This window comes from Aulonocara stuartgranti (genome assembly GCF_965226115.1).
Source record: "Aulonocara stuartgranti genome assembly, chromosome: 19".
In the NCBI taxonomy this organism is placed as follows: domain Eukaryota; kingdom Metazoa; phylum Chordata; class Actinopteri; order Cichliformes; family Cichlidae; genus Aulonocara; species Aulonocara stuartgranti.
The window spans coordinates 32,530,344-32,602,432 of NC_138955.1; the positions used below are offsets into that span (position 1 = coordinate 32,530,344).

The following is a 72,089-nucleotide window of genomic DNA, read 5'->3' on the forward strand; positions in this document are numbered from 1 at the left end:
CTTGCTAATGTTATTGAATCTGTGGAAGCTCCGCGATAGCCACGACATGAAGTAACGAATAACGAGCCTATCTAAATCCCAGTAACGAGTAACGCGTTCCTGATTTTTTGCATAATAACTAGTTACCGTGCTCGTTACCACAATAATAACGTAGTTACTGTAACACGTTACTTAATAACTGTCACGGCGGGGTGCGCCGATGTGTGTGGAAACAGGACCCAAAAGCAGATGATGACGAGGAATTGTAATGATTAACAGAAAGGTGAACCTTTAATGCGATGACGGCAGGGAAATGAACCAAGAGACCAAAAACAAACAGGCAAAACACTAAGAAACAAAATACTAAATGGTACTGAGACCAAAACCTAAACTATGACTGTGGTGGAAAAATAATAAACAAAGACCATGACTAAGACTAATAATACATAACAGATGAAAACTAGAACTATGACTGAGGTGAGGTAAACAGGCTAAGACCATGACTAAAACTGTGACCCTGGTGAGATAAACAGACGAACCGACAATGGCATGAAGAAAACAAAAGGCTTAAATACAGACATGAGGTGATCAGGGGAAGTGGGGACACATGGGGGAACAGCTGACAGACATAAACCTAATGACAGGACCAGGAGAGAAAGCTAAATACAATGAACAAAGAACACATGACATTGTCAAAATAAAACAGGAAATACTAACAACTAAACATGACAACACAACTCAACAGACCCAACACGTGATGAATAAATACCAAACCCCAAAACATAGAAAACCCAGGAACAATAACCAATAACTGCCTAAACTAAAGGCAAAATAGGAAATAACACAAACTAATAACATATCAAAAAATACAAAGAAAACTCAGAGTGCTGGGTCGGAGACCCAGCCTGTGACAATAACGCGTTAGTCCCAACACTGGTTAAGAGTCAACTTTACCATCAACCTTACTTGGGAACCACCAGCATATACAACCATCATGCTGTGTAACAACTTCAACAGCACATAGTCGTGGAGATTACATCTGGCTTATTTTCCAGTTGAATGCAGGTGGAACTTTGGAAAGGTTTAGACTGCCTGATTCAAACCATTCAAACCATAGCTGCTTACACCATTCAATAGTTGAATACAGAGATGCCCCCAGAAACACAAACTGGGACGTTCATCTCTGAGATGGTAAATGGACTGGTTGTCATGTAGTGCTTTTCTACTCTACATATGTACACAAGCACTGTATGCAAAGGGACTTGATTGTCTCAGGTTGAGCAATTTGGGATACCTGGATCCAGGCTGTATGAGAGGCTGTGTGAGAGACAGAATGATGGCAGAAAGGGCAGGGAAGGAGGATGTGAAGAAAGAACATTGGGTTAAGGATTGTCCCAAAAAGTCAGAAACTGACACTGACTGTCTCGGTGTTGGTAAGAGTAAAGACGCTCAAGCATCACAACAAAAGGTTCCAAGATGGACACACACACACACCATCATCATCATCATCATCTCACATCACTGCTAAAACTGCTAAACTTCCCTGCTGCTGTTTCCCAGTGACGCTGTGTCTTCTATGATAAGATAAGATAAGATAAGATAAGATAAGATAAGATAAGATAAGATAAGATAAAACTTTATTAATCCCTCGGGTGGGTTCCTCTGGGAAACTCGGTTTCCAAAAGCACAGCACCGACAGAAGTTACAGTTACAGAATATTATATATATATATATATATATACACACACACATATATAAATACAGAGACATATATAAATAAAATATACAAAGGGGATAAATAGAATAAATAGGAATAAAAAATAAAAATACAAGTGAATTGCACATTTCAAGTATTGAGTCTATTGCACTGTTGACTATTTACAAAAAGTATTGCACAAGGTATTGTACAGTGAGGTGAAGAGGCACTACAGCTTAGTTGTTCCCCCCTCCTTTGTCCTCCTGTTTCCCCTCCCTCTCCCCTCCAGAGAGGAGTTAAACAGTCTGATGGCGTGTGGGACAAAGGAGTTTTTAAGTCTGTTAGTTCTTGTCTTGGGGAGAAGCAACCTGTCACTGAACAGACTCTTCTGGTTGTTTATGGCCGTGTGCAGAGGATGCCTGGCATTGTTCATAATGTCCATCAGTTTCTTTAATGTCCTTTTCTCTGCCACTGTCACCAGAGTGTCCAGCTTCATGTCGACCACAGAGCTAGCCCTCCTGATCAGTTTCTCCAGCCTGGATGAGTCCTTCTTTGCTGTGCTGCTCCCCCAGCACACCACAGCATAGAAAAGTACTCCAGCAACCACTGACTGGTAAAACATCCTCAGGAGCTTCCTGCAGATGTTAAAAGACCTCAGCCTCCTGAGGAAGTACAGTCGGCTTTGGGCTTTTTTATACAGGTGCTCTGTGTTGCATGACCAGTCCAGTGGTTCTAGTGCTTCCTTGTGTTTTTTGATTTCTTTACTCAGTTCTTTGTTGGAATTTTGGACTTTCAGGACTACTGAAATAGTCACTTTGAGTTCACTCTCTCTGCATTTGGGTCAACAAATAAACAATACACAAGGCAACATACTCAACAGGTTTACAATGTGAATAAGGATTTGTTTAAGCATGCATTTCTCTTGTCACCTTGCTGTCCTGTCAGCTTGAGAGAAGATTATAGCTGTCAGGTTGAGTTTTGACATGTAAACTTGTTGATTATCACTGTGTCAGGGAAAGAGGGTTTGAATACACAACTGAATATAATGTTGGAGATGGTTAAATACGACTTGGATGTGCCACTGTATGCATGAGTGGAGACTCCAACTGACTGCTGTGCTTGTTGTTTGTGATTAATGTGTGTAGCTTGCACAGCACGCACACTTGCACGTGCACACACATGCCTGATTACATATAAGCAGGCTCACTACAAGTGACAGCACATGTGTTTGAGGGAGCTGACGAACAATTTCAGAAACAATTTTATCGAGAGAGAGACAGAAAACTGGAAAGGTGTGAATATGTGCACTCAAGGTGATTCTTGCCGATAAATCTAGAGATTTTTACAGTACCCATGACAGTGTTCCACATCTCTTTGTTTCCCAAACCGCAAAAAGACAAGCAAGATGAGGGCTAATAGTACACTGAAAGAAAACCTGTCCATTTTCATCCATTCAGAGTTAACATTGTTGTAAAATGTCAAAAGTTTAATAATCTGTTCTCCTTCTAAGCAGGCCTGCAGGCATGAAAGCAATGTTGAGCTATGTTACTGAGAAGGAGAGCCTCTCCAAATTACAATTGGCATCAGAAAGACACCCGTATGGGGCATGTAGTTTTGTTAGACAGTATGTCCCTTTCTCCAAAGGACTGCAGTGATTCAATCTATTTCAAAGTCACAATCAAAGAAACAAATGATTTTCTTAGCATGATGTAATATAGCTACAAGTGGATACCCAACTATGACACTTTACCCTACTTGCCTACTGGTGTTGGCCAGAGGGGCCGATGGCGCGATATGGCAGCCTCGCTTCTGTCAGTCTGCCCCAGGGCAGCTGTGGCTACAACCGTAGCTTGCCTCCACCAGTGTGTGAATGTGAGAGTGAATGAATAGTGGCATTGTAAAGCGCTTTGGGTGCCTTGAAAAGCGCTATATAAATCCAATCCATTATTATTATTATTATTATGCTGCATGAGAGGTCCGCTTTTGGTGCTGCATTGATTACAAGGCTTTGAACAAAGAACAAAGATCATATTCCCCAAACTGGGTCTCTAGAATTCCATGTTGAAACTATTTCCTTCCTTGGGTTCATGATTGAAAATGGACTTGTGAAAGCAGATTGTCCCAAGGTCCAAGCGGTGGCAGACTGGCCAGAAACCACAGCTTGCAAACAGCTACAATTTGTTTGTTTTTCCATTAGAAACTTTAGTAAAATTGCTTTACCGCTCACAAGTCTCACCTCTCCTGAGGTCCCTTTTTGCTTGAGTACGGAACAGGGCTGGACTGGGACAAAAAATCGGCCCGGGCATTTTGACTGGAGACCGGCCCACCAAAAATGTGACGTCATTAATGGATAAAACCGCAAAGGATTCTGGGAACTTGTGGCAAGAGGTACTAGCGCATGCAGGCTTTCAATTGAACTCAGTTACACAGCGATAAAAAGAAACACAAAAAATGGCAAGAAGCTGTTGTATTATTAACTGCAATAGCTGGTGTTGTGCCAAAAAGTGATTGTCTGCCAAAAAGTGATTCCCGGTATTTGCAAAGAAACTGATTGCTCGTATTTAAATTGCTATAAGTAACTTGTTGGGCTATAAGTGAAACATATGTCAAATGCATCCCTCATGGATGACATAAAGTCATACTGAGCTACAAACAACATTAGTGTAACAAGGTAGAAGCCGCAATCAGTCTTTGGCAGTGACTTTTATATAACCTTTATTTATGCCGTAAAAAAAATCTAATTAACACTAAAAATGTCTTTTGTAAGAAGTAGTTGGACAGCAGAAATGGCTCAAATATTACAATAGTTCTGTAAAAATATTTAAAGTGGGGATAAAGGACCGGATTGGTTATAATGTAAGTACAATAACACAGAGTCGTAAAGATACTTGAAAAAACAGATAATATTTTTAATTCCATATATAGCCCCTTTGTAAACGCTGTTCACCGAAGTCTATTTACCAACATACGTAAAGATATTACACTTAAAAAATACACGCAAACATTGGAAATCAGTTTTTGGCACAACACCTGTTGCATGACTGCCACGGGAAGCCGACGGGTAAAGAGATCGGTTGTTATTGGATTACGTCATGGAAGAGAAATTGTTTAAGCCATGTTTCCGAAGTAACGAAGGGGCGACGGATGGCCTGGATATACCAAATATAACGTCCCAGAACACTCCAGCTCACATGTTAGTCTGCTCCAAGCATTCCCACAAAGGTCAGTGTTTTGTATTAATCCGTCATTTTTCTTAACATAATTGGTGATATAGGTTAAAAGTAAGTCTGGCGCTGAACAGAAATTGTCGCGCTATGCTCCTTTGTTTATTGTGCATAAATAGTGAATTGTCCTGACACAATATTGTGTTTCGCTTCTGTTATTACCATGGTACATTGACAAAAACATACTTTTATTCACAGGATAAAACAGTTGTTTTGTATCACTAATTGCCCAGTACGATTACAGCATACAGTATTATTGTCACTGCTACATTTCTGTAACGAACCAGAAATTATTTCCACTACTAATTAATTACCGTTGAGCTCAAAGGTTATATTAATACACGGTTAACGAATGTGTATTTATGAAGACGATTTGTGAGACGAACAAAGGTAAACTTACCTTTGTTCGTACGATGGTCTTTCGGTGCATTTCAAGGTCCTGCACCCATCCGTCGGTAAACTGTAACTGGGCTTGTTGCAGTGACCTGAAGTTACTAAACTTCATGAGTGTATGCACTCACTCCAAGAATCGTATAATTATAAATCTGAGCATGGTGAAAGTTGGGCAGCACGCTGACGTCTTTTGTCCCTCTGTGTGCTCGTAAGGGTCTGACCCTTTCACTCCTTTGATTTTTCCTCGTATCTTTTCGTTGTCTTTTCGTCGAGTCTGTCTTTGTACGGACCGGCATTGTTCTCCGTCGTTTTGTACATTCCTTTTTTGGGGGGCAAAGAAAAACCAAGAAGGTGTTGGAACCGGAGAATGAACGTTTTGCGGTGCTGCAATTGTAAATGCTTGTATTTGATGCGGTACTTGGATTGTTTTGCCACAAGTTCCCGGCATGCAATGCGCAAAGTCACGTGGTCTGTCAACCTCTATAGGAAAAACCATAAAGCCTTTGCATGAAAACAACTGCTTTGATGTACACTGCCTTGTTGGTATATATGTATCAATCTAATAAAGTTAAACCTACACCATTCTCCCTATTCTGGATTTTAAACAGTACATAGCGGAAACAAAAAGACTGCTTGGTAGAGTTAACCTCCTGAACTATCTACAACACATGGTAGAAACCTGAAATTAAGACCAAGAACACTAGAGGTGAGACATGATCATTAATTAATATTAAAATTAACAAATGACAGATTTAGGGATATTTTCATAAAGTATTTATTTACCAAAACAATAGAAAACAGCATGGTAGCACAATATATTTTGCTAACACAGCAACCTTTAAATATGAAAGGAGACAGAGAAAGAAAGGTGAGAAAGAAGAATAAGAATAACACTTAATTGAGTTTTTGATGGCATTTTACACACAGTACTAATACAGTATCTAGAAAATATGGGAAAATACTGGCATCATATACAGTACTTACTTCTGAAGAAATTATATGGGACCCTGAAAAACAGGACACAAGTGAAAGGACAAAGAACTGTGAATGGCAATTGATGGACTTGCTCAGATGATCACAGTACTGGCATTTTTATTCCACAAAGGAATTAGAGGAATCATATACACTAGTACTTACGTTGATGAACTTAAAAAGTTGAATGGTCTCGAACCTCTTAAACAAACAATGTATGATCAGACCCTGACAAACAGGACAGAAAGGAATAAAGATTAGATGAATATTAAAATCTATAAAGGACCGATTATAATTGAATTGTATCACCAAATACTATTCACTCACCAATAAAAGGTCACCTACAACACTTCCACAGCAGCAACACTGAACATATCTTAAGACATGGAAACCTTTAAGAAGTGAAAGGACAGACAGTGAAGGTTGAGAAAGAATTGTACTTAATAGATTTTTTGTGCTGGTGTCAGTCCGCCTTGCAAATGCCAGACACACAAAGCAGAACAATAAATGGCGTTCTTTGCAATAAGTAAGCCACTTCCTGTTGGTGCCATCTTTACAGCTGAACACCCTCATCACAACTGCACTGCTACTGTTCTGCTGTGGGTGGTAATCTAAGAAGGCCTGTAATATGGCAGGTTCAGGGCGAGCAAAGTAATCGATGCCCTGGCTCTCACTCTCCTGCTCTTCCATCTCTCTCTCTTGCTCCATCTCTCTCTCTTGCTCTTCCATCTCTCTCTCCTGCTCTTCCATCTCTCTCTCTTGCTCCATCTCTCTCTCTTGCTCCATCTCTCTCTCTTGCTCTTCCATCTCTCTCTCTTGCTCCATCTCTCTCTCTTGCTCTTCCATCTCTCTCTCTTGCTCTTCCATCCCTCTCTCCTGCTCTTCCATCTCTCTCTCTTGCTCCATCTCTCTCTCTTGCTCCATCTCTCTCTCTTGCTCTTCCATCTCTCTCTCTTGCTCTTCCATCTCTCTCTCCTGCTCTTCCATCTCTCTCTCTTGCTCCATCTCTCTCTCTTGCTCCATCTCTCTCTCTTGCTCTTCCATCTCTCTCTCTTGCTCTTCCATCTCTCTCTCTTGCTCCATCTCTCTCTCCTGCTCTTCCATCTCTCTCTCCTGCTCTTCCATCTCTCTCTCCTGCTCTTCCATCTCTCTCTCTTGCTCCATCTCTCTCTTGCTCTTCGATCTCTCTCTCCTGCTCTTCCATCTCTCTCTCTTGCTCCATCTCTCTCTCTTGCTCTTCGATCTCTCTCTCCTGCTCTTCCATCTCTCTCTCTTGCTCTTCCATCTCTCTCTCTTGCTCTTTCATCTCTCTCTCTTGCTCCATCTCTCTCTCTTGCTCCATCTCTCTCTCTTGCTCTTCCATCTCTCTCTCCTGCTCTTCCATCTCTCTCTCTTGCTCTTCCATCTCTCTCTCTTGCTCTTCCATCTCTCTCTCTTGCCCCATCTCTCTCTCTTGCTCTTCCATCTCTCTCTCCTGCTCTTCCATCTCTCTCTCCTGCTCTTCCATCTCTCTCTCCTGCTCTTCCATCTCTCTCTCTTGCTCCATCTCTCTCTCCTGCTCTTCCATCTCTCTCTCCTGCTCTTCCATCTCTCTCTCTCTTGCTCTTCCTTCTCTCTCTCCTGCTCTTCCATCTCTCTCTCTTGCGCCTTCTCTCTCTCCTGCTCTTCCATCTCTCTCTCTTGCTCCATCTCTCTCTCTTGCTCTTCCATCTCTCTCTCCTGCTCTTCCATCTCTCTCTCTTGCTCCATCTCTCTCTCTTGCTCCATCTCTCTCTCTTGCTCTTCCATCTCTCTCTCTTGCTCCATCTCTCTCTCTTGCTCTTCCATCTCTCTCTCTTGCTCTTCCATCCCTCTCTCTTGCTCTTCCATCCCTCTCTCCTGCTCTTCCATCTCTCTCTCTTGCTCCATCTCTCTCTCTTGCTCTTCCATCTCTCTCTCCTGCTCTTCCATCTCTCTCTCTTGCTCTTCCATCTCTCTCTCCTGCTCTTCCATCTCTCTCTCTTGCTCCATCTCTCTCTCTTGCTCTTCCATCTCTCTCTCCTGCTCCTCCATCTCTCTCTCTTGCTCTTCCATCTCTCTCTCTTGCTCTTCCATCTCTCTCTCCTGCTCCTCCATCTCTCTCTCTTGCTCTTCCATCTCTCTCTCCTGCTCTTCCATCTCTCTCTCTTGCTCTTCCATCTCTCTCTCTTGCTCTTCCATCTCTCTCTCTTGCTCTTCCATCTCTCTCTCCTGCTCTTCCATCTCTCTCTCCTGCTCTTCCATCTCTCTCTCCTGCTCTTCCATCTCTCTCTCTTGCTCTTCCATCTCTCTCTCCTGCTCTTCCATCTCTCTCTCTTGCTCCATCTCTCTCTTGCTCTTCCATCTCTCTCTCCTGCTCTTCCATCTCTCTCTCTTGCTCCATCTCTCTCTCTTGCTCTTCCATCTCTCTCTCCTGCTCTTCCATCTCTCTCTCTTGCTCTTCCATCTCTCTCTCTTGCTCCATCTCTCTCTCTTGCTCCATCTCTCTCTCTCTTGCTCTTCCATCTCTCTCTCCTGCTCTTCCATCTCTCTCTCTTGCTCTTCCATCTCTCTCTCTTGCTCTTCCATCTCTCTCTCTTGCCCCATCTCTCTCTCTTGCTCTTCCATCTCTCTCTCTCTTGCTCTTCCATCTCTTGCTCTTCCATCTCTCTCTCTTGCGCCTTCTCTCTCTCCTGCTCTTCCATCTCTCTCTCTTGCTCCATCTCTCTCTCTTGCTCTTCCATCTCTCTCTCCTGCTCTTCCATCTCTCTCTCTCTTGCTCTTCCTTCTCTCTCTCCTGCTCTTCCATCTCTCTCTCTTGCGCCTTCTCTCTCTCCTGCTCTTCCATCTCTCTCTCTTGCTCCATCTCTCTCTCTTGCTCTTCCATCTCTCTCTCCTGCTCTTCCATCTCTCTCTCTTGCTCCATCTCTCTCTCTTGCTCCATCTCTCTCTCTTGCTCCATCTCTCTCTCTTGCTCTTCCATCTCTCTCTCTTGCTCCATCTCTCTCTCTTGCTCTTCCATCTCTCTCTCTTGCTCTTCCATCCCTCTCTCTTGCCCTTCCATCCCTCTCTCCTGCTCTTCCATCTCTCTCTCTTGCTCCATCTCTCTCTCTTGCTCTTCCATCTCTCTCTCTTGCTCTTCCATCTCTCTCTCCTGCTCTTCCATCTCTCTCTCCTGCTCTTCCATCTCTCTCTCTTGCTCCATCTCTCTCTCCTGCTCTTCCATCTCTCTCTCCTGCTCTTCCATCTCTCTCTCTTGCTCCATCTCTCTCTCTTGCTCTTCCATCTCTGTCTCCTGCTCTTCCATCTCTCTCTCTTGCTCCATCTCTCTCTCTTGCTCTTCCATCTCTCTCTCCTGCTCTTCCATCTCTCTCTCCTGCTCTTCCATCTCTCTCTCTTGCTCCATCTCTCTCTTGCTCTTCCATCTCTCTCTCTTGCTCTTTCATCTCTCTCTCTTGCTCTTTCATCTCTCTCTCTTGCTCCATCTCTCTCTCTTGCTCCATCTCTCTCTCTTGCTCCATCTCTCTCGCTTGCTCTTCCATCTCTCTCTCTTGCTCTTCCATCTCTCTCTCTTGCCCCATCTCTCTCTCTTGCTCTTCCATCTCTCTCTCTTGCTCTTCCATCTCTCTCTCTTGCTCTTCCATCTCTTGCTCTTCCATCTCTCTCTCTTGCGCCTTCTCTCTCTCCTGCTCTTCCATCTCTCTCTCTTGCTCCATCTCTCTCTCTTGCTCTTCCATCTCTCTCTCCTGCTCTTCCATCTCTCTCTCTCTTGCTCTTCCTTCTCTCTCTCCTGCTCTTCCATCTCTCTCTCTTGCGCCTTCTCTCTCTCCTGCTCTTCCATCTCTCTCTCTTGCTCCATCTCTCTCTGCTGCTCTTCTGTCTCCTCTGTCACAGACTTCTCCACTTTTGATGAAATAATCAGCCTGGTGCAACATGTAAGGATTGGCACAATTTGTTAAGATTTTGAGGAGTTTGAGAAACTAACCTTAAGCATAAAATAAAATTTACTATCAGTAACTTCATAGCACCCGCCCAGCAGTATATAAACTCTGTCATGCTAGCTAGTACGCAGTACCAGTTATTCTAAGCGACTGTAAAAAGTCACCACAACGAAAACAAACTACAACTAAAATTGGTTTATATCTGACACAGATAGACAGCATGTCATAACTTCTTACCTGAAGTTCAGTTCTTCTGCCACTATGACCGGCAACCGTCTCGAGTCTTTTCTCCTCTTGATTCCCCTTTCCCTTATCCACCTGCTGGCCTCCACCACTTGCTGATCTTGCTAAATCTATGGAAGCTGTGCCATAGCTACCACCAAACAATTCAGTAATTTTCACACATTTGGCAGCGTCTGCCTGAAGGGCTTGTTTCTTTTTGGCCCTAATTTTTTCAGCACCTCCTTTCCTTTTTTTGTTCTCCATTTTCTTTAGTTCGTCTATAAGATTGCTAAACAAGGGGGAGGGTGCATCCGACCTCCTCGGCTGTAATTGGTCCAGCCCAGAGTCAATCATGACCAATTGGCCAATCCAACACCTTTCATTGTTTATACCCTTCCCAAAAAAAAAAAAGAAAAAATCGGTCAGCCCATAAAAACAAAAAATCGCCAGCGGCCCACCGGGCAAATGCCGGTTTGCCCGATGGCCAGTCCAGCTATGGTACGGAAGCATGACGAGCCTTTGACTCCCTCAAGTAGCTGCTTGCATTGGGTCTCATCCCCATCCAACCCGACAGAACCAAACTATTCGTTGTGGAGGTTGACGCCTTGGACAGCAAGGTAGGAGCAGCATGTTAATATAATAAAATAATAAAGATGGCATTGTAGGAATAGAAGTACTGACTTGAGGGCTCTAAACTGCTGATATAGATATAAGAACCTGGCCTACCTTCAGTGTGCCAAAGCCTGAACACCAGACAAGTCAGGCAGGCTCATTTCTTTGCTAGGTTCATTTTTAGCATTGCCTATCACCCAGGATCCTGGAACGTGAAGCTGGATATCCTCTCCTGTCATCTCCGAGGGACCCAAGAAACTAGAGCCTATCCTACCACCTGGCTATCTCCTAACTGTAGGAGCAGTTTCCTGGCAAATCAAGTCTTTGGTTAGAACAGCCCAAAAGACTGAGCCTGTCTCTGGAGGGAGACAAAACCATCAAACAGATTCTATGTTCCCTCAACCATTCTCCATCCATCCATCCATCCATCATCCGCTTATCCGGGCCGGGTGGTGGGGGCAGCAGCCTAAGCAGAGAAGCATAGACCTCCCTCTTCCCAGCCACCTCCTCCAACTTGTCCGGGGAAACAGCAAGGCATTCCCAGGCCAGCCGAGAGATATAATCGGTCCACTGTGTCCTGGGTCTGCCTCGGGGCCTCCTTCCAGTGGGACATGCCTGGAAAACCTCACCCAGGAGGCACCCAGGGGGCATCCTTGTCAGATGCCCGAACCACCTCAACTGGCTCCTTTCAATGTGGAGGAGCAGCGGCTCTACTCTGAGCCCCTCCTGAATGACTGAACTATATCTAAGGGAGAGGCCAGCCACCTAGAGGAAGCTCATTTCCGCCGCTCGTATCCACAATCTCGTTCTTTCGGTCACTACCCACAGCTCGTGACCATAGCTGAGGGTAGGGACGTAGATTGACCGGTAAATTGAGAGCTTCACTCATACACTCAGGTCTCTCTTCACCACGGCGGACTGGTACAGCGTCCACATCACTGCAGCCGCAGCACCAATCCGTCTGTCGATCTCCCGCTCCCTTCTCCCGTCACTCGTGAACAAGACCCCGAGATACTTAAACTCCTCCACTCATTTCCGGATGAGGACCATGGCCTCAGATTAGGAGGTGAATCATGATTCGCTACCTTATCGTGGTGGAGGGGTTTGTGTGTTCCAGGGATCCCAGGGGCTATGTTGTTGGGGGCTTTTGTCCTCTGGTAGGGTCTCCCATGGCAAATTGGTCCTGGGTAAGGGACCAGACAAAGAGCAATTCAAAAGACCCCTATGAGTATACAATCAAGGGAACAGTTTGCCCCGCCTGGGATAGGGCCCCGACCTGGAGCCTGGCCCTGGCAGACCAATCCCCGCCTACCAAGACTACTAGCAATTGTGACATGGAATGACACCCTTAACCATTCTGTCCCAGGTAATGCATTGGGAACACACTGTTAAGCTCAACTGTTACACAGGTCAAAACCATACCATCACCTTCTTCCAAAGAATGTTTTGGTGGCTTTCTCTGGGCCATGATATCTGGGAGTACATCTCACTCTGCTCAGTTTGTGCTCAGAATAAGTCATCTAACTCAGCGGGCCCCAGCGCCCCGGCCACGGACCGGTACCAGTCTGTGAGTCATTTGGTACTGGGCCGTGAAGGTTGAGGCTCGGGTGTGAAATTTATCTTTATTTTTATCATTTTTTATCATTTTTATCATTAACTCGGTTTCCCTGGGTCTTTCCCCATGTGTTATGAATAAATCTTCTTTTTTTATTACCGGTACTGGTTTTATTTTGTTGTATTTATCTGTGACACCTTAAAGGCTGGTTTGTGAAAATATTGTCGAACATAAACCGGTCCGTGGCGCAAAAAAGGTTGGGGACCGGCTGATATAACTCACCTCTACCTGTCCTGGGGCATTCATGGTCCCGCATCATACTGGATTTCCTCACCAGCCTCTCTCTGGAGTTAGTACTATAATGGATTGCAGAAAAAAAACTTTTCATAGACTTTATGTGTTCCCACTGTAAGGAATACCTGCTGACATTGTTTCATCCCAAAACACCTGTTGTGTTTGGAAGAGGTTGTGCAATGCCATAGGAGCTAAGGTTAATCTCTCCTCTAGTTTTCACCCACAAACTAATGGTCAGACACAGAGCTTAACAGGAGCTTGAAGCTGCTCCTACATTGCATGGTACGATCCAATAGTGGAGCTTACACTTGGCCTGGGCTAAACTACCACAATCAACTACCACTGCTTCTGGTTTCAAAAATATTCCATTAGAAACAGAATCTAAGACACTATACTAAACTATATATATTTTTTTGTTTTTTAAAAATATACAGTCCTTCATTCACCCTATAATTTTCTACCGTAAGCTTTCCAAGAACATGAAAGTTGCAATGCTTTCTATATTTGCCAGCAGAAACTGTGAGTTTTGAATGTAAACCTGATTACTTGTGTAGCCTTATAGCTTGTAACATATTTTAACATAGTGAGGTGCCGCTTCTATTTCATTGTTACACATATGGTATCTGTGTAGTGGCAATATTGACCTCTGGCAGATCTGACACATAAGAGCGACCCTGAAAATTACTTCTGTCAGACACATTGTCTGTACATGTGACAAGCCATTAGCTTTGACAAAACAGCTAGAAAACTACACACTGTAGCCAAATGTTCTCTGTGGTCACTGGACTTTCAACAGATTTTTGAAGAGGAAAATTTTGTTGTATGTTGGTATGAATTTCAAGTTTTATTGATTAACCTAAGAAAACTGAAACTAAAGACAACAAGTCAGCTAAATAAATACTCCTAACTGTTGACAGTGAAACTTACGTGATTTATCTACCAATACTTTTATACATCGAGCAACATAATGGTGTGCTAAAAAAGAGACAACTGGTCCTTAAGTGCAGACCAGTTAGGGTCCTATTCTGAACCCTTTCCATTGCTGAGAGTGCCAACAGCATCAGAACTGGACCACAGTACAATGGGAGTAGGTGGCCTTGTCTAATGAATCGTCTTTTCTTTTACATCCTATGAATGACCAGTTCTAAACATCGTTGCAGACCATGCACACCCTTACATGGAAACGATATTCCCAGACGGCTGCGGCCTCTTTCAGCAGCATAATGTGCATTAGCACATAGCAAAAATGGTTTAGGAATGGTTTTAGGAGCACAACAATGAGTTTAAGGTGTTGACTCTGATGGCACATGTGTGAGATGTGCTGGCCAAACAATTCAACAAGTCCAATCGATGCAGGCCCGCCTTTCGACTTACAGAACCTAAAGGATATGTTGCTAACACCTTGGTGCCAGATACCACAGCACACACCACAGCAAAAGGGGGGCTACCAAATATATTAGGCAGGTGGTCATCATGTTATGGCTGATACGGTCCAGTCGTACAGTCTATGAATATGTAGACGGAATGCAGAAGCTTGAATTTTCCAAAAGGATGGAATTCGAAGCACTGACAGAGGAAATACACAGAGATATGATGATAAAAGTGTCACACTTTATCACTTTACAGCTTTGTCACTAGTTCATACACCTCAGGGAAACAGCATGAACAGATGAAGCGGCACTGAGCAGGCAGAGGGATTAGAGATGCCCTCAACCCAACATTCTCCTCCTGTTTTTCCTTCAGTCGTCGTCCATCCACTGCCATCCTACCTATCCACCTCCCTTCTGCTTATTAGAGACACCAGGGGCATAATTCCTGACAGATAATTTGTTAAGTAAATGAAACAGATGTCTCGGTTTGAGTTATTTTTTCGTTCTGGCTTTTCCGATAGGGAGAATGTGCCCCTGGACACTCCCCCAACAGGGAGGAGCTGTCCAAAGGGTCATAGTGAATTCACTCCAGGGGCAGCTGGAAGGAAAAGGAATAACAAGGCCCTGGTGGAGTGCTTGGGGACCCACAAACATCATTCACATCTTCCCATAATCATCAAGGCCATGCCAGGACGCCTCCTTAATTTACATAATACCGTCCCGACACTTTTACTCCCACTATCCATCACAGCCAGGATGAGAGGATGAGGCCCTCTTCTCTGCTCTCTTTCTCCCTCCCCTCTGTCTTTCTTTCTCCCTCTGATTGTGTCTTGTGTTTATCTGCCCAAGCACAAAAGATTGATTCCCCACTGTTTCTACCCCTCATGTTCAGCAGATATGAATTTTCACAGGATGATGAAGCACCGAGTCAGCTAATAATAAACAGAAAACACATATTCAAAAAAAGAGAGAAGAACGTGTGCGAGAGGGGAGGCATCTGTCTGTGTTTGGCTGATGAGGAGAGATGGATGTTGGTGGGGTAAGAGATTCAGGAAGGCCCTGTGAAGTAAGCTGAATTAAAAATGTAGTCTTGTTTTCTCTCCCTGTCGCTCTTTTAAAATGTCATTGTTTCACAAGGAGAGACAGGGCGGAGGAAGGATGACAGCGAGAGGACATGGTGTCATTGTTTTCATTGTCGTTAACACTACATAGTCACAGAGCAGTCTGAGATGTGTGCTGGTCAGCCATGTGACTGAAGGCCAAAATCTGGCTCCACAGGATGCCAACATGAACCTGAAGGGAGGTGCAGTATCCTACTTACAGGCTGGATTAGACGCAGAGTCATTTGAGAGGCGATGTCATTGACAGAGCAAACAATGACTAGACTTAAGCTGCTGTGCAAACTACTTAAACACAGTTATTACTGGAAGTGGAATTTGTGATTTGGCTTAGGTTACCTGACCTGTCAGCGTCGGGATTCTGGGCCTCAGCTCAGCTTTAAATTGAAGCCTTAAACTGGAAATCTGTGTTTGTGGAGTTAGTGCTTTTTGGTCCTTGGTCTTTGTGTTCTTGGACTTTTAATTTCTGTTTATATTGTTTGCTTAATGTTTAGGTTTTCACCTTGTATATTCCTCAGTGTTTAGATGTCGGGTGCCAGTTTACCTCAGCGCGTTGGCCAGGCGCCCACGTGCCATATGGCTGGGAGCGGCCGGCCCGGGTTCGAGTCTGACCTGCACGTCTGCCTCCGCTTTCCTGTCGTTTCTTCACTGATCTATCTAAGAAAGCTGTAGAAGGAGTTGTCTCTCACTTCCTGTTTTATTTTAGTGCTGTGTTTGGTTTCACTTCCTCTCCAACCGGATTGTGCTGATTGTCTACACCAGTGTAATTTTGCCTTAACAGGCTTCACTTCTGTTGTGTATCATTAGGCTCACTTTGCCTTGTTGTGTCATATTGTTTCGATTAAGGCTCATCTTTTGTTTGAAGTTCACATCGCCGTCTTACATTTGAGAATAAATCTCCTAAATTTGACATGTGGAGTATTTTTATTGGACTTTAAAATGACTGTATATAAAAGATGGACAGAACCACAGTAATTCAATCCACGCTCTTGGATTTTGAAGCCTAAATGAAAAGGTCATGGTTTAAAATAACTATTGATTAATAACAAATTATTACAAAACATCCCTTATCAGCTGTGCATACAATAAATGGTTAGCATAATCAATATGATTATTGATGCTTGCATGCAACACTGTTTCCCAACCATCTGTAAAGTTGTTCAGTCATAGGTATAATAAATTTAGTGGACATAATATAATATAATGTAGAATGAACGTGTTTAGGCAACGTTAGCACTGGACAAGATAACATAAACCCGGAGAATTGTACAATCTCAGCCCGGTGACGATGTTTACTTAGAGCTTCCTGGATTTACTGCAGTGTCCTCTGGAGATTCTTTCTGTAAAGTCTCAACAAGGTGTCATTGACAGCACTGCTGAATTTGAAATTTAAAATCTCAATATGCAGCAGTGCAGGCCCGTCTGTGGTGTTTAACTTGTGCGGTGTTAAATCAGAGCAGTGTCGGTGAGCTGTGTGCTGTGTCTGCACACTCACAGGGCCATGTCTGGTTCACAGAGGACATTATCATAAGTACCATTACTGTCAGAAAGCATGAGATCAGTATCGGTGAAATATACCACTGCTGCTGCCGTGGCAGCTGCCTTGACTTACAGCAGCCCTTCCCTAATACTGACATTTACCACAGACACTCACATTGCAGTTTATCGTCACAAGTAATGTGGCAATATGCTGAATATTGCTGCATATTCTCAGTTTAGTCACAACAACAACAAAAATCTAAAGGGATCAACTCAGAGATTCGGCTTCAAATGAACCACTTTTAATCAATTTTTCCCCGTTTTTATTAAATATTTTCTAATGTACCTCTTCAGCTATATTCATGTTTAACTAACCAGCATTCAAAGACATTCTCATTCTACACCATCTCACTGCCAGCATCAGTAAAGCAAGTTGGACATAGCTGTGCCATGAAGAAGTCTTTGCTCCTCCCTGATTTCAGTTTAGTTTTTGCTTTTTGCACATTTGTAACAAGATAACAAAGATAACGTGATTCAACACAAAATGCAGTTTTTAAATAATAGTTTCATTTATTAAAAGGAAAAAAACTAGCCAAACATACTAGACTGTGTGAGAACATGAATGAACTCTTAACAAACACATTTTTGAAAGCTGGAGAAATACAGCATCTTTGGGAGTTCCAGGGTGGAAACCACTGCTGTGCCATAGCTAAAATGTAGGTTAAAGACTCGACTGGATAACATATCAGCACTTGTCTTTACAGCGAATCAACACTTTATGGTGACACCAGAATGATTTCCATTTAGTGATCCTGAAGCTCCAGTTCTGACAGACCCACAGCTGTTTCTCTCTGTCCTTCCCATGAACTCACTCTCAGTGGGCCAATGAAAGCTGAGGCTACAAACATCCAGATTTAAAGGTGCCAACGTCACTAACTGCTTCCAGTCTCCCACCATCTTAAGTAAAGCGTAACTGATCACATGATTACCAATAGGTAACTTAACCAACCCAGGTGTGCGGAGTTGAAGGGTGGGAGACAGAATGAGGGCCCTGAATCACTCATTCATTCACAAACACAGGAAATAAAAGCAAACTGTCTTTACTCTGTCTTCTTGGACTTTGTGCAAGTCTCCAGGATGAGGTGCTGTACGTTTGGTGTGCACATGTGTGTCTCTGCATATTTAAGTCTGCTAGTGAATGAGTGCATTTTTGTGTCTGCCAGCCTTTAAAAGGAGCATGTGGTGTTTGCAAAGAACAATTGTATGAGCCTGTTCTTTGTGCCCTTGTCCTTTTTGCTGCTAAAAACAAGACTTTACGATGTTGTAGATGCTAACAATAATTCAGAGCATTTTGATGGTGATTCTAGGGAGGAGTGGTGCTGTTTTGGAAGCTAGAAACAAACTTCTTTTTCACTCTTGCTGAGCTCAGACCCTCTAACGGCTCTGCATCTTTGCCCCTCGCAGTGTGTAAATAGAGTCCACATTAAACTATGACAGCATCATCTCCACGGGTGGAAAACTGGGGGCTGCAGGGGCTAATGCTGAAAATGTTTATTTGTGCACTTATCCTAAATAAGATTCTATTACAGGTCTTTTTTTAATGTGCACATGTAGGTGAAACACTCACATTTACAGAGCCGTGCATTAAACAAAGTATCAAAGCAAAAAGAAAAAAAAAAGGTTTGAGGAATTTTTAGAGTTTTTAGAGTTTTTTGAATAACTCAGTGAATCACTGAAGTCTAGTGTAATGTGAACAAACTCAAATCCCACCGAGCTACTTTGGCATGAACTTAAACATAAAAGGCTGTTCATGCTCAGAAAGCATCCTGTGTGGGTGAATTCAAACATTTCTGCATAGACGATGGACAACGTTCTTCCAGAATCATTACCAGTTCTCGTAAATGTTCTTTCTGCCAATGGTGCCACAGCCAGGGCACCACTTCTTCTACATAAACACCCCTCCAGTCCTATTAATGAGTGGATGTATCTAAACTCGAGTGGCTCGATGTTACACTCTGATTAAAAACTATTTTTTTAGCATTTAGTTTAACACGAGAAGTTTTTTATCAGATTTTTCTCTTTTTGAATGAAATTTGACAAAGAAATATTTAAGATGAATTTTTAAGGGTGTTATTAGTTTTATTCATTTTATCTAAACAAAAATATAAGAAACTTGAATAATTATTGTAAAAGTTGAACAATCAATAGTCTTCTCCGCTCTGCCTTCGGTCACCTAACCTACTGCCTCTCATCCAGCATCCACAGTCTGGCCTCTCTGCTGCACTCTGCAGCTTTGACTCCTCAGTTCTTCTACTTCTGTTGGGCTATTCCACTCTCTGGTCACTCGATTTAGTTCTCCACACTCTGGACTCTGTTCAGATGGTTCCTCCACGGCTCTGCACAACCACCACCCTGCCTGGTTCTCCACTCGGTCGTCACACGCACTCCCTGCTCTGACCCACTCTGCTCTGTCCCATTCTGAGCCTGGTAGTGGCTGTAGCTCAGGTGGCAGAGCAGGTCAGCCACTAATCAGAAGGTCGGTGGTTTGATCCCAGGCTGCATCCTGGCTGCATGCCAAATGTCCTTGGGCAAGATACTAACCCCGTGTTTGCCTACTGGTGGTGGTCAGAGGGCCCGGTGGCGCCTGTGTCCGGCAGCCTCGCCTCTGTCAGTGCGCCCCAGGGCAGCTGTGGCTACAATGTAGCTTGCCATCGTGAATGTGTGTGTGAATGGGTGAATGACTGAATGTAGTGTAAAGCGCTTTGGGGTCCTATGGACTAGAAAAGCGCTATACAAATGCAGGCCATTTACCATTTACCATAATTACTCATGATTTATCTAACTATAGTCCCCTATGAGTGTATTTACCAATCACATCCAGTGAGCTCTGGCTCGTGTTACAGCAGTAACATGCAGTAGTGGTCTTACATGAATATTTATGGGGTCAAAATTATATTATTGATAGACACATACCCCAAAATTTGATAAATAAGAACGGGTCATGGAGTATCAGTTTAACCTTGAGTTATAAGATTTCTTAAAATACCAAAATGTAAGTTGCATTGATATTTAAAAATATACTTGTTTGTTTTTTACGTAGAGTTCTCCACGGGGCGATCATGGCTCAAGAGTTGGCAGTTCGTCTTCTAATTGAAAGGCTGCCGGTTCGAGCCCTGGCCCCGACAGTCTCGGTCGTTGTGTCCTTGGGCAAGATGCTTCACCCGTTGCCCGGTGGCGCCAGTGTCCGGCAGCCTCTCCTCCGTCAGTGCGCCCCAGGTCTCGACCTCCCGTTAGCTTCGAGATGGTGGGTGTCAGAAAGTTTTGCGAGATCCCGAGTTAGTTTTGTGAGATCTTGCAAAACTTTTGCGAGATCTCGCAAAAGTCCGTCTTAATTTTTCTTTCTCCCATGTCCCCTGCGGGGCTCCGTACTAAACATGTTTTCCATGTAACATGTGGCTAAATTATATTAAATAGTCCTAACCTTGAACCTCGATGGTTGCTGTTTAATTGATGGATGTTAAAAAGCCGCATCACACAGGTTCAACATGCCAGTATGAAAACAGGGGCAGATACTGTATACTGCTCATGACTGTCAGCTTCATAGTTTACAAAAGGCTTAAACATTCGTGCACCAACTTTTCTTCAAGCTTTGTCACCATTTACGCTTCAGTAACATTATGTCCAGAGAAGCTCGCTACAGTCTGTGAAAAAATACCAAGAAAAATACCACGAGATACTTCTCAAAGGAGTGTTTCCATCCAGCACTCCGTTATCATCGTTAGAAGAACGAAGGCCAAGGAATCTTCCTTATTCACATACTGTGTAAAAGCGTTAATAGAGACATGGGAATAGAAGGATGAAATAAATTTGCTTCATGTCGGGTGACGTGTGCTGGAAGCTCGTTGGAGATGGAGAAACTGAAATGATATAAATGGACTGACATTTGTAGGTGAAGGGAGAGAAACCGATAGGCTGAGGTAAACGGAGATAAGAGGGGATAGGTGGAGGTATGCAGAGATAAAGTGGATGCAGATGTGGAATGGAACAAGGTGTGATGAATGAGGGACTGAGTATATTGAGTGTAAGGCAGAGTGACAGACATGGGAGACAGAGTGAGAGACCTTCACACAAAGAGAGAGAGAGGGAGAGGGAAAAAAGTCCAATCGCAGCCTAGCCACTAATAACCCTCTCTCCATAACCCAACTCTGCCCTTCCATGTTAACATACTGTGAACTGAGCACAAGTGACAAAATCAATCCATCACAGCTGCCCGCCGACCGGCACAGAAAGGGACAGAGGCGCTAACAGAAATTGATGACATCCCCACTTGAATTTTACACCATTTCGGCCACAGAGGCAATTGAAACAGACAGAGATTTATAGTCCAGCCGGGGACTGCGGCTATCCTTGATTGCCTCTTTTTTTCCTTTCCCTTCTTCCTCAGCTACAAAGCTCCCTTTTTTGCATATTTATCCCCAAGCTCATCAGGAGTGAGCGGACGCATCACAGTGACAATCTTATTTCACCTTTGGGGAGGGAGGAGGTGCGGTAGAAGGTGAGAGGTCACATCTTCCTCTTGGATGAAAGCACGGCTGCCTTTCCTCCCTTTTCAACAGCACTGACAAAAACTCTTTTTATGAGATTTAAAAAAAATCAGACTCTAAAGAAGTAAATCAATGATTTATTACTGATCTTGAGAAGGACTGTCAGGCTCCTCAAGTTATTTTACATAGATTATAGTGGTGTGTCTGATATGGTCCCCTTTAAAGAGGTGATTGCATTACAAACTGGCAACCTGTCCGGGGTGTATCCTCCCCTTTGTGTCTTCTGACACAATTTGTTTGAAAGGTTCAAACAAAGGAAACATTTCCTTTGGTGCTTTTTCTTACCAACAGCATACTGTGGTAAAAATAATAATAATAATAATGGATTGCATTTATATAGCGCTTTTCGGGACCCCTCAAAGCGCTTTACAATCCCACTATTCATTCACTCTCACATTCACACACTGGTGGAGGCAGCTACAGTTGTAGCCACAGCTGCCCTGGGGCAGACTGACAGAAGCGAGGCTGCCATATCGCGCCATCGGCCCCTCTGGCCAACACCAGTAGGCGGTAGGTGAAGTGTCTTGTCCAAGGACACAACGACCGAGACTGTCCGAGCCGGGGTTCGAACCGGCAACCTTCCGGTTACAAGACGAGCACCCGACTCTTGAGCCACGATCACCCCATCAATAAAATAAAGAGCTTAAAGCACACACACTTGTTTTATTGTATTGTTGTTTCTTTCAGTCTCTTTGCAGGAAAGACAGTGAAACAGCTCAAATAAATTCAGTTAACTTATTGCTCAGGAAGCAGTGGAGAACAGGAAGTAGGTAAGCTTAAAACAGGAAATACAGAAAAACTCCGCTGGCAGTTTAAGGCTTTCCCACAGCTGACTCTCGAGCACCACACTGCATGTGGTACCAAAGCTTGGCTCGCTGCTCTGTTTGTGATTAGCTTGTACTGATTGTGAGATGAAGTTTTTTGCCTGCTGGTTAACAAACAACCCTCTGCTGCTGAAACACTGTTTAAAGTCTTTGACCAGATACATTAGAGGTCATCTGATCACTTTCTCATATATGCCCCACTGTCCAACTGTGCAGACATGGGAAAATGAAACATTCACGTATTCATGCATAAAAATAACATTTCCATTGTATTGTAACAACAACAAACAAAGATCAAAACAAATACTACTTGATAATGTTTCTGTATAAACAATTTGAATAACTCATGATGACAGAGAGGAGTAATGTTGTTCCAATCTTCAGAATATTATTCATGTTTATTCAGAAACAAAGCATGTTCCACTGCGCTGAGGTACAGATGATGCATGGGTGCACGAGAAGGCCACAGAGCGTTTGTACAAGTTAAAGTTTGTTTCATGAGAAGCAGATTGTGTGAGAGTCATAAACAATCCTCACTGACCTTAAACCAAAGCAAAAATAACTGCCACATCTTTCAGTGGCAGCATCCTGTGGGCTTTACGCTGTAGCTGGAGATGACTGAGACCTTTTAATGATGGTCCATTCAGATGTTAGTCATTCGACAGCATCATCGGCCTTTGTTGGGCTAAAGAAACTGACGATGGTGCCCGGTGACACGATACTGATACTGTGCAGAGTCTGGAGCTTTTTCCTGATGAGCCTGTTGAGGTGCTCACACACTTCCCTCTCCACTGGGATCGTTGCATGTTTGCATCTGCTCTACCATTTTTAACAATATCACTTTTGATATTGTGTCTTCTATAGCGGCTTCCTTTGAATAGTGAGGGAGCGGACAGACGGGTAGTAACATTATTATATTCATTAGATGTTAGCCCAGGGATGACAAAGCTGCCCCCACTCGTTCCCTGAGCTCCATCAGTCGCTGGAGCAGGTGAAATGTGCTCTTCCACCTGGTTTCTATCTCCTAAAGCAGTTTTAGTTTGTTCTCCCCATCTGTTCCTGAACAACAGCAAGTTTATCCTTTAAAGACAAAAACGTAAATCATGTTATTGCCACATGCAGAACTATAAAACAAATAAAAAATTAACAGATGTGAAAATAACATCAGCCAACTGACTTCTGTGGTTGCACTGCCTTGGAAAGGGTCAGGCCCAGAGTTAGAATGTGGGCAGTGCAGCTGTAATGGCAGAGCTGCAGGTTCCTGTCGTACTGGGAGGAGAGGTGGCAACAGTGCAGACATTCTGTACTCAAGTAAAAGTACAGATAGTAGTGTTAAAATACTCCAATAAAAGCTGAAGTACTGATTCAACTTCTTTTACTCAAGTAAAAGTGAAAAAGTACCAGCTGTGAAATGTACTCAGAGTAAGAAAGTAAAAAGCAGCTCTTGCAAAGCTAACGGCACCTTGTGCTATATGAATGTAATAATAAAACAATTTAAGTAGATGGGAATACAAACTTTATTTTAGTCTAAAGTTTCATTCTAATAAAAATTCTCAGCTTGAACCAAGTGATCGTCTGCATTCTGCAGCAAAATCGGCTCTGCACTGTTTTCTTGTGTTGTGTTTGCAGTAACCGCCATCCAGGCTCACTCTCCGTGTCTTCTCCGTACTCACCTGGTCACCGCTCCATTCGCTTCCCGCTGCCGCCCGCCAGTAAGGACATCAGCCTCTTTCCACCTGTGTAAGCTGGAGATCACACCCACCTGATCAGCCCATCTAGATTCATCTCAGCACAGCAAACTAACCTGTTTATCCTGCACTAACCTACCTCTGTCTATCTCAGTTTGCTTAGCAGCAGGTTTCACAATATGCAAAAACCTAACGTCACATGTACAGGCCCAATGTTCGATTTAAAGACAACAGGACTTGCACGTGAGCTTTAAATAACCCGTTTATCTAACACCACTGAGCATTCTTACCTTTAACTCTCAGCTCTTCTTCCTCTCCTGTCCTTCTTTCTTATCTTTCTCCATCTCTGAGTGCACTTAGCTCTGTGTCTTTTCTCCCCTTGTCAGATACAGCAGCTGGACCTTTAGCTGCAACACACTGTGAGACAAACTGCACACAAACACTGTGTGTGTGTTTGCTGATGTTTGTTGAGCTGATAGAAAGATTGCATTAGAAATGACCTGTTTTTATGCTTCCTTGTCTTGGCTAGCGAGATGCTGAAGCACTGCAACCTCAATTTATGGACACCTGCAGTCATTCCGGTGTTGTGCCAAAAACGAGTTTGACCTCTGACTACGGCACACAGGTTGGCCTCTTTGATCTATTATTATTGTTTAGGCAGAAGGTCACAGGTATATATGTGCTGCTGCATTCTGGACTGCAGCTTTGGCTTTCGCTTGCGGTGATGATACAGTTGAGACTCTGTGGCAGCTGGAATTATCTGCCCATCATCCACTCGTCTTGGTGCTGGCTCGTGTTTCTTAGAGGAGGAGGACAGGACTCGCCACATAGATTTCAGGAGTTTGACCTAGATAACTTAAACACAAGCATTCTTTTCCATTACTGTCACCTGCTTTTGAGTTGCAAAAGGGAGCTTCCATAACATCTACCATCTAGTTATAGAGGAAGGGGACAAGTTGAAAACCGCCTTTAATACTTACCTGGGACACTGTGAGTATCTGATCATGTCGAACCAATGTACCCGCTTTCTTTACTAGAATTTGAAATTTAACACAATACCCAGGAAAATGCTTGATTGAGTAGGATTTAATAAATCTTTGAGATCTTTCAGATTAAGGTTAAACTGAGATGGGTTTATCAAAATCTAAATATTTGGTTTGGAGGTTTTATTCATTTTACAAGTAACATAAACATCCATCCATCCATTCACTTCCGCTTATCCTTTTCAGGGTCGCAGGGGGCGCTGGAGCCTATCCCAGCTGTCATAGGGCGAGAGGCGGGGTACACCCTGGACAGGTCGCCAGTCTGTCGCAGGGCAGTAACATAAACGTGTTTATTAGTTTATCATCCTATCTGCCTCTATCTTCAGCATTCACACTCGCCTCAGTCACATCCTCACCATAGAGGTCTGAAACCATCCAATTAGGCTGCTCTGCCTATTCACTGTTTATTTGCTTGTATTAGTTCTCCGCACTCCAGACTTATGCTCAGTTTAGCTACAGTCCCCCTGCTGCTCTGCACAGCCAACAACCCACTCAATATTCCAACCTCCACCCATTTAGGCTGCAATAATTATTCATCCTTTATTTAAATACAGCCCGTTAGCTGCTACATTAATGATAACTGATGGCTAATGTGGCTATTGAGTAATTGCTAATAGTTAAACAGCTAATGTTCACATGTGCACCAACCAGGGGAACAATTGTGAAAACTGTTTAACACTTGAAGCTTTACTGACCTCCAAACGTCCAGTGTTCAGTCAGCTACTGTTCACTGTTAATGAGGGGAGGAGGTGTGTGAAGCTGTGTGTCAGCTGGTCGAGGTATAGATGGCACAGTTGGTAGTATTGTTGCAAATAAACATCTAGTTTTCCCTGAGGTGGGGTCGGGTGGGCTGTCCCGGGCTCTGTGGGGCCGGGCGGCGCTGCTGTACAGGGCCCCGTTCCGGATGGGCCTGGGCCCCCTTTCCCTGGCGGGTTGCAGAGTATGTGGGTGCCTACTGATTTTTGATTTTTTGATTTTTGATTTTATTGATTAGCATTCAAATTCAAATCTCAGTGAAAACAGTGAAAAACAAACAAACAGTGAAAACAGAACAAAAATCTACCATAAAGAAAGAAAGCATGAGACAAGGCTAATCAAAAGGTATTGGCTGAAGCATTTGCTTATTACGCCAACCCTTTTCACAAAATATCTTTTTGTATGCAGCTCCTGTACACAGGGCTTGAAGAAAATAATAAAACAAAGCCAAAACCAAACAAACAAACAAAAAAAGGTCAAGAGGTTGTTTTTTTTTTCTCCTTTTTGCTCTTTTCATTCTTGATTTATATATTTTTCTAATACTCTATTTTTAAACATGTTTTTAAACAAGGAAAATGAACTACACCTTTTTAAATCACTGTCATAACTATTCCACAGGTTAACTCCTCTAACAGAAACACATCTCAAGGTTCAAGGTTCAAGGTTCAAGGTTCTTTATTATTTGTCACATGCATAGTTATACAAGTACAACACACAGTGAAATGTAGCCTGACACGCTCCTCGACATGTGCAAAAATTGGGGGGGGGGGGGGTGTAGAGGAAGAACATTATGGGGGGGGGTGTAGAGGAAGAACATATATATATATATATATATATATATATATTTCATCAGGAACTCAATGGGGATGTGGCGTACAACACTAGAGGCCAACTCCAAGCCCATAGCACAAGTCACCATCAAGTGCGGGATCTACCAAGGAGATGCTCTGTCCCCACTGCTGTTCTGCATAGGCCTGAACCCCCTCAGTGAGATCATTAACAAGACTGGCTACGGATACCGACTACGGAACGGAGCAGTTGTCAGCCACCTCCTGTACATGGATGACATCAAGCTGTATGCCAAGAGTGAACGAGACATCGATTCACTGATCCACACTACCAGGCTATACAGCAATGACATTGGAATGTCGTTCGGACTGGAGAAGTGTAGTCGGATGGTATCAAAGAGAGGGAAGGTAGTCAGAACTGAGGGGATTGAACTACCAGAAAGCAACATTGCAGACATAGAGGACAGTTACAAGTACCTGGGGATCCCACAGGCGAATGGGAACCATGAAGAGGCCGCTAGAAAAGCTGCAACCACCAAGTACCTGCAGAGGGTCAGGCAAGTCCTGAGGAGTCAGCTGAATGGTAAGAACAAGATCCGGGCCATCAACACGTACGCCCTGCCCGTGATCAGGTACCCTGCTGGGGTAATAGGCTGGCCAAAGGAGGAGATAGAAGCCACTGACATAAAGACAAGAAAGCTCCTTACCATGCATGGAGGGTTTCACCCCAAGTCCAGCACCCTGAGGCTGTACGCTAAGCGGAAGGAAGGGGGCCGGGGACTGGTGAGTGTCAGCACCACAGTCCAGGATGAGACAACGAACATCCAAGAATACATTGGGAAGATGGCCCCAACTGACCGAGTGCTCAGTGAATACCTCAGGCAGCAGAAACCCAAGAAAGAGGAGGGAGACGAGGAACCATCATGGAAGGACAGGCCCCTGCACGGTATGTACCACCGGCAGATAGAGGAGGTGGCTGATATCCAGAAATCCTACCAGTGGCTGGACAAAGCTGGACTGAAAGACAGCACAGAGGCACTAATCATGGCAGCACAAGAACAAGCTCTGAGTACAAGATCCATAGAGGCTGGGGTCTATCACACCAGGCAAGACCCCAGGTGCAGGCTGTGTAAAGATGCCCCAGAGACAATCCAGCACATAACAGCAGGGTGCAAGATGCTAGCAGGCAAGGCATACATGGAACGCCATAACCAAGTGGCCGGCATAGTGTACAGGAACATCTGTGCCGAGTATAACCTGGAAGTCCCGAGGTCAAAATGGGAGATGCCCCAAAGGGTGGTGGAGAATGACCGAGCTAAGATCCTGTGGGACTTCCAGATACAGACGGACAAAATGGTGGTGGCTAACCAACCGGACATAGTGGTGGTAGACAAACAGAAGAAGACGGCCGTAGTGATCGATGTAGCGGTTCCGAATGACAGCAATATCAGGAAGAAGGAACACGAGAAGCTGGAGAAATACCAAGGGCTCAGAGAAGAGCTCGAGAGGATGTGGAGGGTGAAGGTAACGGTGGTCCCCGTGGTAATCGGAGCACTAGGTGCGGTGACTCCCAAGCTAGGCGAGTGGCTCCAGCAGATCCCGGGAACAACATCGGAGATCTCTGTCCAGAAGAGCGCAGTCCTGGGAACAGCTAAGATACTGCGCAGGACCCTCAAGCTCCCAGGCCTCTGGTAGAGGACCCGAGCTTGAAGGATAAACCGCCCGCAGGGACGTGCTGGGTGTTTTATTTTTTTTTATATATATATATACACATATAGTACATACACTGGGTGAATGTGCAGTAGTAGCAGCAAGCAGGTGAATTCTGTACATTAATATGAATAGACATCTGACTATTTTACAGGATAGACAATATAAACATATTTAAAATTAAAGGAATTGAAATGTACATTGTGCCTTGGTTTAGTGTCTGGAAGAGTCCTGTCTCAGTCAATTATAGATGAAGTGAGAGGGCGGGTGTGTGTGTTTAGGGCACGGATGGCTTGGGGATAGAAGCTCCTCTTGAGTCTCTCTGTCCTTGCCCGGAAGATGCGGAACCTTCTACCAGATTGCAGAAGTTGGAACAGTTTGTTGCCAGGATGGGACGGGTCCTTCAGTATCTGCGCTGCTCTAGTCCGGCATCTCCTGGTGTAGGTGTCCTGAAGCGGGGGGAGAGCAATCCTGCAGCAGCGTTCTGCTGTACGGATCACTCTCTGGAGAGCTTTTTGGTCCTTCACACAGCTGTTCCCGAACCACGATGTCATGTTCTGTGTGAGGATGCTCTCCACAGCGCCTGTATAGAAAATCCTGAGGATCTTTGGAGAGACCCTGAACTTCCTCAGTTGTCGTAGGTGATACAGGCGCTGCCTAGCCTTTTTGGTCTGGGCCTGAATGTGGGCAGCCCATGTCAGGTCTGAGGAGATGTGGACACCAAGATACTTGAAGGACTGCACCCTCTCCACTGGAGCTCCATTGATGATAATGGGCTTGTAGTCTCTGTGCTGACCCCTTCTGAAGTCCACCACCAGCTCCTTGGTCTTGCTGACGTTCAGCTGGAGGTGGTTGTCCTGGCACCACGATGCCAGATTCTTCACTTCATCCATGTAGGCCGCCTCATCGTTGTTGGAGATGGCACCCAACACCACTGTGTCGTCAGCAAACTTCACAATGGTGTTGGAGCCATGGGTGGCCACACAGTCTGAAGTGTAGAGGGAGTAGAGCAGTGGCGAGAGGACACATCCCTGAGGTGCTCCTGTGTTGATGGTGATGCTGTTGGAGAAGCACCTGCCCACCCTCACCACCTGAGTTCTGCCAGTGAGGAAGTCCAACACCCATGCACACAGACGGCTGTTAAGTCCCAGATCCCTCAGCTTTGTGAACAGTCTGCAGGGCACTATTGTGTTAAACGCTGAACTGTAATCAACAAACAGCATTCGCACATAGTTACCCTGTTTCTTGTCCACGTGGCTGAGAGTGGTGTGTAGGACGTGGGCGATGGCATCCTCTGTGGATCTGTTGGATCTGTAGGCGAACTGCAGCGGATCTGTGGTGTCTGGGATGGAGGAGGAGATGATGTTCTTCAGCAGCCTCTCAAACACCTTCATTACTACCGAGGTCAGTGCAACTGGCCGGTAATCGTTCAGGGATGAGGGTTTGCTGTTCTTGGGCACAGGGATGATGGTGGATCTTTTGAAGCATGTGGGGACCACAGACTTCGCCAGGGACTCGTTGAAGATGTAAGTGAACACACCTGCTAGCTGGTCAGCACAGCAGCGCAGCAGACGGCCGGTGATGCCGTCTGGCCCCGCCGCTTTCCTTGTGTTCACTCTCCTCAGTGCCGCTGGGACGTCATGCTCCGCGATGCTGGTCACCGGTCTCTCGCTGATGACATCACTGTCCTCGGTAGTCAGGCGGTAGATAGCATTAGCCGCCTGGCTAACCTCGAAACGGGCGTAGAACTGATTCAGCTCGTTGGTGAATGCAGAGTCGGCGTTGATCGGCGCAGTGTCCCTGGCTTTGTAGTCCGTAATGGTGCGTAGTCCGTGCCACATACTCCGTGTGTCGCCCTGGTGGAAGCGGGACTCCACACGTTCCCGGTACCTGCGTTTGGCATCTCTCACCGCACGCCGTATGAGGCCGCTTTGTAGGCGCTCATATCGCCAGTGGCGAGACCCGCGTTGTAGGAGGCGGTCCTGGTGTTTACTGCAGTGCGGATCGATCTGTCCATCCACGGTTTCTGGTTTGGGAATGTGGTGACTCTCGCAGTGGGGATAATCTCCTCCGCTAGCATATTGACGAAGCATACTGCTACTTCCGTAAACTCGTTGATGTCGACTGCGCATGCTCTGAACATGTCCCAGTCTACGTCGTTGAGTGCGTCCTGTAGCGTAGCTTCTGATTGGGCAGTCCACCGTTTTACCTCCCTCGTGGTTACTTCTTCCCTCCATATGCTTTGTTTATACTGGGGAATGAGGAAGATGGCGTTGTGGTCAGACTTCCCAAAAGCCGGGTGTGAGACAGCTTTATAGCCCTGCTTGTATGGCGTGTAGCAGTGATCCAAAATCCGATCCCCTCTCGTTGGACACGAGACATGCTGGTAAAAGTTTGGCATGACTTGTCTGAGGTTCGCTTTGTTAAAGTCTCCTGCTACAATGAGGGCTGCGCCCGGGTCCTTGTTTTGAAGCGAGCTCAGCACATCATGTAATTCGGACAAAGCCATACCTGTGTCCGCTTGGGGTGGGATGTAGACCGCCGTGGCGATGACTGAGGTGAACTCACGGGGCAGATAGAAAGGGCGGCACTTAATGCTCAGGAACTCCAGATGTGGCGAGCAGCCGCTGGAGAGAGTAGAAATGCTCCTGGCATCACACCACTTTCTGTTTACCATGAAACACACTCCTCCACCTTTGGTTTTGTTCGACTCTGCCGTTCTGTCCGCGCGGAGCACAAAGAATGAATCCGACGGAGTTACGGCCTGGTCCGGCACGGTGGGGGACAGCCATGTCTCCGTGAAGCACAGAATGTTGCAGTCCCTCATGTCACGTTGGAAGGTGACCCTTGCTCTTAGGTCATCGAGCTTGTTCTCCATGGATTGTACATTGGCCAGTAGGATACTGGGCAGTGGTGTGCGATGCGCCTGCTGTCTCAGTCTGTTCCTAATACCAGCGCGTTTTCCCTGGCGCTTCTTTGTTCTGCGCCTCGGATGAGCGGCCCGTCCTTTGTTGTTCTCCACGCCGCGTAGAATCTCTGGCGGCCAGGAAGGGTCAGGTTTAAAAGTGTCCAAGATTAGATGTGCAACCTTGGCACCAATCTCTGCTTTATATTTGTCCTTATCTTGTTTTTTTTAAAGAAATCTGTTCCCCTTAAGTCATATTGACTCTCTCTGACTTTGAACAGCTTCTGAGTACTGGGGCAAAGCAAGTTATTTTGTGCTTTATACATTATCTGTGCCATTTTATATTCAACTAAATCATAAAATTTCAGGGTATTCAGATTAATAAACAAAATGTTAGTTGGTTCTATATAGTTTGATTGGTTTATAATTCTTATAGCTCTTTTTTGTAACTTGAAAATATGAAGAGTGTTCGTTTTATATGCATTACCCCATATCTCCAGACAGTAAGTCATATATGGAAGCAACAGAGTACAATAAAGTGTGTATAATGATTTTTTGTTCAGGACATGCTTTGTTTTATAGAGAATAGCAATGGTTTTTGACATTTTTGTTTTCACGTGGTTTATATGAGACTTCCAACTCAGCTTATCATCAATTATCACTCCAAGAAATTTATTTTCGCACACTCTTTCAATTTCAATTCCATTAACCCTTATTTTAGATACATTTTTCATTTGTCTAGTGCCAAAAATAATCAATTTTGTTTTCTTTATATTTAATGATAACTTATTTACATCAAACCAGTTTTTTAATATATTTAACTCCTTTTCCGCTGCAGTCAGAAGCTGTTCTAAGTTTTTACCTGAGCAGTACAGAGTGGTATCATCAGCAAACAATACACATTTTAACAGTTTGGAAACACTACATATGTCATTTATATATATAATATAAATAATTTAGGGCCCAGCACAGAGCCCTGAGGAACACCACAAGTTACCTTCAACTGCTTAGATTTTACATTATTGAATTCGACTTATTGATATCTGTCATCCAGGTAACTTTTCATCCACTTGTATGCTATCCCTCTTATGCCATATCTCTCTAGTTTATTCATTAATATAGAATGATCAATTGTATCAAACGCCTTTTTTAAGTCTATAAATACACCCACAGTATATTCCTTATTATCTATTGCATTAGATATCCCTTCAACAAGTTCCATCACTGCCATTGAAGTGGACCTTTTCACTCTAAAGCCATATTGGTTATCACTTAGGAGATTATGCTTCTCAATATATTTATCAAGTCTATTAACAAATAACTTTTCTAAAATTTTTGAGAACTGTGGGAGTAGTGATATTGGCCTATAATTGGTAAACTGACATCTCTCTCCGTTTTTATGGATTGGAATAACTTTTGCTATTTTCATTTGTGAGGGAAACACACCAGTTTGAAAGGACAGATTACAAATGTATGTGAAAGGTTGCACTATATATTCTATAATACTTTTAACTAATATCATGTCAATACCAAAACAGTCAGTGGACTTTTTATTTTTAAATGTCTTCACAATGTCAATTATTTCTCTATGAGTTCCAGCACCAATAAACATGGAGGACACATTCTGAGTAATATCTTTATTTAGGTCGTTATTATTTCTTGACTCTGGAATTTCTTTTGCTAAATTAAAGCCAACATTTACAAAGAAATCATTAAATTCATTTGCAATGTCTTTAGTTTTATCAAGCACAATATCTTTATCTTTTTTAAAATAATCTGGATAATTCTTATTTTTTGAGCCCTTTTTGATTATACTGTTTAATATCCTCCATGTTTCTTGTGTGTTACTTCTACTTTGCTCCAATAATTTGTGGTAATATTCTTTCTTGCTTGTTCTTATAATATTTACTAATCTATTTTTATATAACTTGTACTTTATTTCAGCATCTTTTGTCCTCTGTTTTATGAATCTCTTATATAGATTATTTTTCTTTTTACATGCATCTTCTATCCCCTTTGTGATCCATGGCTTATTTGATCTGTGATGCTTTCTAGTGATTTTCATTAAAGGACAATGTTTTTCATATAGTGAAATTACAGTTGATAAGAATGCATCATACGCACTATTTGAATCTTCATTTGCAAAAACCTCATTCCAATTGTGTTCCTTTAAGTCCACCTGGAGGGCAGCAATGGCTCTTGTTGTTCTATGTCGTATCATATCAAATATTTGATTCTTTTGTTTAGTTTTAATCCCAAAATAATTTTGAAAAATTGCAAAAACAGGAAGATGATCGCTTATATCAGTTATAAGAAGTCCACCTACTATTTCATGGTCAATTTTATTTGTGAATATATTATCTATCAATGTAGCTGTATCAATTGTTATTCTACTTGGTTTTATAATTACAGGGAAAAGGGAGTTACTATACATTGTATTTATGAAATCTGTTGTTTTCTGATGTCCATTTGGGTTTAGCAAATCTATATTAAAATCACCACAAATTATTTGCACTTTTTTATCATTTAGGTTGCTAAACATAGCAGCAAGTTTTTCATTGAATATCTCAAGGCATGAACCTGGTGTCCTATAGATGCAACTTATAATTATATTGTTAGCTTTTTCAACATGAATTTCAATAGTGACACATTCCAATATGTTATCTATGGTGCTTGACATGCATTCAATCAGACTACATTTCAAAACTTTATCTACATATAAAGCAACACCGCCTCCTTTTTTATTCACCCTGTTCATTGTAAATAATTCATATCCTTCCAGTCCCATTTCACTAACTTTCTCATTATCGAGCCATGTTTCTGATATTGCAATTATATTAAACTTTTTTAACTTACTTAAACATTCTGTAATTTTAGAAAATTTTTATACAGGCTTCTACTATTGAAATGTATGACCGACAATGCATTTGCCATTTTAATATTCACATTGAATTGGTCATCTGTATAGTACTCACAAGTATTATTGGTGTTATTGTAGAAGTGGGTATCTGGGTCAATGTTACTTTCAGGGTCATTCATGTTGTGCTCTGCATAGTTAAACGTTTTGAAGTTCGTTTTCTCAGAGTGTGGCAAAATAACCACCTTGACAGTCCTTTTCATAATCAAAGTCTTCCTCTTCAATATCTCCGAATGGAAACCTATAATCTGTGTCCAAACTTGTCATTTATGTGTTTTTGTTGTTGTTGTTTCCATTGTTTTTGAGCCATAAGGCCAGAAACACTTTCCATACCCATTGTTCATTATCCAATCGTCACTTTTCCAATAGATTCCATAGCAGATTCCTGATTATTTATATTGCTCTAAGTCTTTGAGTTTTCTTATCATCACAACTTTCGCTTCTTCGGGATTGCCATTTAGTCTTATCGTTACTTTGCAGTTCCTCGTCCATGTCGCTTGTATCTTATTTTGTTTTCTCAGGCTGTCTTGCAATTTCTCAGGCCTGTCTTGCAATTTCAGCAGTCTTTTTCGTTAAATGTTCATTTAAATACACACCAGTCCCTTTTAGCTTCTTACCCTGTTTCAGTAACTCAATCTTTGTTTTGCGACTCACAAACCGAAGAATGATTGCTGGCTTTGTTTTACTGTCTTTTCTGGGGAGCGTGTGGCATGCTGCAATATGATGGCTCTGAATACTTACATTCTTCGTTTGAAGGAATTTTATCACTTGCTGTTCAAGCGTTTGCAGCTCCTCTACCGGGGCATCTTCACCGTCTTTACCTCCGCCAGCTGTTACTCTGGCGTAGGTTCGGTGTTGCGTCTCCAGACCACTTATGACTAAATCATCCATTCTTGTGTATTGTTCAAGGTCCTCGATTCGCCGTTCCAAGTCGTCTATTTTCTTGTCCTTGTCCTTTATGAGGTTTTTTAGTTGTTTTATTTCATCCATTAGGTCATGTAGCATACCTTGTTGTTTAGCCACTTTGCTCAGTTCATCAGACATGAAATTAAGCGATTTCCTAATCTCCTCCAACTCCTCTTCAACTCCTGGGTTTGCTTTTTTAGGTGGCATTTTGAAAATGATGAGATTGGTATTTCCTTGTGATGGCCCGTTGAAGTCACTGTTGATTTACTTGTTGGTGCCTTGCTAGAGGAGCCTGGGCCCAGTGGCTGCTGGAGGATCCTGGGCCTGGTGGAGCAGGAGGATCCTGGGCCTAGTGACTGCTGGAAGAGCCTGGGCCTGGTGGCTGCTGGAGGATCCTGGGCCTGGTGGCTGCTGGAGGATCCTGGGCCTGGTGGCTGCTGGAAGAGCCTGGGCCTGGTGGCTGCTGCAGGATCCTGGGCCTGGTGGCTGCTGGAGGATCCTGGGCCTGGTGGCTGCTGGAAGAGCCTGGGCCTGGTGGCTGCTGGAGGATCCTGGGCCTGGTGGCTGCTGGAAGAGCCTGGGCCTGGTGGCTGCTGCAGGATCCTGGGCCTGGTGGCTGCTGGAAGAGCCTGGGCCTGGTGGCTGCTGCAGGATCCTGGGCCTGGTGGCTGCTGGAAGAGCCTGGGCCTGGTGGCTGCTGGAATAGCCTGGGCCTGGTGGCTGCTGCAGGATCCTGGGCCTGCACCAGCTTCGGTGGTTTCGTGTCAGCTGACAGGAAGGTTGTTGGTGTGAATACCTGCAGCTGATTAAAAAGGATTTCATGGGTGAAGCAACCCATGAAATCCAGCTCCCCCACTGACAGCGGGGGAGCTGGCCTTGGTGGCTGCTTGTCGGGGTCTGGAGCCTGGGGCTCGCTCGGGCCACTTCGGGGGGATCAACACACTGTGTTCTGTTGATCTTATGTGCTGCACAATAATGTTTAATATTTAGTATTTACTGTCATATTCCCATATATCATTGTGATGTTGTTTATTGTATTGCTCTCGTTCTCTTCTGCTTGTTTTCTTTTTTCATTCTCAACAGGTGAAATTAAAAAAGTATCTACTGTTATCTATTGTTTTTATTATGTTGCTCTTTGTTGTTTGTTTTTCTCTTCTGGTTTTTTATCTCCATACAGGTTTGTTTTTCTTTTTTTTCCTTCCCCCCTTTCTCACCGTCTCTTCTCCCCTCTGTTTTTCTCTCTCTCTCTTTCTTTCATTCTTCTGTCCTATCCCCCAGTCATGTCTGTCCTGTCTTTAAAAAATAAAATAAATACATAATTATAATAAAGATCAATCAAATGGACCAATATGGCCATGATGATCCACTTGGTAAAATAAATCCACTTGGCATCTTTCTTGGCCTTCAGACAACAATTCTGATGGCTAAAGATCCAAATGGGACAGGAAAAAAAAAAACAAAAAAACAAAACTAAACATCTTGATTGATTGATTGATTGATTGATTGATTGATTGATTGATTCTTTATTTTGAACATGTTGAAAAAGTACAACAACATAGAATTAAAAAGAGACAAATAAACAAAGCAAAACAGAAGGAAAACGAGCAACCACAACAACAAATAACTTTCATGTTCAAAAAGGAGCAGGAAGAAGCATAAGCTTATTTAATCCCACCCCCTATATATATATATATATATATATATATATATATATATCTTTCTATCTATCCATACATACATGTACACATTTTCAATAACCCCAGTAACACCTCAAAGGATACACAACCTACAGATATATAGATACCCACACCAACATACCCGTGCACCCGCACACACATGAAAATATTGGACAAGAACACCCTATCAAATCTCTAACTCGTCCCTGTACCCTGTAAAAACCACATCCTTAAACTGCTTTTTAAACTGCGCCATGCTCAGACATTGCTTCATATCTTTACTTAGTCTGTTTGAATTTTTGATTTTAAGAATAGTGGATTTGTATGATCTCTGTAACCAGTTTTATGGCTTATCCTTATGGCCCTTTTTTGTAATATAATTTGACATTTTTTTGTAACGATTAATATCTCACATATCTCAGTGGGGTTGTCAAAAAAATTAAAAGGTAAGTTTGTTGAAATTCTTTCCTAGGCTTCACTGAGAGGGGAAAGTCCACCCACACACACCTGCAATGCTTCCGCAGGTTTGCAACCTTTTAATGTCACTTCATCTTTTCCAAGGCCCATCCATCCACCTTCAGGCCATTGTTGTTGTTGTTTTCACACTTTGAAATCTGAGGCAATGTTTGAACATGAACAGCTGAAAACCCTTTAAGGACCAGCCTATAATTTTCACTGGTTTTTGTCTTCATAAAATGTAACCAGGATTCACAGTCTGGGACACACACACCAAAGTCTCTCTCAGCATGGGCTATTTGAAATACAACAAATCAGCTGAAGCAGTCCTGTTAAGTCCCATTGTTGAGGAAACACCAACAAACAAATTCAAAATTCCACATACAGATATTCATATTTCTGGTTATATAGTTTATCTGTATAGTATCTGTAACATGCAACTTCTTTCAGTGCTTTGCTACTGGAAACTGAATTTCCCGGAGGAACCCACCCGAGGGATTAATAAAGTTTCATCTAATCTAATCTAATCTAGTTGTACAAACATGTACAATAATGACACAAGTTAAGAAAAAATACTTTTTTAATTGAGCTTACTCGCTAGATTCAGCCAATGTGAAGAAGTCGGACCCGTGACTTAATGCGTAGTCAGATGATAAAAGAAAAAGCGGTCTCATGTTTATCCGTGGACTCTTGGCCTGTGGGAAGCTGCTGTTTTCCATAGTCAGTGGGTGATTGCAGCAGTCAGGGTGGGATTGACTGGTTTGCTGTCTTGGCTTTTATGGTTAGTGTTAAATGTATGCAGGAAGTGAGAGCGGCGGATGCTTCCAGTTGCTATGAGCGAAGCCTATATGAGGAACAACCTTGTGTTGTGCTGCAATCATTGAAATTTTGGGCCCGCTTGCTCTTAAATGTCTTTATTTGTGCACCGGAAAAGGAAAAATGATGCGACTACTCTTTATTATGTTTGCAAGCTGTTTTGCTGCTATTGCAGAGCTGTGTACATAATCTTGTCTATTTGTCTGTGAGTGACTTTGTTGTCTACAGCTGTCATCTTGACTAGGATGTCTGGGCGGGTTTGCTGTCAGGGTGGGGGTGACTCTCCCTGCTCAGTCATGCTGTGAAGGTTTTATGAGTACTTATGGAAAGTATAAATTTCACGGGCAGCACCGAGCTGCAACCAAACGGTGCTTGACGGCAGTGTCACTGTAACGGCCCCAGCAGTTAGCTTGACAGCAAATTGATTAGAATAATTCAAATGTGATGAATAACTTTCATCATGTAAGCACATAGTCCAGTGGGTGCGCCATTCATTAGGGCCGCTCTGGTTTATGATAGGACTGTGCACTGGAGAGAGACAACATATCAAGGATATGTATTACACCAAACATCTTTGTTGCAAATGGAAATGGCCCCACATGCTCTGAGCGACAATTGTCGTGAAAAAGTGGAGCTGTTTGAGACGGGATTCCTGTCAGAGATGTACTTTTCTTTTTGAAATTTGTGTCTTGACATTACAGGAAATGGGAATGATATCCAGGATCTTCAACTATGGCAGGATGGAATAAGTCATTGTAGCAAAATACAGATGATGAATGTTATGGTCGAGTAGGGCTGGGTTTGGGTTTTTTCCCTCTCTCTGACCTTTTTTCCATCTCAGGTGGAACTGCCAGGTTTGCACTGTTTTCCAGAAAGGACTGCTTCCTGCTCAGGCTGCCCTCTCTGCACCTGTCCTGAATGGCACAGTTCATTGTGCTTTAAGGCTGTGGTGTCACAGCTGTCCCCCAGATTGTTCTCACTAATGTAGTGATGGCCTTCCTTGTTAGCTGTTAGTGTCTGTGCTCTTCTGTAACTCAGTTTCCGTGTCATCTTTCTAGTTATCAGAGTTCCTCCTGGAAATCTGTTTGTCTGGAACTTCGCGTATCTGGAAACTGCAAAAACCTCAAGCCACTCTCGCCTGTTTCAGTCTGTCTTTTCTGGTCCCTGCAAAGCAAAGGATTTACCAGTTTGCAACCTGCCTGCCCGGTCTACACCTGCATTTTCCTGTCAGCTTTGGGCTCTGTTCATGGTCTTAACAAGTAAGACAGTTGCAATCAATCACAAAATCTGCAGTATCCTCTTCTTTTCATCTGGGTCATTGTTGACATCATAATCTTTGTCTTGTAGTAAAGCTATTTACATGTTGCCAGTTAACACTTGCCAGCTGTCCAATGAACATTTTAAAACTGACAGTTAAGTCAGTCCGAGTGCACTTTGAGCCCAATTATGGCAACAAATGTCAAGCGACTGTATGAATGAACTTTCTCCAAAGGGTGGCTGGCTCTCCCTTAGAGATCAGGTGTTCAATGAGGGCTGAGTTTAGAGCTGCTGCTCGAGCCAGCTGAGGTGGCTGGAAGAGTTGTTTAGGGCATGTCCTACTTTTAAGAGGCCCTGGGGAAGCCGACATTGCATTTTTTCCATTGCTGTCCGTCGTCATTTGCAATGTCACTTTTACTGTTTTGTGTTTTACCTTTGTTTCTGCTGCTTTCACTCGGAGTACACTGTTAAACATTAAAGGTTCGATGGATGGCTACTGTGATATCTGGGAGAGCTACAGAAAAACATTTCCTCCTCGTGTGTGTTCCTCACCTGAGTGTGTGCTACTGTGCAAAAAACAAAGGACCCTCACTCCCAAGACGGGAATGGTGTCTGAGTGAGACGAGAAGATACTAGAGGCTAGCTTCTTTTCTGTTGGTAGACTCCCCGTGCCTGCGACCACGTCCTCTCCTGACACTGTGTGGGGACGCCACCCTCCCGTCTTTGACCTGGGGTCCATGGCTCGGCAGCACTATGTTCACCTCGTGTCCGTCATCTGTTCTCTGTTTTTAGTGACAGCTATGATGATGTCAGATGACCTTCTGACATCGTCATTAAATTGGAGAAGGTTGTAATACTGGGAGATTTGAAGCTCCATATTGATGATGCATCCTCTAACACTGCTGCTGCAGTCTTTAGGCAGCATGTTTGTGGCCCCACACATACAAAGGGCCACACTGGATGTTTTTTCTTCCTGGGTTTAAATATACTCGATGTATGTGTGGAGGATGTACATGTGAGTGACCAAAGCTGGATATTTTTTAATTGATCCTTTTACTGATGATCCAAAGGCGGATTATAAACCAAGATGCGGCTGGAAGGTTCTCTGGCGTGTTAGACCCTCGCATGGCTCATAGTGACATCGACTCACTTATTCTGTCTTTTAACAATCAATGTAAATCTATTTTATATACAGTGGCACCTCTGAAACAAAGCGTTGTCCATTCTTCCAGTTTTCGCCCTGGATAAATGAAAATATCCTAAATGTTCGGAGATATTATTGCGAGTTAGAACATTTGTAGAAGGCTTCCAAGCTTGAGGGTTATGGGGCACATCTCAAGGAATCTATTTTCTCACTTAGTGAAATGTTAAAAATGCCAGAACAGAATATGTTGCAAATCTTAAAACTTCAAAAAAGAAAAATCTTAAAGTCTTCTTTGATAATACTGTTTATATGAACTTCTATAAACAAGCTATTGTTGAACCACTATTAAAGAAACCTCATTTAGATGCATCTCTTCCAAACAGTTACAGGCTAATATCATTTATGTCAAAGATCTTGGAAAAAACAGCAGCAGAACACTTTAAATATTGTTATGGACATTTTCCAGTCTGGTTTATGCAAATTGCACTCGACTGAAACGGCTTTACTTAAAGTGTGTAGTAGCATTTTGATGGCAGCAGACTCTGGAGAGTACACAGTTCTGGTTATACTGGATCTCACCTCTGCTCTTGATACTGTTCAGTATTACAGTATAATGATAAATAAGTTTAAGGATTTGTTTGGCAATACTGGTGTTTTAAAATGGTTCATGTTGTATCGATCTGAGAAAACCTTTACTGTTTGTATGGACCAAGTGTTTCAGTTTCTCAGGCTCTTCTGTTGAATTGAGTCTCAGAAATGTGGGAGTTATATTTGACAGTTCAGTGTCAGTCAGGAATCACTCCAGCCAAAAGAACAGTTTTTATCATCTAAGAAACATAGACTCAGACTACTGGTGCCAAAGGTGGAACTTGAGATGATTATTCATGTTTTTATCTCATCTCACTTGGATTACTGTCTTTTTACTTGTTTCAACAAGTACAGAATGCTGTGGCAAGAAGATTGTATATCACAAAAATCCAGGTTTGCTTTCTCGTCATTGGCTTCCAGTAAATTTTAGGTTTCATTTTAAACTTTTAGTTTTAACTTTTAGGGCTCCACATGGTGAAGCCCACCAGTATATCTCTGACATGTTGCTGTTGGCCCCACGCACTCGGTTCAAAACACATGGGGGTCAAGCTTTTCAGGCAGTGTTACCAAGGTGTGGAAATCTCTTTCACTGTCATTATTCTGTGCACACTCCATTAATTCTCTTAAAAAGCAGCTGACGACATTTCTATCCGGTTGTTCAGTCTGACGTCACTAGCCGTGTCTGGGCCTAAACTCCGCTGCAGGTCCATATATCAAACGATCACTATGGCATTACTGAGAGTTAAAAACTGTCTAAAGTCTTTCATCTTTAATAAAATGATCAGTTCTGCTCTACCAGGTGTAACAATTGAGTTTAACATCCAGGCATCCATGAAAACGGAATTTATGACATTTAACGGAGTTAGAAGTTAGCAGGAAGTTAGCTTACTAGCTTCTATCTAAATACAATATAGCATGTCCTGACTGCGGGGTTTTGGAAACAAATTAAAACGTACAGCTCTGTTATCACTTCCAACATAAATGAAGACAGAAAACTAAACAGCAGTGACGTTTGTAGGGTTACTGAAGTTGGGCTAGCTGGTATATAATGATGTGCTACGTGACCGCTAGCGACACAGCTATGTTAGCATAATATAAACAAGCTAACTTTTTTTCCACTCGATAAAAGTTAACGTGAGTGTTCTCGGTGGTCAGGAACAAATGTAATCGCATGGCAGGATGCTGTAAAAGGACCAAACTTCAGCCAGGAGAACAACTGAGATAATCCATCCACAATACGAGGTTAGTCATTCATATACTGCTGCATGGGCTGGGCTGTAGTTACATCCTAAGGTTTTAAAAACTGAGCTTAAATAAATGATTAGCGGTAATAAAAGCCGAGGGAGGTCAACAGTGATCACTGACTGCTTTAGGAGCTTTTTGAGATTAAATAGAAGAAAATACACAACATTAAACATGTTAACAACACAAAAGCCATATTAAACGCAGACTACTTTAGGCCCAGAAGTAGGATTCGTCACGTCATCACTTAACGACCGGATATAGACAAGTTTTCCACTAATTTGTTGTTTTAATCGTTTTTAGTTTGTTTCATTTAGATACATTGGAAATGCATTGAGAAAAATGGATCTATGTGCTGGACATCATCTAAGAACAGTCTGACACCAACAAGTGTTGCCCCGAGTTTAATTAATTAATATTTGAACCTTGTTACACAAGAATACTGACAGTGTCATGATGTGTGTGTTTGTGGACACCAAAGGCAGACTCAGTCGCTTTTAGACAACATGAACACTTAGAAACCTTTAATGAATACATGAGGAAAAGTCCAAAGTAAAACAAAGTAATAAAGGTACCAAATCAGTGACTCTAGATAAACTAAACGCAGGGAAAACGGACACAAAACAAACGAGAAACATCACAGGAAGGAATAAAAGTTGCACTGACAAAGAATAAGGGAAAACTGATGCTACTTCCACACACAGAGCTCCTCAAGGGAAATGATCACAGCTACACAGAACACACCTGATCAAACAACTGGGAAACATACTAGGTAAAGTAAAACTAAATGCTAAGCATGTGAAGCAAGGGTTTAATGAAATAAAACAGGAAATAACATAATGGGATCACCTGCCACAGGGATGAAGACAAGATACACCAGGGAAGTGGCAGCCACACACAAAACCTTAAAGACTTAACTGAGAGTCTAACCAACAGAGCCATTAAAAGAAAAAAGCACCAAGTTCAAACCATCATATGAAATATAAACACAACTACAGACCAGGCAAAACCAGTAATCAGGGATTCAAAATACTCTGGAGATAAGATAAAAGTAAACAGTAGTATATAAACCACTCAATAAGCAAACTACAATCAAGATAAATGTAACTAATGATAAACTTAGGAGTCTAAAAAACTGGAAATGCTGGGTCCAAGAGCAGGACCGTGACAGAAACAAAGTCCAGAAGAAAATGAATAATTCCTCTTTATACAACCTTCACATGTTTGAAAAAAAGAGGTGAAAAAAACACTGAAATGTGGTTTATTCAAACCCCTCACTGATGTCACTGAAGGCTATTGTGGTACTAAAAAGTGTAGGAGTGTCTAGGATACACAAACACGTTTGTCTGCAAGTTGTTATCAAGGGAGGCTCAAGAGCCACATCTACACCAACTTTTAAACTAATATTCAGTGACATTTTCTTATGAATAAATGTCAGTGTTGCTGCTGTTCTTTCACTGATTGCTATAACACAGCAGGGAGTCAATCTATAGCCAGTTCATGAAAGCTTTTACATCTGCTGCTGGAAACAGGTGGTGTCAGCAAAGCACTTCCATGTTATAAAAAAAAATAACAAGAAATCCTGACAAGTGGTGAGGTCTTTGATGTCTGCTTTCATCTTGGAATAAATGTAATAAAAAACTGGACCACAAAAGGTAATTTATATAACTCATCTTTGAAAAGATATTACAATGACAGTTTGGCATCTAAGGGAATAGTCTAAGGATCTTGAAAAGGAAAGCGCTTCCGAGAAGCTTCTTCGCTTGTAAACTGAAGAAGATTCTCGGATGAGAGGTGAACATTCGAAAAACATTCGCTTTTCTTTCCCAGCTCCTTAGACTATGATGACCTGGATGACTGAGAACCTTCAACGACCACTGGAGGAATAAATACACAAGGTGAGGAGGGCAAAGAGTTACACAAGGAAAGACCGAAGTGCAAAGCTGAAAACAGCATAAGTGTTGCACACTTGGATTAAAATGAACTCAAACCAGTGTGGCTTTGTGAGTTCGCCTTTACTGTATCTGCAAATATATATATTGACATAGCACAACGTTACACACTTTTGTAGTCTCACACAACTCTTATAGGCGCACTGCCTTATGGTTAGTCTTTAAACTCAAATTGCTAATATTTCTTACAGTGCAACAATGAAATAAACATAAACAAAAGATAGTGTCATCCACCAGTCTATATCTGCTGTGATTACAGCTCGGTACAGGTATAAAGCCACAAAAGCGCCACGAGGTTTCCGCACAAACTAATGAATTAGATCTAGCTGCTAATCGTTAGCATCACGGCTAATTCACATCGCTACCAATAACTTATATACCAATGACACATAGTGGAGATTAACGGCCAACTTTCCCACATTCTCTTCAACCCCGTGGACTCACCTGTAGATACATTTTAAGTTATTTACCATCTTGTATCTGCTTACTTGCAAATATATATATTGACATAGCACAACGTTACACACTTTTGCAGTCTCACACAACTCTTACGGTGTGTTCACACCGAACGCGATGGACGCGAATAGAGCGTCAGGTTTACATGTAAAGTCAATGGAAAGGCGCGATGACGCGCGATTGCGGGTCCCGCGAAAATTCGGAAGCAGATTTGCGTCGCGAAAACGCCAAAACGCGTGAAACACGCGTCAGTGTAGCGCGTCTGGCGCGTTTGACTCGCGAATAAAACCACGTGCGTGAGTTTTTGTGTTGCATTTTGTGCATACGCGCGTTTCGCGTCTACCGCTCGAGTTGGAAAAATCTGAACTCCAGCGTCAAATCGCGCCGCGACAACCAATCAGGAGCCTGGTGACGTGGCTGTTACCTAGGTCAAAGGGGCAGATCCAGCCAAAGCCTTTCATACTTCAATGGAGGGGAAGGCTAATCAATGCGGTAGCAAACAACTCGGAGCTGTACAACACCAGCTGCTTTCAGTACCGAGACAGGAATAAAAAGGACCGAGCTTGGAGGAAGATATGTGAAGAGATCGGGCAACCTGGTAAGTTCATTCATTTCTCTTTTGAAAGTTTTCACTGACCCGGGGAAGCCGCACAAAAGCTAGCAAGCCACCGCTATTTTCCCACTGACGTACAAATACCGTTCTGCTTTTATGCATGTTATCATTTAGGAATATATTTTATTGTTTATTAATAAACAGCACACAGTGGTCCCGCTGTTCATCCGTCACTGCTTTGCTTTTTCGCTGATTTTTTATTGCACAGTACAGCATTGCATTCTGCAGCCTGATTGACAAATCTCCTGCGCTTGCCAAATTTATCACGTTTGGTTTTGATAACCATCGCGTCCAATAGAAAAAAAAGCACAAAAACACCCATAACTATGAGCCTCATTCGGAAATACACACCTGCACCGCGAGGGAAAAAGGCGCACGAAAGTTGCAGGCAGATGAAGACAAACCGCGGCATAATAATACTTTTACGTTTTGCAATCTACAAAGGTTTGCACTTTGAGAATCAATTGTGAGAACTGTGACCAATGTTCATGTGTGTGTGTGGAAAAAAGTGTATAAAGTGCGTGGCCAGGGGCTAGTTATTCTGAGAACCCCTGCAATAAATGAGGGACCACTGTCTACTCTACGATTATTATATCCAACCTGTTAACATTTAATACTGTATTGATAGAACCAACTGATTCTGCAGCAGAGCATCCCCAGTCCCTGAGCTCCTGCTGCTGCACCCACAGGTATGTACAGCAAGCACTGATACCTTTTTAGTCGGTGGGATTCCCTTGTGATCACCTTTACTAAATATCTACAACCAATCTGATTATATCCTGTTATTGTTTTTTTTTTTTTCAATGTTGAAATTAAAATCTAGTAGCAGCCTTCTCATTTCTTTGTGTTTTGTGCTGTTTTACAGGCCCACAGAGGAGGACGGCTCCGAGGCAGATGAGGGACGAGTCCCAGGACGGTCCATCGGTGGTGGAGCTGGCCACCCTGGAGTCCCTGAAGAGGCCACACCAGTCTCCAATGGAGCATTTCCTCCTCAGCCTTGTTCCTGCTCTGGAGAGCAGCTGGTCCTTTTTATTCCTGTCTCTCTGTAAATTCTTATATTTTATATATTTATGTTTAATGTTTTTCTGTTTGAGACTTTTAATATTATTTCAAATAAATGTTTATAATGACTAATGTCTCAGTTCTACTACACAGCAAATGTTGGCACACGACTTGACACATGTAGAATTTATTTCATATTATACTAATGACAAAATATACTGATACAGTGGGATGCAGAAGTTTGGGCAACCTTGTTAATAGACATTATTTTCCTGTATAAATTGTTGGTTGTTACAATAAAAAATGTCAGTTAAATATCATACAGGAGACACACACAGTGATATTTGAGAAGTGAAAAGAAGTTTACTGGATTTACAGAAAGTGTGCAATAATTGTTTAAACAAAATCAAGCAGGTGCATCAATTTGGGCACCACAAAAAAGAAATGAAATGAATATTTAGTGTATATCAATGTGTGTGTCTCCTATATGATATATGGGGTGCCTTTGTCTGGACGTGCTTCCCATCCAGAGCTGCACAGCACAGAGGGAAGTTCCAGCGCTCCTGGAGTCCCTCTGTGATGGAGCGCCAGTCTCCAGGTGAAGGCACAGCCATGAAGTCGTCCACTAGACAGTCCCAGATGGCCGTCGCTGCCTGGGGGGTGATCTGGCTCACCGTGGACACACCGACTCTGAAACTGAACGCGATGGTCCTGAAGGAGTCCCCGGTGACAAGGAACCTGGACAAAATTGTTCAAAATCAGTATTATGTGTACTGCAGTTACAAAATACATTATTCAAATTCCAAAATACTTTTGTGATGTCAGATTTAAATCACAAAACATGAATCTTACATAAAACATTTTGTAATTATAAGGATAATTACAAAATGTATATTAGATAATATCTAAAACAGTTGTGTTTTGTTTTAACTTTAACATATCATAATTTGATTGGTAGCAACTTTCACAACTACAGTGAGCCAATCACTCATAATTCCTAAACATGTCAATCAGGTAGGAATGAAGTAAGACATTAATAGAAATAAAGAGTTGTATGTTGACATGTAGCCCTTTCCTTGCTTAAATCATTAATATTTTTGAAAAATTAATCTGTGATAAGACAGCTTATCAAGATAGAACCATGTAACTAGAGATGAACCAAACTGTTCACAGTTTTATCTAACTCTGTTTTAATAAAGGCTGGTGACCCCTGCTATAGAGTCTGACAGCTGCAGGGATTATATACAAACATTCAACTATCCCAGAATCAAACCAGGTCTAAATAAAAAGGAGTGAGTATCACTACAAAGGTTAACTCAGTGGTCCTAATGCTACAGTTTGATATCAGCAAACACCGAGCGCATACATTGATGTGACACCACAGCCATGCTATCATTCAAACACTGATAACAGCATAAATCGAATTAAATCGGGACTTGATGAGACCTTCTGAGTATCACTAGAAATATTATATAGAGTCGTCTCTGTACCACAGTTTGCTTTCAGTAAACACCGACAGCATTCACTGTTAGCATAGCACATCCATGCTAGCAGTGTATAACTGGATGGATTAGCATATTAGCACAGATATCAATAAAGGACTACCGTATTAAACACTTTTACTAACCTCAGGCAGACGGACAGGCGCTCTGCAGGTGGGATTGAGCGTCTGTAGTTGGTGTCTAGGCGGGCAATGCTGGGACCGACGAGGGAAAGCAGGTCCTCAAACTGGCCGACGGTGATAGCGCTGGAATCGGCCGTCATCCAGGCGCAGCTCCTGGAGCAAGTGGTGAAACTCACCAAACTGCTCACACCTCTGGAGGACCTGATGGACCCAGGTACGGCGAGGACGTCTTTTACGCTGCTACTCTGCTCTCCACAGTACATAGAGAAGGGAGACTCTCTCTTCAAGCGCTAGCTCGATAGCTGCCATCTTGCAAAACCAGGTCTGGCACAACTCCCTCCCACATTCCTCCCACATTTCCGGTTCACGCGCGTCAAAATATCATATTTTGACGCGCGATGGATTTTTCTTGGACACGCGTTGAGACGCGAATGTACACGCGTCAAATTAGGGGCGTTTGGGGCGTTTTATTCGCGTCCATCGCGTTCGGTGTGAACACACCGTTATAGGCGCACTGCCTTATGGGTAGTGGCTGGGCTTATTTACTCTCGCTAGAGCTGCTCATTTTAGGGGATACTCCCTCTTGTGGTGTAACAGAGGAATAACTACCCTTCCTGCACTATGTCATATTTGGAGACTGGGGCACACATTATTTTACCACAATCAAAGAAAATACATATTTGAACAATCAGACCATTTAACTAACTATAATATTGTAACTAAAGATTATGGGGAGTGTCCTGTTTTGTCCACAATGTCTTTCTTGTCCTTACATAAGGAAACTAAACAAATTAACCGCAGCCAATAAATAATCATTAGAACTCAATATCTTTAACAATGTGGCAAGTAACAATAAACGATAGCTGAAATATTGATAAGAATTCAAAGTTCAAAACAAAACTCTTGTCAAAACCCTCCAAAAATCACAAACCAGCAAAACTAAAAAAAATCTCCAGACCCAGGACCACGATGGTGTCAGTGCAGGTGAAATGTAACAACTTTGGAACCTTGAGTGGGAAAAGCAGAAAGAGAAAGAAAGGAAAACATACAGAGGGATGTATGAATGGTAAATTATGCATTATGGATACTATTGTTTGGTTCCTTACTATTTAAATTATCTACTTCTGTGACATGTTCTGTAGTGTTGCCAAGTGCTTCCTGATAACAATCCTTGGCATTTAATGTTGTACCTTGAGATATAAGGTGACTGTTGTTGTGATTTCATGCTAGATTAAAAAAAATGTTATGCAGGCTGAAGACACGTTCTTGGATAATTTGATCTTGCTTTGATTTTTGGAATTGGAAGTGTATAGCATGTGAAGCGGAGCATGTGGAGGGCAGGGAGTGGACCCACAATGCAGTACCCAGCACACAAGTGTAAAGTCAAAATCTCAGTGTGGCTTCTGGTAAGAGGGTAAAGCAAACACAAGCCAAATACGAGGGTAATCAGGACAGGAACAGACAAAAGGGAGGATGCAACAGAGAACAAAGGGGACATGGACAATAAATACACAGGAGGGAATTAGGGCACAGTGAACACACCTGGAAACACAGCTGAACAGAACCTGACTGACGGGACAAGGGAAGCAAGACCGAATATAACACACAAGACATGAGGGACTGTCAAAATAAAAGAGGAAGTGACTAACATGGAGACCAGGACTAAGATGCATTCACTTAACAAGACAGAGAACAAAGACAGCAACGGAAACATCGTTCAGAGAGACCAGACAGACGTGGGGACATGACTAGGGTAAACAAACACAGACGCACTGATGAGAGGACACAGAGATGTGACTAGGACAGACTGGACACAAAAGGAGAAGTAATCAAACAAGAAACCAAGAGCCATGAATAACAAACTCGGGGAATGGAACATAAGTGACCTCAAACTTCCAGAGAAATAAAGAAGTCCACAACAGAAACTCAGAATACTGACCCAGGACCATGACAGTGTGAAACAGTGAGGAAATCAAATAAGCCCTACATATAAACCTCACCACAGCTTGCCAAACTTGATCACCAAAGTGTCACACAGTTTGTTACAGACACAGCCATCCATCGCTAGAGCTCAAAGGAAAAGACTAAAGTGCAAAAATGGAATTCAGATATGTCCACATGATGTTTTCTCTGGTTTGGAGTAAATGCTGAAAGTTGATTTTATCCAACTTAAATGCAGATATAAGGAAATATCTGCCTTTGATTGTCTGTTGAATGCTACGTCTCCATGCAAACACCTAGAAAACACAGACACACACACACACACACAATTTTCCTAACGAAAATCAGCAGCTCGCCATCACACGCATCTGCATCCTGTGCAATTTGTCACTGCCACATCTCATCCCACGATTGGCTGTTGCTAAGCAACCTGTGTGTCTCACAGACTATTTCCCATGATAAATTAGCTGGGTTGTTACTATGCCAACAGAATTTGTTACTTAATTAAACTGATTCGGATCACAGTTAGCTGGAGGGGAGAGAGGGGGAGAAAGATAGAAAGAGAGAGAGGCCAAGTAACACACACACACACACACACAGTGGGGCCAGGGAAGTGGGATGAGACAGAGAATCCACGGAGGAATGAGTGTTATTAGATGGGCTGAGATATTGAAATGGTCAGGCTTTGCAGACAAGGCCAACAAAAGAAAGGTGGAAAAGAAACAAAGCAAAAAAGAAAAAAGGACCCATATGGAATTAACAGCCTGGTGTCTTCAGAGGTGACTCTCTTTTTCCTTTCTTCTCCAAAGACAGATGCTTTTTTTCCTATTATACTTTTATTAAAATGAGCTGGTGGCAGGTCAGGCTGGTGTAGATCTCCATTGCTGAGGTTCAGCATGAGAGTTCTTTCCCAGAGACAAATGCAACGTCTTTTACTGATGTGAATAAATCAGATGTGTCACATATGACTCATCATTCAACTACCTGCCAAAGAACAACCTTGATGAGCTGCAAAGCTTCTGTTGATGCTGACGTTGTGTGGGAAATCACATCATGTAGCCTAGTGACATCACCAGAGGGGTTTGACCACTATGCAACAAAAAGACAAAAATGGCATAACAATTTGGGCATTGGAGTAAGACCAAACGCTGGGGAGCAGTGAGCATGTAATCTCCTAATTTGGAGCATCACAGTGTTACATCCCTGCCTGCTCATTGTATTCTCTCAGCCTCAGCTATACCAGTAGGCATACACTTATTTCCATAACTTCCTGACAAAACCATTCTGTCCTACCCGATTGGGCCAATTTGCATCGGACACCTCTCCTGCATATAGATTGATGGGTTTAATCAGCGAATCAGAGAGAGCGCTCAGACATCAGTCAATGTCATGCAGGTCTGTCTTGCTTTCATTTGTAGTTCTACCCTTGTTTTTTCTCTTTCTCTGCCTTTTGGTCAGTCTTTGGTTCTCATTCCCTGTTCCATCCATCCTCATCCACACTTCTGGAGAACTCAGATACATTTCTACAGGAGTCATGCCATTGGCAAATCAATATGAACATATGAGTTCATATTGGTCACAGCCAAATATTCATTTTTGGACTTGGCATAAGAGTCGTAATGGGAAGCATGTTAACCACTGCCATGTTGGTGTTCTAGGGACAAAAGTGACTATATTTGCCTGGATTACTAATTAGTGTTAAATAACAGTATAAATAAAATATCTACCATAAAACTGAAACACTGAAGACACAATGGGATGGTCTGTAGCACATAGCAATCCATGTTATTTGTCAGATAATTACATTAGAAATGCTCAAGAAGACTCCACTTATTGGAGTAATATACTGTCTTTCTGCTTGAATAGTGGTACAGTGGGGCAAAAAAGTATTTAGTCAGCCACCGATTGTGCAAGTTCCCCCACTTAAAATGATGACAGAGGTCAGTAATTTGCACCAGAGGTACACTTCAACTGTGAGAGACAGAATGCGAAAAAAAAATCCATGAATCCACATGGTAGGATTTGTAAAGAATTTATTCGTAAATCAGGGTGGAAAATAAGTATTTGGTCAATAACAAAAATACAACTCAATACTTTGTAACATAACCTTTGTTGGCAATAACAGAGGTCAAACGTTTACTATAGGTCTTTACCAGGTTTGCACACACAGTAGCTGGTATTTTGGCCCATTCCTCCATGCAGATCTTCTCGAGAGCAGTGATGTTTTGGGGCTGTCGCCGAGCAACACGGACTTTCAACTCCCGCCACAGATTTTCTATGGGGTTGAGGTCTGGAGACTGGCTAGGCCACTCCAGGACTTTCAAATGCTTCTTACGGAGCCACTCCTTTGTTGTCCGGGCGGTGTGTTTTGGATCATTGTCATGTTGGAAGACCCAGCCTCGTTTCATCTTCAAAGTTCTCACTGATGGAAGGAGGTTTTGGCTCAAAATCTCACGATACATGGCCCCATTCATTCTGTCCTTAACACGGATCAGTCGTCCTGTCCCCTTGGCAGAAAAACAGCCCCATAGCATGATGTTTCCACCCCCATGCTTCACAGTAGGTATGGTGTTCTTGGGATGCAACTCAGTATTCTTCTTCCTCCAAACACGACGAGTTGAGTTTATACCAAAAAGTTCTACTTTGGTTTCATCTGACCACATGACATTCTCCCAATCCTCTGCTGTATCATCCATGTGCTCTCTGGCAAACTTCAGACGGGCCTGGACATGCACTGGCTTCAGCAGCGGAACACGTCTGGCACTGCGGGATTTGATTCCCTGCCGTTGTAGTGTGTTACTGATGGTGACCTTTGTTACTTTGGTCCCAGCTCTCTGCAGGTCATTCACCAGGTCCCCCCGTGTGGTTCTGGGATCTTTGCTCACCGTTCTCATGATCATTTTGACCCCACGGGATGAGATCTTGCGTGGAGCCCCAGATCGAGGGAGATTATCAGTGGTCTTGTATGTCTTCCATTTTCTGATGATTGCTCCCACAGTTGATTTTTTCACACCAAGCTGCTTGCCTATTGTAGATTCACTCTTCCCAGTCTGGTGCAGGTCTGCAATACTTTTCCTGGTGTCCTTCGAAAGCTCTTTGGTCTTGGCCATGGCGGAGTTTGGAGTCTGACTGTTTGAGGCTGTGGACAGGTGTCTTTTATACAGATGATGAGTTCAAACAGGTGCCATTCATACAGGTAACGAGTGGGGGACAGAAAAACTTCTTACAGAAGACGTTACAGGTCTGTGAGTGCCAGAGATTTTCCTTGTTTGAGGTGACCAAATACTTATTTTCCACCCTGATTTACGAATAAATTCTTTACAAATCCTACCATGTGGATTCATGGATTTTGTTTTCACATTCTGTCTCTCACAGTTGAAGTGTACCTCTGGTGCAAATTACTGACCTCTGTCATCATTTTAGGTGGGGGAACTTGCACAATCGCTGGCTGACTAAATACTTTTTTGCCCCACTGTAATATGTAATATGCCTCACATATAATATATAATAAGTGGCGTTGAACGTGACGAGGCCTATTCATTTTTCAGTAATTATTATTACTGACTATAAGCTGCTTCAACTTTCTCTTTGCCACCATAAAATAGGGTTTGTTTGAGATCATTGAATTCAATGAAACCTATATATATATATATATATATATATATATATATATATATATATATATAAGTGCATTTGTGTGTGTGTGCATGTTTGTGTGTGTGTGCATAGAAACAGTCACGTGCTGTACATGGCTGGGGCTGTAAGCTCAGCATTAGGACTGGAGATCACATTAGTATATTACACATTTAAGGGAGGACTTGTGTGATTGCCTTAGAGTTGACCTCTCCACGCCCTGATGCAGGTTCATCAGTGCACTATTCTCCCTTTAGACAGCCAAACACTCCAGGTATAAAGTGGCTGTGGCTCAGGTTGTAGTCTGAAGATCGGTGGTTGGATCCTTAGCTCCTCCATTGTGCATGTCAGAGTATCCTTGGGCAAGACACTGTTAAATGGGAACATTTACCATTTATTTAAGACACTGTTAGATAAAAGTTTATCATATAAGAAAACACGAACCTGTATCATTGGGCGAATGAGGAAAGTAGAAAGCTCTGCGAGTAGAAAAGTGCTATAAAAGGATCAGTCCACTAAGTTGTAGGGTTTCTTGTAGTCAATCCAGATGGTGCTCACTTTGGTTGATAAATGTGTTGACCATGAGCTTAGTCAGCTTGGTTGCTGTGATGCTTTAGAGGAGCTTCCATGTTGTGGAGAGGCAGGTGCCGCCAGAATGAGCCCGTCATTGAGCAACACTGGAGAGATTATAGGGCGAGACGTGCAATCCTACAAGAATGTTCATCTCAGCGGTTGTTTTCTGCTGGAACTCTAACTTTGGCTGGTTGGTTGGGGCTGGCGTGCACTGTGGAATGGCACCGTAGACCCCGAGGTTGCTCACTGCTAGCTTAGTGTTAGTCTCACAGGCAATGTTACTGTGGTCTCAGGGGTGAAATGTTGTTTCTAGACTGACCTCAGCGTGCTCAATGCTGTCACATAAATTAGAGACAATCATAAATCCTCTTCCATTGTCATTTTTGTCCGATCTCCTGCATCAACTGGTTTCAAACCATTTCTGGGCAAGAATTCACTCATCAAGGAGAAAACTGGAAAAAACGAGGTATGTTTTGACGTGTTACAATCTAATGTAAGGTATAGCAACGACAGCACAGTTTGTTTGGAACATGTTACTGTCGGTACTGACAGATACACATTCTTCAGGGTACTACAACCTTTACTAGAGCAGAGCTGCAGCAGAAAGAGTGTGACTCTTCCTTTTTTAACGGTTTTCTTCGGGTCACTTAAATGGTAAATAGTGGAAGTCTGTTTTTAATTTGAGCAGGTGTTGTTGTAGTAGTTTATAATCTTCAGCCCAATCAATGGAGTATAATTGTTTCCATAATACACATGTTCTGGTTTGAGCAGCAGTCCCTTTACGTTCCCAGACACTCCTCCTAAAATATCCTCTGCTGTGGTTTTCTACCTAACTAATAAAGATCCTTTATTTGGTCTGCTCTCAGTACCGTGCAATGTTCCATGTTCTGTGAGTATCTGTGAATGACATACATACAGGTTGCAAGGCATCGGCTGAGACATGTAACAACAGTTGCTGTCTGTCAGTTTTTTACAATTCTCTCATTTAGCTAGCAACATGTCACGTGGAATCTGAGCCAATATATTCTGCACACACGCTTGTAAATACACAGACAGCTGTGAGGGGAAATAGCATTTGAGCTGGAAGTTCCACAAATGATAGAAATTTGCAAATGGATGCTTTTCTCTTCTCTAGGTCACCCTTCCTCCCATACTCAGGTCTGCTGCTAAATTATGAAGGGAGACACTTTTCTTTGGAAAAATATATCTATCAAACATTCATGGATGAGTAGGTCTCCAGACAACAGCTTTGAGAAACCAACCCCATTGTACATTTTGTGTGTGTGTGTACACTGGCTTGGCAATTAGAGCAGAAGCTGACCATTATGTAAATGTTTAAATGGGATCATATTTTTATACATAAAGCAGCAGAGCAGTCAAGCGTGCTGCTGAACTTTGTAGAGATCATGGACTTTGTCCTTTAGCACCACCCTCATACACACTCAGAATGTCTCCTCTGGAGACTTGCAGTTTGAGCAAGACGACTGGAGAGGAGACATTCAGGGTTCATTGGGCCAAGAAGCCAAGTGAAAGGATTACAACAGCAAGAGCTTGTAACATGTCAGACTCTTGATCATTGCAAGAACTAGAGGACAATTTAAGAAGAAGACAGTCAGGCCATGAAGGTGAAACATGACGGTCTCTGTAATTTAAGGGAACGATGACAAGGCATTCATAGAAGTCTCACAAATTTTAAGAACTCCTTTATTACAAAACAGCTTTTTATTTATTTAAACCTCTCCTAGATATGTAGAAATTTCCCTACACACACACACTTTCTGTGTGCTTTTTCTGTGCTTTCTGTGTGCGTGTGTGGTTAATGAGTGGGCAGGCTTGATGAGTATCAGTGCTGCTGTTGGCTAACGTCCTCTTTGTGGTATTAGCAGGTGGTTTTGACTTAGTGTGCTTCCGTGTGTGTATTTGTGTGTGTTTGTGTGTGTGTTTCTGTTTGTGTGCATGTTTCTGTGTGTGTGTGTGTGTGTGTGTGTGTCTGTGCGTGTTTCTGTGTGTGTGTGTGTGTGTTTGTGTGTGTCTGTGCGTGTTTCTGTGTGTGTTTGTGTGTGTGTGTTTGTGTCTGTGTGTGTCTGTGTGTGTTTCTGTGTGTGTGTGTGTGTGTGTGTGTGTGTGTTTGTGTGTGTCTGTGCGTGTTTCTGTGTGTGTTTCTGTGTGTGTGTTTGTGTCTGTGTCTGTGTCTGTGTGTGTGTTTCTGTGTGTGTGTTTGTGTCTGTGTCTGTGTGTGTGTTTCTGTGTGTGTGTTTGTGTCTGTGTGTGTCTGTGTGTGTTTCTGTGTGTGTGTGTGTGTTTGTGTCTGTGTGTGTGTGTGTGTGTCAGTGGTGGGAAATGTTAGGTGCTGATTACGGTTTACATTTCTCGGTGGATGTTACTTAAGTGGGCCCCAAGGTGTGAAAGCAAATCTGATGATTGTGGTGAAAGCGAGCCAGTGATGATGTTTCCGAAGAGTCAGTTAAGATAAAAAGCTAGGTTAAAGAGTGAACATTCAGTAAGACGAACGGAAAAAAATGTGTTAAACTCTGAAGTGGCTTACACCACAGATGTTGCTGTGGAGGGGTATTTCATGTATCATTACTCACTGACCTGTCATCCACACATAACACAGGATGCAGTAAAATATGTGAAGATACATTTCAGTGTCTGGTCATCAGGGGCCGAACACATTTACATTTACACTTCAACAAAACATCAAGTCCTCTCCAAAACGTAGACTTCGTCGTCACTAATGTGAACTTTGATTTTCGGATAACAGAAGACTCAAAGGCCAGAACTGTAATTGTGCTGCTAGTTTCTAAACGCTGTACTGGTTTAGCAATCTAGTTTAACTGTCAGTCTAACTCAGTGTGATTCACTTGTGACATTGTTGATGTAAACAGGTTAGAAATTATAAATGTATAATAATAATTAGAAATAATAACAACTGCATGCCATCATTTGCAGAAATATGTATTTACCAGTCAGCTAAAATCAGTAGCAGGCAAATGTTGTTCTGCAGAGAAATATTAGGTGCTGGCTATTTTCTTCTATTTGAAGATTTGATTTCCCAAGGGACCACTGTTTGTCTGCATTTACACAAACCTGTAAAATTATCTGAAAACAATTTTAGTTGGACTTCTGTAATAAACAATAAAAAATAGCAACCATTTTTTTCTATATAAATTAGTGTCTGAGCAATGTGTCTTACAAGTGCCACCTTCCAACAACACTGTGTAGAGGTACATGCTTGTTTATTAGAATATAAAATCTGTAAAACAATAAGAACTTAAAAAACAACAACATTTTGGTTAATGTAAAAATGATAATCTGGGTAGGCTTCATCCATTTACTGTCTTTATGATGCATGATTTTTTGTGTTTTTGTCATCGCAGAATGCCAGTAATGTTACAGGGCCAGAGACCAGTACATGGACGTGGACCTAGATGTGGATACAAGTACGGGAAGCAACGGTGAGGTTTCTCACAACTTTATTTGGTGACACAAAGAAACAAAAACACAGGGAAGTACTGCTTGAACAGCTTTCAGATGTGTGGGGCTCTGTGAACAGAGGGAGAGGTTGATTAGCAATAGCTAAGGAAGGTGAGAGTGCAGATGTGGAGCCAGTTTGAGTTATGGCTTATGAGGTAGGTGGCGTGGTAACAGCAGGAGTCCAAGACCAGTGAGATGGCAAGGGAGATCCGAAAGGTGGTGACCAGTGTGCAAGAGGTAAGCGAGGTGCAGGCAGAGCGAGTGGTGGATCCAGACACTACAAAGGTATAAGCAGAGTACGGTAATTTACACATAGAACTTAGTACAACGAGTAAAGATGGCCTGTTGCTAACACGAGTTAGTTAGATAAACTGGCAAAGAAGAGATGGTAAATGGCCTGCATTTGTATAGCGCTTTTCTAGTCCCTAAGGACCCCAAAGCGCTTCACACTACATTCAGTCATTCACCCATTCATACAGGAGGCAGCCTGGGATCGAACCACCGACCTTCTGATTAGTGGCTGACCTGCTCTGCCACCTGAGCTACAGCCACCCCAGGCTGTAGCTCAGATGTCTATGCTGGTCTTAAATACTGCCTGTAGATTAACCAGGATCTGCAGCAGGTGACTGTGGCAGGTGCAGTGAGGAATGCTCCACTCAGGGGAGGAAACAGGGACATCACAGAAAAACACTGGCGACTCACTCAGATGTTTTCCATTGAACCCCCAAAGATTTACAATAACAGGGACGCATATGAGAAAAACTAACGCTAGAGACAGCGTGATACTGGAAGAGCATATTGGAGAAGGATGCAACACATAATGATGATCTTCAGTGGCTAGCGGACTAAGAACAGACCACAGCAACCTCACTGAATAGGGTCCAGGAACCATAACAGTGGCAGACATCCAAGAAAGAGTCTATAGTATTAAGAGTGGGACAACTTGAGGCCCTGACATTATCCAGACTAATGGATGAAACGCACCCAGAATAGCCAACTGGAGGCCAGACAGTCCTAATCTCCAAGGATCCCAAGAATGGACTACTCCCAAACAACTACTGACCATTCGGCCAAAATAAAACATGGGTGCACCTATCAGGCATCATAGCAGCTGATGAACAGGCACATGCCTCAATACATGAGCGGGGCCCAGAAAGGAATCGGCAACAACACCAGAGGGGCAAAGCACCAGTTACTAGATAAATCAGTCTCTCGAGACTCAAAAACGAGACTGACCAACCTGTGCACCGCCTGGATTGACGAAAAGAAATCTAAAAGAAATCTATCTATGGATCCTGGAATGTCTGGAACTGTACAAGATCAACGGGATCCTAAGAACCTTCATCACTAATTCAATGGGGATGTGGCAAACAACACTAGAGGCCAACTTCAATCTAACTGCACAAGTCACCATCAAGTTTGGGATGCTCAATCATGCTGTCACCACTGCACATACAATATGTCTGCAGGGATTTGTGTTGCTGAGTGGGACTGGCCTGAGGTTGTAGCCTGAGGTTTATACTGTTAAATGATAATTCTGAGACACTGCATTGCAAGTCATTTTACAGAAAAATTAGAAAATAATCTAACAAGTAGTATAATGAATTACTTCCTCCTGGGCGGAATTAAATAACGAACTGCATTACGTGAGTATGGACGTTAACACAGATCACGGTAAAGAGGGGAAATACCCACAGCATTCAATTAATTTACAAAAATGTCATATCTGTGATATGCTGCTTTGTGATGGTGGTGATTCTCAAAGCAGAGCCAGTGAGAACCCAAGAGAACTGATAAGGAATCAAATCAACAAGTGATTTTGATAATGGAATTGGAATCACAAAATTTTTATCCACCCATCCCTGTGAACGGAGAGGGATAATCAGAACTGAAGAGATTTTCCTTCCAGAGGGCAACACTGCAGACTTTGAGGATACAAATATGTTGGAATCCAAATGGCAAATGGGAACCATGAAGAGGCAGATTAGTAAAGAGTAAGGCTCATCCTGTCAGCTGAATGGGAGGAACAAGATCCAGTTCACCCACAGCTACCCACTATGGGCCTGCACGGACATGTTTGCTGGGAACTGTTTTTTTAATAGAAACATGATAAGTGCTTTGCCTTCAGGACCACTTTTCTTGTGTGTTTTATACTCTATGAACCCAAACTTAACAATCCAGGATGGCATGGCATGTAAACATGTCTAAAATTGTGAAACTTGTATTTGTGACTCGCTAAATAAGCGTCACACACAGAGTCCTGACCAGGCTTTATCCATAAACATGTTGCAGCAGTGTTTAGTTTCCCTTTGCTTTTCTGATTTTACTACTACAACACAGTCAAAATGGGAATAACATTATTCATGTCCCCAAAAATTTGACTTCTAAGGAAAACAGCATTACAGGAGGCTAATTTCTAGCTAGGCTAGCTTTTGGTAATAGGTCTCACAGAAAGGGCAATGTATAGGAACACACAAGAACTGTGCTATTGTCACCAATGCTGTGGTTTACACCATGTGGTTGCTTTGAAGTGGACTGTTAGGTTTCACAAGTAGAAAGCAGCCCACATATCATATTATCAGGTGCAAAAGCTTGGTGTGGTTCATGCTAAACAGAGTTTGTATGGATGCTTCCAAAAAGTGCTGGAAGCTGTGTCAGCAAATATATGCAGTGAATTATTAAATAAAAATCACACTGAAGAGAACAGAAATGTTCTACAACAAAAAAACAACAGATGAAGAGTCAAAGTAAAGGCTTTGCTACTGTGCGTCTGTCCAGTATGTCCCTGTTAAACTATAAGCTGGATTGGAATTAAATGGTGAATGGATTTTGTGCGTCCATTTTCCCGCAGACACAAACACACTTGATTTGAAATTTTGAACATTTAGAAATTCCCCCATAAAACTGCGTCAAACATTAGGGCAGAACCAGCCTAGCAAATCCAGGTTGGCTTTCAGAAATCTGGCAAGTACAAAAAAGAAAATCATAGTTTGTCGTTTTTAGTTTGTTGTTTTCCGTTGTTAATGTTGTTTTACATTTCATTGTATTTTACAGAGGAAGAATGTTTCCTTTTTTATATCTTTTAACTCGAACTCTGTAAACTGTAATTGTAATTTGATTGAGTCTTAGTCAGTTTTATAGCCTTCTTACTGAAAAAGACATTAACCATAGGCCACCATGCCCCACTAAAATAAGCACCAAGCCATGTAGACATTTTTCTTTTTTGAATTGGTCTGTATATGGCCCATAAACTAAAATGAGTATGAAAGGTTTAAGTGGTAAAAGTGCTGAAAAGTCACTGATTGATATCATGCTCTGTGGCAATGGCACAACACTATACAAAAAATAAAGACAAGCACAACAATTGTGAGTCGTGACACTTGTACAGGAGAGGAAAAGACCCAGCTGTTGGTGCTGAAAAGCCATCAGGAATTAATTTTCCAGGTAGCTTATTATAACTTAATAGACGGCCACATGGAATATGATAAAACTATACTGGCTGGATATAAGAGGGGTGATGTGCATCCTGCCCAGAGTGGTAGTTAGAAAATCAACTGCCCATTCCAAAAGTGCAAAAATGACATGGACCTGACTGGGGCATTTCACCAGAGTGCACGCAGACTCCACCGATTATGCAACAAAGCAGTGCCTCTGCATAGTATCTCTGCAAAGAGCGTAGGATGGGCACTGTTTCCGGTCATCTCCTGTCTTGTAATTAAGAAGACACTCTAACTCAGCGGTCTCCAACCTTTTTTGCGCCACGGACCGGTTTATGCCCAACAATATTTTGACAGACTGGTCGTAAGGTGTCGCGGATAAATACAACAAAATAAAACTAGTACCGGTACCGAAAAAAAGAAGATTTATTCATAACACACGTGAAAAGACCCAGGAAAACCGAGTTAACGATAAAAACGATAACAAAATAACGCTGAAAAACGATAAAAACCCTGAAAACCAGACATTTCATACCTGAGCCTCAACTCTCGCGGCCCGGTACCAAACGACTCACGGACCGGTACTGGTCCGAGGCCCGGGGGTTGAGGACCGCTGCTCTAACTTACCATGGCATATTGTTTATCTCGCACACTGTAAAAGAACTGCACAATTTGCTGGACATCAAGTCTGTCCTAGGGGTAACCTGGAGATAACACGAGGCTTCCCACTCCAGCCACACCTAGCAAACCGCCAGCAACACAACAACTGAAAATGCTACGCAGCAGTTTATTAGCTTCGGTAGTAAGCAATACAAAAACAGCAAACAAAAGTCTCTAATGTTCCCGAGTCCTTCCTAACCCGAAATCAAAGACAAAGAGACAAATCTCTAACCTAAGCTACAAACTAATAAACACCAGAAAAAACAGGTTCAGCAAAATATTATTTTCATTTCTACTATTGCTGCAGTCCTCAATATATACAGTGTGATTTTCACAATTACCTGTTTACAAAATAATTTAAAACAAACTGATACACAGACCACAAGTACACACAACATAGCCCACACTTCTCACTAATAGTCACACAAATACACTCAAACGAAAATGCTGGCTGTTTGTTGGTGTCTCCCTTAAAAGAAATGTTTGATTTATTATCTACAGAGTGTGTCAGCCATGATGTTTTCTAAGCATTTCTTATAGCATGTTGATTTTGAAACGCTGCAGTAATAAGGACCAGCACAAAGGTGGAGGTTCCTGCTCTGCATCCAAGTCAGAAATATGAGTAGATTGTGATTGGAGAGCAAAAAGCTGGGAGCTGAGCTGGAGCCAAGGTTGACGTCGAAATGTTGCAATACTAGTAGGTCTCTTTCTCGATTAAGCTATAATGAAGTTGATACTTTTTAAAACTTTTTTGAGAAATAACAAATGGGGTGGTTAAAGTCACTGTGCAGTAAGGAGCAGCAAGCACAGCATCGCTGCAGAGGAGAGCTTTGGTCACCTCTTAAACAAACCGACAATTCTCTGTCCACATGAAGGCACCTGGGGGCTGGCTGGTTAGTTGGGCCAACTACTTCAGAAAAACTCTTAAAGAATGACCGGTAACAACCAGCGGTGCAGCTCCCAGTGTGTTTAAGAAGCTGAGAAATCTAATATTGCCTGCACTTTAGTGGCAACTGGAAGGACCTGAGCTTGTCCTACGTGTTTATGCAGATAGGTAACAATGGGCCATCTGCCAACTCTGTTGCCAACACAGAGGAAACAGGTGAAGATGCTAGACTCATGACATGGAAACCAAACGGCTATGGAACTACAATTTGATAAATAGAGTCATGTGTGTGGTGAGTGGGAGTGGGAGCGCCTCATCTCATGTCCAGGTTAGTCCTAGGCCAAGGAGGAGCCAAACCCAGCAACAACATACATGATTCTGGATCATAACACACTTGCACTGCAGGCATGAACTTTTCTGAATATCACCTGAAAGAGGTGCATGTGCTCTTTTAAAACATGCTTAGTTCAAGCAGCTGCTCTATTCCCACTATGCACACTGGAGGGGAACTATTTCATGTAAAATACTTGCTCGGGGATATAACCCTTATGATGGTCCTGGTGTAGGTGATAATGCTTCATTAGGGCAAAACACAGAGGAGACTCATGGTTAATAGTGCAGGTATTTAATACCAAACCAATTTAATGAGAAGTGTCATCACATCTTTTATTCAACTAACGCCACACAAATAGCATAGGTAACACAGTTATTAATAACACACGGATTCATTGATAAAACAAAAATGCTTAACAAATTCTCATTTTGTAGTCACTGCAATGTTTAGTGACTGTTTAGTCTACTTTAGTGTTGTTAAAGTTGTAGCCTGTTAAAACTATGAAGGCCCACTACATTTGATGCAGTTAGCTCTATTTGTACCAAACAGATTCATTTCCTTTCAGTTATTTAATATGACGAACCTGCAGTGGCCTCATCATGCTTCCCAGTTCTCAAACATTCCTTAGCTCATTCATCCAAGTTGCTGACATTGATTAATTTTTTTTCTTTTTGTAATTTTCCATGGAATAACCTTTCATCCTAACACTTTAGTCTTCTGACTCAGATCTGAAGGGTCAGCGAGAGGTGCTCAGCACCCCCAGGTGCTTTTAATAGAGCTAGCTGTGAAGAGGAACAATGTGAACTTCTGATTGCAGCTTAGGTTACATTTATGAGGAAATTGGAGCAAACCACAGACTACACTCACACATGTGTGCTGTACACAAAGACAGACATCAGGTTGGTGACAAATAATCAGGATCGCCTGTTGAGCCAAATGAAGGCAGTAACTTTGAGTACCACACAGAACCATCGAGGGTGATTTCTTGGACAGATGCTTATGTAAACCCTTAAATTTTCCGTCCTTTTTCCCATTGTGGACTGACAAATCCAACATTCTGTGTTCATGAATACCAAGAACAATATTATTTTAGGGAGATAAGGACTTTTTTTGTTTATTCCGTTTTATTGTTTTAAACTATCCCCACTCTACTGATCCTTTTCTCTAAGCCTCTAATTTAAATGTCCGATGAAGAGCTTGCATCATTAGACTGTCTTGATCTGGCTGAGATAAATGTGAAGTCATTCACTTTAATGTGCTGTACAAGAAGTGAAGGCACTGATAGCCCTTTTTTATTAGTACCTAATCGGCATAATTTGGCTTAACTTGACTTGATTTTTAGGGTTTTCCATTAGGTGATAGTATCTGGTACTAGGTACTTTTTAATACCTTTACCCCCCACAGTTCGAAGTGATCCGAGTCGATCCCAAAGTGTAATGTAAACATGTGCATGCCACTGATTGGCCAGACGAAGGCGTCACTCGCACGATCTGATATCATCGTGTTGGTGTTGTTCCCAGATCATCATACTAAATGTTGTTCCAGGATCAACATTGCAAGTGACCAATCAGAATGTTGTGATGTCATACTTTTGCGACTTCGGGAAAAAGCGCCGTAAAACAAAAAACTGTACTTAAGCTGCAAGAAACCGCCTCTGTCCGCTGATCAATGGACCCTGACCCTAACCGTAACCCTTTAATAAACAGTAAGCAGAACTGATATTGTCCTTGCCTCATTGGAATTTCATAAATGCACGAATGGCTTGGCGCGCAAAAGAATAACGTCACAACAATGTGATTGGTCACTTGCAATGTTGATCCTGGAACAACATTTACTATGTTGATCTGGGAACAACACCAACACGAAGGCTCCTTCACAAAAATCTAAGCAAAACTATTGAAACCTGGCACTGAGGAAATCAAATGACTTCATGGGACAATCGGCTGTGTTGTATATACTATATATATATATATAATGTTCTTCCTCTACCCCCCCCCCCCCCCCCCCCACAATTTTTTGCACATGTCGAGGAGTGTGTCAGGTTACATTTCACTGTGTGTTATACCTGTATAACTGTGCATGTGACAAATAAAGAACCTTGAACCTTGTAATGACCCTACTCACATTCAGTGGCATTCAGTTACTCCAAAACTGAGTGAAGTTGACTCAGGTAGATGCTAGTGTAAAAGAAGCTTGAATGACTGGATCAAACCAATAATGCAAATAGAAGTCTTGTCAGTGTACATGCGTGTAAATGCTGGGAGACGGGACCTTGTTATGCCCTCATGTGTGAGGCAAAATTGCATCTTAACTTTTGTCATCAAAGAACAAACAGAAGCAACTGGTGACTCACTAACCCGATAAAAAATATTTTGTTTAGTTCAAAACTTCTCCGAAGCAAATGCACCCCCATCACTCTCCTATTTGTGGACTTTATGGTATTCACCCAAAATTAAATGCAAAAAGGCTGAAATATTTTTTTTTAGAGAAAAGTCTTTAATATCATTTTCTGTCAACAGTATGCTAACCTGGACACGTGTGGAGGAAATTTATGAAGCAGGTTAGGCAACAGTCTTTTCTTTGCAGGCGAGTTATGGAGCGATTTTCTCCAAAGAAAATTCTGTCTCCACAGTTTCAGCTGTACCGTGGCTTTATGGACAACAGGGAGACAAAGGTGAGAAAGTCCACAGAGATAACTTAACAAAACCTTCATTTTTAAAAGTACAACAAAATTAACTGATATAGTTTCAAATACATAAGGTAGATGTAACAAAAATCTCTCAGTGCAAGCATGAGCATTTTCTATGGATGAAGTGCTGCAAGAAAATATTTGAATGTCAGTCTTAGGAGCCCCTTATGTTAGGCACATCACACTGGTACTTCTTTGGCCTCCTTTGTGGTTTCAGAGCTGCTTTTAATCCTTCGTAACAGGGAAATAACACTTCAACAGGATGCTGCAGACATTTAGGTGCATCATGTCATGATAGCATCATACTGTTGCTGTAGATCTGTCAGTTGCGTGTCACTGATGTAAATCTCCTGTTTCTCTGTTGAACTGACTCTGGAGGCTATTTGAGTACAGTGAGCTCATTATGTTCAAAGAACCAGTTTGAGATGATGTAAGCTTTGCCACATGCCATGTAATCCTTCTGGAAACAGCCATAATGGTCAGAAAGGGATGGACATGGTCAGCAACAACACTATGATAGGCTGTGGCATTTGAACAATGCTCTGCTGGGGCCCAAACAGTGCCAAGAAAACCTCCCTCACATCATAGCTGAACTGTTAATATGATACTGCATGGACTCGTGTTTTCATGGTATTTATGGAAAACTCTAACTCTACTATTGAAATTTTGCCACCAAAATCAAAGACAGTCATTGGTCTAGGCAACATTTTATTGTCTATTTAGTGAGCGTGTGTGACTTGAAACTTGAGTTTCCTGTCCTTGGCTGACAGCACCTGGTGAGGTCTGCTGACGTGTTGTGTGTTCAAAGGTGCTCTTCTCCATACTTTGGTTGTAACAGGTGATCACTGATGTCCTCCTGTCAGGTCAAAGACGTCTGGCCATCAACAAAGTGTTTTTGCCCAGGGAAATGCCACTTACTGGATATTTTCTCTTTTTCTGAACATTGTCTGTATATCTTAGAGATGACTGTGTGGAAAAGTTCAAGTAGGTCAGTAGTTTCTGAAATACTCAGATTACCCTGGCACAAACCCTGTTATATTTTATTATTATTAACCTTTATTTAACCAGGAAAAGTCCCATTGAGATTAAAAACCTCTTTTGCAAGGGAGTCCTGGCCAAGAGGCGACAACACGTTGAAATTACAAAGTTACATACATATTATATTATATTCAAAGTGGCATACACAATGATGTTTGAACTGTAGTGTGAACAAACCTAACTGCACTGAGCTGCCAGCAGGCGAACAGATGTAACTAAAAAGTAGCCAGTGAGTGTATGACCACTGCATACACACACACACACACACACACACACACACACACACGGGCAGCTGCTGTGAGTGGAGATTAGGCTATCAATGTGAAACTTCAATGACGCTTGTCATCTGATAAGGTTTGTTTTTAATAAATGAGGGATGAGCAGCCAAGCTGAATGCAGCAGTTTAACCCCCTGTAGGCACAGCGCAGTGTGACAGTTGGACTCACAACTCTTTATCACACACACAGTGTCGATGCTCACAAATACCACTATCCTCACATTTGTCATCGCTCAAAAAAGCTCTGAGCTTCATGACTGAGTGGCTGCCAAAAGGTGAATAGGAGCTTGACATGAATAGCATATCAGAAAGTAGCAAATCTAAGCTTGTGGTTTCACAACACATGCGGACCAGAGATGTTTAGTGCGTTTTATCGTTTGAGTGATTAGCAGTCCTGACCTCACTGGGTTTGAATCTCCTGTTTGGGATTTTGTTGTAACTTTAGAACAAACACATACGTGTGAAACACGAGCTTTGTGTTACAAAGTTAAATGAGCACACAGCAGGTCACATTTGCACATCACATATCGAGCATGTGTAGCTCTCAGACACACATTGATTATAGTGGAAGTGTATTTTTGCACAGTGGTCTACATACTGTACAAGGCACACTTAATATTTTGTCCTGATGCAGAGCAAAGCTCATTTTTAAATTAGAGACTAATATATCAGTGACATCTGGACATGAAGGCAAGGTTCCAGCACATCAGCCCTCATCAGTGAGGTCCCTAATGTTGTAAAATCAGAGTGTGTTTTAAAAATATGTTTCTATGTTTTTCTCCAAAGGATCAATGATGCTGTAACACACAGCACGATCGTCTCCTCTTTACTAAAAAAGAAGGAAAGCTGATTGACAGATTTTTTCAGTGTTTGGCGGCTCACATATCACAGAGCAGGACTCAGTTACTCTTGTTTGAGCTGATGACACATCTCAATATTATTCAGTGCTCTAAAACCTTTTTTGAACATCTCTGTAATGTCTTTTGTGTTTATTAAGCCCTCACAGATTACCTTTTCTTTCCCCTGGTGTTTAACCTGCTTCTTTTATATATTGTGACCATGAAAACACTTCCCCTTTTCCTTTTTGCGCTCTGCACTGTATAATGATTATTGAGGCCTTCGAGCTTCTGGAATTTAATTTCTCTACATAAATCTCCACAATAGGAAAAGGAAATTAAAGTTGCCATTACTGTCGGCAGTATTATCGTATCCTCATTTAACCTGCCATTCAGGAGGAATGAAACATTTATACTGCAGCCCCTCCTTCCTTTGCAGGCCGTGTGTATCGTCTGTGATCTCAGTGTGTGTGTGTGTGTGTGTGTGAGTGTGTGTGTGTGTGTGAGTGTGTGTGTGTGGGGGGGGGGGACGAGTGAAGGATCAGTAGAGGGATATTTGAGAAGTTCATATTCCAGCCCACTCTCACTGGCACACTGTGTCCACACCTTTGTAAAACCCAGTGAGTCTGGAGTAAAACATATCATACGACTGTATCCATACGTGGGTTTTTTAAGCATTTTTACTGAAAAGCTACAAGTTTAAATATTTTTGTATTGGACAAGTTCTGTATTTGCAGCCTTTGTATCGCTTTTATTTCTTCATCTGTCATTCCTCTTGGTAATCTCCTAAGCAATCCCCGGTTAGCTAATAACACACACACACACACACACACACACACACACACACACACACACAAACTAAAAAGAAAAAAAAATCAATTATGCTGGCCCTGACCAGGAGTGTCTCATTATTTCATAGGCAATAACCTGAATGATAGAGTAATAAAGAGCAATTTATTTGGAGAGGGGGGAGTGAGGGAGGAGGGATGAGCTGAAGATGGATGTGTTCAGATAGAAAGATCTAATTAGGCTCATCTGAGCTGCAGCTAGCTGCTCCACTCAGGCTAATCCTGGGCTACAGCTAATGACCAGCAATCCACTGCCTCGTCCTGCTCCTCTTCAGGCAGTGCCAGCTTTCTGCAGATGGATGGGACTGACCATGAAACACTAGAACGCCACAGTGCTACAGAGCGTGTTTGGAGTTCAGTCACATCTCTGTGCGGTTTATAAACTTTATTTATTAATACAAATATGTTTTTATTCAAATCAAATCAAATCAAATCACTTTTATTGTCACATCACATGTGCAGGTACATTGGTACAGCACATGTGAGTGAAATTCTTGTGTGCGAGCTTCACAAGCAACAGAGTTGTGCAAAATACAATAATGTAAACAAGCAAAATACAAGAATGGCTACATCTGAAACTAATAAATATATGTACAATATATAATAGTATATGCGTTTCTGGATGTGTATACTAAATATTTTTCTACGTGTGTGTGTGTGTACACATATTTTACAAATTAAATAGAGTAAACAATAAATAAAATATATAAAATATACAGAGTTGAATATGTGCAGAACAAGTGGCATTACTGTACAGTATGGAGTGCATAATGTTGAAGTTCCAGTAGTGAAGCTGAGGTGTCTATGAAGTGTTCAGCAGTCTGATGGCCTGGTGGAAGAAGCTGTCTCTCAGTCTGCTGGTACGGGACCGGATGCTGCAGAACCTCCTTCCTGATGGAAGTAGTCTGAACAGTTTATGGCTGGGGTGACTGGAGTCCTTGATGATCCTCCCCGCTTTCCTCAGGCACCGCTTCCTGTAGATGTCTTGGAGGGAGGGAAGCTCACCTCCAATTATCCGTTCAGAGCACCGCACTACTCGCTGGAGAGCTTTGCGGTTGTAGGCGGTGCTGTTGCCGTACCAGGTGGTGATGCATCCAGTGAGGATGCTCTCAATGGCACAGTGATAGAAGGTCCTGAGGATGCGGGGGCTCATGCCGAATCTTTTCAGTCTCCTGAGAAAGAAGAGGCGCTGCTGCGCCTTCTTCACTGTTTTGTTTGTGTGTACTGACCACGTAAGATCCTCAGCCAGATGTACACCAAGGAACCGGAAGCTGCTCACTCTCTCCACAGCAGCGCCGCTGATGGTGATGGGGGTGTGTACTTCTCTGCACCTCCGGAAGTCCACTATCAACTCCTTTGTCTTTGCGACGTTGAGGGTGAGATGGTTGTCTTGACACCAGTGGGTCAGGGCGCTGACCTCCTCCCTGTAAGCCGTCTCATCACCATTGGTGATAAGACCCACCACTGTAGTGTCGTCCGCAAACTTCACAATGATGTTGGAGTTGTTAGTGGCCTTGCAGTCGTAGGTGTAGAGTGAGTACAGGAGAGGGCTCAGTACACACCCCTGTGGAGCACCAGTGTTCAGTGTGATGGGGGATGAGGTGATGCTGCCCAGTCTGACCACCTGGCGTCTGTCAGACAGGAAGCTAAGGATCCAGCTGCAGAGGGAGCTGCTCAGTCCTAGATCCTGCAGTTTCCTGTCCAGCTTCGAGGGAACGATGGTATTGAATGCTGAGCTGTAATCTACAAACAGCATTCTCACATACGTGTCTCTCTTCTCCAGGTGTGACAGGGCAGTGTGTAGTGTCAGGGCTATGGCATCATCAGTGGACCTGTTGTGGCGGTATGCAAACTGTAGAGGGTCCAGTGAGTCGGGTAGTGCAGAGCAGATGAAGTCCCTGACCAGCTTCTCGAAGCATTTGCTTACGATGGGGGTCAGGGCTACAGGTCGCCAGTCGTTCAATGAGGAGATGGTGGAGGATTTGGGTACAGGGACGATGGTGGCCATTTTGAAGCAGGCTGGGACTACAGACAGAGAGAGGGAAAGGTTGAAGATGTGCGTGAACACTCCAGCCAGCTGAGCCGCGCATGACTTGAGGACGCGGCCGGGAATCCCGTCCGGACCAGTAGCTTTGCGTGCGTTCACCTTCCTGAAGCACCTCCGCACATCCTCCTCAGACACAGTGTGCGCACTGACGTCATCCGCGGTGCGCACACTGTCCGGTCTCGTGGTGTTCGCTGTGTCGAATCTAGCGTAGAATACGTTTAGATCCTCACACAGAGAGGCCGTGGTCTGTCAGTCTTATTGAGACTGACATTTTGTGTACTGCTGTTTGGATTTACTCCGGTGTGTGGTGACAGAGCAAGCTGCTCCCCCTACCCCACCTCCACACACACACACACACACACACACACACACACACACACACACACACACACACACACATCTTCTCCAAGATGGCGGCGCGCACGGGTGCAGCGGCTCTTAGCTCTCCAGTTTGGTGCTCGTTTTTACTTTTAATGTGGATATTTTTGAATGTTTGCAACGCCGCCATCTCTTACAGTCGCCAGAACCTAATTGATCTAGGTTTTAAATATAGTTTGTCTGTTTCTGGCGACTATCAGCGAACACACAACATCCTGGTGGAGATAGCGAGACCGCCAGGGTCACCGTGGATGGTCTGCCCGCCCAGCAAGCGTAGAAGGCGACGGAGGGAAAGAAAGCAGAAGAGGGGATGCCGGTCGGGCTCAGACGCTAGGCTACGCAAACATCCACACCGGCCAGCACTTCCGAGCCTTTTCCTATCGAACGCCAGATCCATCACCCACAAACTTGACGAATTGGAGCTACAGATAGCCAACACAAGCTTTGCACGTAACTGCAGCATTATTCTTATTACGGAGACGTGGCTTCACCCGCTGATTCCCGACGCTGCAGTCGAGTTAGCAGGCCGCACGCTACACCGGCATGACAGAAACAGCAACTCAGGTAAAAGCAGAGGAGGGGGGCTATGTGTTTACGTGCATAACGAGTGGTGTTGTAACAGCAGGATCATTCACACACACTGTTCTCCTGATTTGGAGGTTCTGGCAGTCTCGTGCAGACCTTTTTACATCCCGAGGGAGTTTACAGTAGTTATTGTGATAGCTGTTTATATACCGCCGGATGCTAACGTTAGCACGGCTCTCAGCCTCTTGCTCAACACCATAAACAAACAACAGCTTGCCCACCCCGATGGGGTTTTTATTGTCGCCGGCGACTTTAACAAAGCGTGCCTAAAGACTGTGCTTCCTAAATTTGTCCAGTTCGTGGACTTTGCTACGAGAGGAGAACACACTTTGGACCATGTCTATTCAAACATCAGGCATGCTTTCAGAGCGACACCCCTCCCCCACCTGGCTGGATCTGACCACCTCTGCATGTCCCTCACCCCCACCTACACCTCCCTGCTGAGAAAAACAAAGCCCCAGACAAAGACAATAAAAACCTGGCCTGAAGGAGCCCTTTCTCAACTGCAGGACTGCTTCTCAACAACTGTATGGGATTTATTCTCCAGCCACAACCTCCAGGAGTACACGGACACTGTACTCTCGTACATCAGGAACTGTGTTGACAATGTCACCGTCAACAAAAGGGTCAG

General features: G+C 42.8%; 2 protein-coding genes and 2 long non-coding RNA genes across 4 annotated transcripts; 1 reads left to right on the forward strand and 3 right to left on the reverse strand.

Annotated features, from left to right (window-relative positions):
* Positions 1 to 6,047: 6,047 nt before the first annotated feature.
* On the reverse strand, positions 6,048 to 6,636 carry LOC309695507. Its single transcript, XR_014273168.1, has 3 exons — positions 6,592 to 6,636; positions 6,430 to 6,492; positions 6,048 to 6,299 (listed from the first exon to the last, which is right to left on the reverse strand). It is a non-coding gene; the product is annotated as an uncharacterized lncRNA (long non-coding RNA).
* Positions 6,637 to 29,169: 22,533 nt separating this feature from the next.
* Positions 29,170 to 35,200, reverse strand: LOC309695387 (uncharacterized protein; the record flags this gene model as incomplete). The annotated part of the gene is made up of 3 exons (XM_082516000.1): positions 29,170 to 29,363; positions 29,503 to 29,995; positions 34,829 to 35,200. The coding sequence occupies 3 exons, from the start codon at positions 35,198 to 35,200 to the stop codon at positions 29,350 to 29,352; spliced, it is 879 nt and encodes a 292-aa protein (XP_082372126.1). The 3' UTR covers positions 29,170 to 29,349.
* Positions 35,201 to 44,677: 9,477 nt separating this feature from the next.
* Positions 44,678 to 47,003, forward strand: LOC309695269. The gene is made up of 2 exons (XR_014273100.1): positions 44,678 to 45,178; positions 46,059 to 47,003. It is a non-coding gene; the product is annotated as an uncharacterized lncRNA (long non-coding RNA).
* LOC309695255 (uncharacterized protein) lies at positions 46,663 to 48,320 on the reverse strand (the record flags this gene model as incomplete). The annotated part of the gene is made up of 2 exons (XM_082515800.1): positions 47,823 to 48,320; positions 46,663 to 46,933 (listed from the first exon to the last, which is right to left on the reverse strand). Exons 1-2 carry the CDS (start codon positions 48,080 to 48,082, stop codon positions 46,663 to 46,665), a joined length of 531 nt encoding a protein of 176 aa, XP_082371926.1. The 5' UTR covers positions 48,083 to 48,320.
* Between the last annotated feature and the right edge of the window lie 23,769 nt (positions 48,321 to 72,089).